Genomic DNA, 72,089 nt, shown 5'->3' with positions numbered 1-72,089 from the left:
CTGATTCCCACTGATCAGTTACTAGCCTTCCCCTTTAATGTAATCATCATTATTATGACGTGATTGTGAATGTGCCATTAATGTAATCTTTATGTAACAAACTACCTTTGCAGCTACCTTTTTTTCTTTAACATTCAGCATAAGAATGCTGTACAGCACATTGCAAAACATGACAATATAGTGAACATTCTTCTTTTCACAGCTGTTGGCCCGGCTACTGAAGAGCAAACATCCGGAGGACCTCCAGGCCGCCAACCGCCTCATCAAGAACATGGTGAAGGAGGATCAGAAGAGGATGGAGAAGGTGTCGAGGCGGACCAACGAGCTGGAGAGCTGCAACAACAACGTCAAGCTGCTGAATGAGATGCTGGCTCACTACAGGGAGGGTTCCACCAGCCCTGAGGAGAAGGAGCTGATGAAGGTGAGGGCGTGGTGGGAGCAGGGGACCAAGGGCAAAGACCACGCCCATTCTAGCCCCTCCTTCTCTCACAACTGCAAACTATTCATGTCTAATACATGTAGCAATATTTGATTTTTTGTTCTTTTGAATAAGAAGCTTTAATCAATGCAGTATTCCTGTTATTGTAAACACCTAATGATAAATATGTTTGAGGCATGGGTGAGAGTAACTATTTTTGCATTATTTTCTCCAACTTATTTCTATGTATTGAAGTTGAGGACAGGCTGGCATGTTTCCTCTCAGTGGGGGGGGGGGGGGGGGGGGGTGGGTGGTGGTGGTCATGGGATCAGGAGACAAATGTAAACAGCGATTGTTTTAGACAAGTGCCATGATAGACTTTGAACTGTATGGCAATTCAAAGAATCAAACATATGCTAACAGTACATTTTATCACTAGTGTGCATGAAGTTTCAAGAGCCACCTAATGCCACAAATTGTCTATCTGTCCTTCCATTTGTGTGTCTTTTTTTCTATCTTTCTATCTTTCTCTGTTCCTTTCTATCTTTCTCTTCTATCTATCAATCTATTGATTCAGCAATTTAGCCACTCAGCTGTGAAGATGATTGAATAAACCATGAATTGCATTGAATTGAATTGAATTGAATTGAATTGAATTGAATTGAATTGAATTGAATTGAATTGAATTGAATTGAATTGAATTGAATTGAATTGAATTGATCAATCTATCCATATCTTCTCCCTCCCTCCCTAAAGGAGTTATACCTTACTTGTGAGAGAATGAGACCTAGCCTCTTCAGATTGGCCAGTGATGCTGATGAGAAAGACGATTGCATTGGTGAGTAGTAGTGTCTCTTTGTTCTTACCAGTTTTCGATAGGTATTATTGTTCATTGGTGATGTAGATTTATTTGTCATTAAGTCTTCATAGCCATTATGTCAGAGGCAATGAGGAAGCATGAAAAAGAATAAGAAATAAAAGTTAATGGATCAAAAATAGTAATAATAAGTATGCATTGGCAAGTTATGTAACTTCTAGTAAGTACTAATTTTGTAAAGCACTATGAAACTATTCAATTGTATATTTGGCTGTTTAAATAACCATGTTGTTATAGATATTATCATCATCATTATTAGTATTATTATTGTTATTATAACAATGTATGTCATTATTCTTATCATTGTCATGCTTGCTTCATATTGATAAATATGTTTATGGGAGTAACCTTCAATTGCAAGCCTTCTTGGTAACCACTTAATGGAATGCTAAATTTGTCAACAAGCCACTTACAGTGTAAACACAAACCACCTCATGATACTCATGTGATGTCATTCAGTGTGCAGCAACTACAACAACAAAACACAATAGATCTGATCAGATAGTCTAACTAAACATTTGACAAGACTTTGAGCATGGAGATATGAAGTGAAAGTAAATTTCCAACAGTATCCTGCACTTTTGAGTGAATACTTGGCAGACATATTGTAGTTAAAAGTCTCTATTGTCACATGCTCACTTGCCTAGAACCCTCCCCTTCCCACCCCCACAAATAAATAAATAAATGAATACATGTAAATCTTTATCTGCCAAGAGAGGTGCAATGATGTACAATGACTGTTACCAGGGTGGGCAGCCCCCCCCCCCCCCCCACTATAAACTAGACTGGTTTGTTCTTGTCCAGGGAATGCTAAACAGAGATGGGCTGAACACCAAGACACATCAGATTTCAGTATCCACTGCGTCAGTTGTATGCTGTAGAACCATGTCGTTCTTTCTGTTTGGGGAAAACCTCTCCTTCAGGCAGTTCATGGCCTGCTTTGTGTATTATATTTTTTCTTCTATGCTCATATTTTCCAGCTGACATTCTGGAAACCAACGATTCTGTGGTGAAAGTGATGGAGCTGTACAAGGAGAAGTTTGGCGATGTGAGCAGCACAAATTCAGCCTCAGCTACGTCAGCAAATACACTGGATGGTGGGTCTGCCTTTAAATCTCTTCAGAAGTAGTTTTAGATTGTACTTGGCCAGTGGTCTCTGTCAAGAACATTTGTCACACTAAAATATGCTCATCTTTGGTATGTTAGTGTGGAACTGTGTGAGGAAATAACCAATCTTCTAGTGAATTGGAGTTGTTTGAAGTCAAATAACACTACTTCAAATGTGAAAATTCACTGATATATATGTATATACAAGCCTTATGAAATGAAAGAAACATACAACTGTGTAGACTGTATTGTTTGTTTTGAGTATGATTGAGAATTATCAAGGTGAGCATATCCCTGTTTCTTCATCTCTATATTCCATAATCCTCCCTTCTGTAGACAAATCCACAAATAAAGATCTGAATTCCAAAGGCTCTATTTTGTTCGGGGAGTACTCTAAAGAGAAAGAGAGAGGAAAAAGCCAGTGTATATATTTGTTATAAATGAATATGCATTAGGAAGGAAATAATGTGTGCAGCATATAAAACTATTGTATATTGACAGTCATGTAAAAAAAAAAGTAGCATAATTAGCTGTTCCATACAGTACAGTAGACAATCAGTGGCGGATCCAAAGGGGGGCGCACGCCCCCTCTTTATATTTTGTTAGAACAAATTTTAAAAAATGGGGGGAGGCGTGCGCTCTCCTTTAATTTTGTAAAGGCACCTCCCCTTTATGGAATTCCTGGATACGCCCCTGGACAAATTACCTGATGTCCAATGTAATCTCAAAGGGTTCGGTGTATGTATTTTGTCCGTGCAGGGAGCAAGCTGATTGACTTTGCTGGCACCAGCCCGGTCAAGCAGCAGTCAATCCCAACGCTGCCCAAACCACCGGATCCCTCTCAACCGTCTCAAGCCCAAGACTCCGCCGCTCTCCTTGAATCTCAGCTGTCATCGCTAGGTAAACGCGATCATTCACAGGTTTTGGTAGTGTGATTGTGGGTGGGTTTTCATTGTGGTTGTGGTTTGGGTGTTGTGTGGTTGAGGTTGTGTGGTTGTGGTTGAGGCTGTGGTGGGGGGGGGGGGGGGGTGGTTGGGGAAAGTAAACTTTCTGAGGATTTGAGTTCATAGCACTTTGTCACAATGGAGATTTATAATCCTTGCGGACTGCCAGCATAAGTACCTGCAAAATTGACACAAAGTGCTGTTGGAGATGGTGATGATGGCGATGATGAAAATGAAAATCATGATGAAGAAATGGAAATAGTGTGATGTAGATCACATGTCTGAAGAGTTGCTTTATGGCTCAGTGAATTATGACCCACAAACTCTCTAGTTTAACCCGTTGAGGACGAACTGATTTTATAGCTGTAACCCGTATATTCCATAGACACCTGCCCGAGTATACTCGGGATTGGTCTTCAGCGGGTTAAGGTAAGTCCTATGTCAGTAGTAGTGATGAACCCTGGAGCAACCCTCGGATGAATCACCCTATCCCATTACCTTGTCCACTCAAAGGATCTTGAAATTCTTGGTTCCATGGTAGCTTACTGTTATCTTGTTGAGGACCCCTTCCAGAGTATACTCAGGACTAGTATTCAACAGGTTTAAGCATTTCATCATTTCCTACCAGGTAGGACATGTAAAAATCAATCAAAGTCGTTGCATTGTGCCTACTCACTGATCACTTCTCTGGTTGCGATGCAGGCTTGGACAATGGTCAGTCTGCCAACAGAGTGGTCCAGCGGACGAGTTCATCAGACTTGGACAAGCTTCTCGGACCTGACCCCATCAACGTACCGCAACCGCAGCAGCAGCAACAGCCCCAGGTCCCTCCTACACAGACCCTCAACTCACTGGCAAACAGCCAACCCATACCACAAATGGTGAGTTTAACATAACAGCATCTTTTATGGGAGCTGTGAGGGGCATGCACTGTAAAATGCCTTTAATAACAAGCAACGAAGTTATACCTACTTCATCAGAAAATAGCATAATAAGACTGTAATTCAAAAAGAAAAATATATTTTGAGGTCATCCATAACTGCCTTCTATTATATGAGTATTATGAAGGCAATCATCTCGTTTGAATTAATTTTTTTATTCACAATAAATGATTTGCATTTTGCAAGCATATTTCACAGATCAGGACTTGTTAAAGACAAACTTTCAAATGGTTAAATTCACAATGAAGCACTGTGATGACAATATGAGAAATATGTATCATCAGTTTTCAAGAGAAAAATTTAGTGATTTTCTGCTGTAGGGCAGACATGCATTGCATTTTTGTCATGGGAAGCAATGTTCTTGTGAGTTGTTAACTTCCTGAATATCATTTGACTCGCAGAATATACAAAACTGAAATACCAAACAAAATACACGGTATATGATGTACAGTTTGTTGCATACCAGCCAACGTGTGTACCTTGTACCTTGTGTTCATCACTTCCAAATGGTCCTCTAAGAACTATGACTGTGATAGTGATGTAATGTGTTTCCCTTCTCTGTTTGTCTTTCCCAAAGCCTGTAGCTTTCAAGTTGTCATATATTTCGTCACTATGTATTTTTCTTTGCAGACGATGCCTACCATGTTCCCCAATGTACAGCAGCAGCAGCTGATCATGCAGCAGCAACAGATGGCCCAAATGGCTCCCTCTATGAGACCTCCAGCCATGGGCATGATGGGAATGACCTCTGGATTTCCCATGATGCAGCAGCAGCAGCAGCGGGTTCCCATGGTGACGGGACAAGTGACGTCAGTGTTCCCCACCCAGCCCACAACAGTTGCAAGGTGTGATGTCCATCAGGTTTTTTTTTTTTTTGTATTTGTCATATTCATTTGGGATTTCCCTTTTTTTCCCTCTTCACCATTTTATGAGATGCTCCACTCCTGTACTGTAAACTTCATTTCATTAATTCATTTTTGTTCATTTCTTTCATTTCTAGGTAGACAAAAAAGAAACATGGCATTCAAAGTATGATACAGAGAAGAAGAAGAAGAAGAAGAAGAAGAAGAAGAAGAAGAAGAAGAAGAAGAAGAAGAAGAAGAAGAAGAAGAAGAAGAAGAAGAAGAAGAAGAAGAAGAAGAAGAAGAAGAAGAAGAAGAAGAAGAAAAAAAAAAAAAGAGAGAGAGAGAGAAACTACAAGTGCAATTACAGCCTTGTAAAGTGATGAGAACTCAGTCTCTTTTATCATTTTGTACTTCTTACCTGAAACAGTCGCAAGTGACAGTTTGTCACCTTTTCTCATGTTGCTTTCAATCTGTCCATATTCTGTCCAACAGAATCATTGTGAAGAATTATTCAAGAAATTAGAATAATGAAGTAACATGTTAATGGATATTTTGAAGAGCTTGATTTTTCATTGTTTTTGCTTGTCATTTTAGAAAGTTGACATTTATGCATGAAGAGATATTTCCTCAGTAAAGTGCTGTGTGTACTTGAATTATGAAAACTCAAGTATTGCTCAAGAATGCATTCTTTTGACTATAAGAAGAAGACAAAAGTCTTTCCTCAGTTACATGTCATTTTCCAAACCTTTTTGTAGTAATCTAGACAGGGAAAAGGTATCGGAGGCTTTTAATCTCCAAGTGTATCATGTCATAAAATTTTGTGCTTTGGAAGGGTTTTATCAGGCTTGCGTTCATTGCATGTGGCATGAAAAAAATCTAAAGTGTGTCATTGGAATTGTTATCTATGATTCTGTCGGACAGGCACTCTTCAAAATAGGGGTTGCTATCATTTTAGCTGTCATGTGTAGATCAAATATTTCATTTATCTGTCATGCAGCTTGAAGTCTTCTCATGAATCCTGGTATGATGTGGCATGTTATATCCATCACATAAACTGCAGTCTTCTTCTTATTTTTGGCATTCTGTGCATGATTATCATTCCATCTCATATTTTCGTCCTGTTTCCTCTTTCATGCGCAGCTCTCAGAATGCAACATCATCCTCGTCCTCAAATAGCAAGCCGGCCGCCCCGGCCATCTCATCCGACGCCTTTGCCGACCTTGAGTCTTTAGGGAGGGGGATGATCAAACCAAAAGCAAAAGAAGAGTAAGATATAAAAAGTTAAACATTTGACATTCAGGGGTTAATAATTTCATTTCTACATCTTATTAAACTTTGCAAAAGCCAAATAGAAAATACAAAAACATCTTAAATATATGACATGGCAAAATGACTGTAAAACAGAACAAATTGAAAAGAAAGAGGGGGGGGGGGAATGGAGAGAGAAACACAGGGAAAAAATGAAGCACTGATCAATCTAAGCCATTAGAATTTTCAAGGCACGTCCCTTTATTTCCTACTAAAATTCACATTGCCAAAACCAAAGTATGGTATACATTAGGACTTTGGCAGTGTCATGCATGAATGACAGTTATTAAAGTGGGACATTATCTAGTAGTGTAGTGACAGTTTTTGATAGACTTGCAGTGGAAATGTTCCTCAGGAACACTTGAGAAACAGTATTCCAATGTGTGGAGTCTGTAAGAGAACTGTCATATGGTCTGAAAATTTGGTATGCTTGACTTTGCTAAACCAGCATTATCTCATTTTGTCCATAAATAGATATTTATGTGAATCATGTGTTGTGTTGTCGTTACTGTACTGCACTAGAATTTGTTTGTCTGTCTGTGTCTGTATCTGTATGTGTATGTGTGTGTGTCTCTCTCTCTCTCTCTCTCTCTTGCTTTCTCTAAAGTATGGAATTTTATTTCAAAGGGAAAAAAATTCCTGTCATACAATTAAAAATTTGGTACAAGCTTTTTGTGCATATCAGACAGGTGGAAACATTAGGGTGCCATTTGCTTTTCCTAGCCAACAGTACCCATTCACTGCAAGGTATTGGGAATACCTGTAAGTGCTAGCTGTGGTTTAAACTATGATGTCCATATATATGAAAGCTTAGCACTTGATGGACATTGATATGGAGAAGTCATACCAATTGCTTCCTTTCTCAGTTTTGTTTAGCCTTGTCGTGGTTTCACTTTCATTATCATCTATCGACATGCCTCTTTTGATTCTTTGTATGCAATGTCTGCATGCTCGACTCAGTCAACGACTTGCCAACCTTGCATATTTTGCTCAAATGCACAACGATTTTCCAAACCAAATTGTTTTGAACATTGGCCATTTGCAAGAAAGGTAGCCATAACTCTATCAAGAAATTTACATCAGAGCAAAACTTGTAATTTTCTCTGCAATTTTGCTGTACTGCATTTCTAAACACAAATATACATGCCCCTGAAAAAAAAAAGAATGTTTTCCAAAAGCACTCATTCATTGCTGTCTCAGAATAATGTGGCACACAGATAGTGTTCACCCTAGTCCACAAAGAGCTCAGAATACTCAGACCTGTGTCACATGCATGTGTTGCAGACACAGAAATGCAGCAGTTGAATTAAAGATATGGTATTCATGAAAGGAATATAATATTCAAAGTGACTGAGATAAAGAATGAAACTGAGGTGTAGAGATGTCATTGACTATAGCAAAAATAAAAACAAACAAAAAAACAACTTAGATTCTTAGAACAATAGTGTTTTGAAGATTGTACTGATTCATCAAGCGCTGAAAATATTTCTCAACTTTTGATATCAGTGCCAATGATAAGAAGTAGTGTGCTGTCCCAATTGAAAGAATAATCTTGCATCATACAATTTATGTTATAATCCTAACAAATTAAGTAATTAATCTTCTGTTTCGGGGTTTGCTCTTCTGCTTTCTCTTTTCTAGGAATGCCAGTGTCACACCAGCCACTAACTCAAACTCTACCCCAGCAGCGTCTGGTGATGACCAACTCCTCTTCCTAGGGGGTTCACCCCCAGCCAAGGCACCAGCCCTCGCCGCCATGTCCGCCCCACCAGTCCATGCAGCAGCCCCTGCACTACAGCCAGCATCTCAGCAACCAGCTGCTGCTGCTACCACCGCTGCAACGCCTGTGGTAGCAACTCAGTCACCGCAACAGCAGCAACCAATGCCTGCAGCTGCATCACCTGCAAGTCAGACAGTCCTGTCGTTAGCGGACGTCTTTGTCCCTCTTGAATCGATACAACCAGGTGAGTTGTGCACTTCAGGGAACCCTATCTTTGCTTTTGTGTAATCCCTTTCATGTGAAGATGTTTTTACCTTCTTTTTTTAAGTACACATAAACAAAAGAAACTAAATAACAGCACACGATAAGACTGGAGTAGTAAGTCTTCACACAAACATTTTTGTTTTCATATCATATAATCACAGGTTCTGTGGCACCAGTAACAGCCTATGAGAAGAACAACGTCAAGACAGTATTCCATTTTGGCAAAGATTCGCCGAGGCCGGACATTGTCGTTATCGTTGTCTCAACCATGAGCACCAACACATCGCCCCTCAAGAATCTCATGTTCCAGGCAGCTGTTCCAAAGGTGGCAATTCTCTTTAATGTGATCGATATGACATTGCTTTGTGATAGTGTATGAAGTCCAGCTTTATTATGTAAGCACGGAGTACTGTGAGACAGAGAATGTAGAATGGAATACAAAAATAACGATATCAGTTTCCACAAACAATCAGGACACCCATTATGCAAGTCTCCACCATTCCACCTCTCACAACAGAGTGCAGCAATATTAAACCTGTGTGGTCTCACTCTCTCTATTATCTCTTTATCTCTGACTGAAGATAGACTCATATACATTTCTTTTGTTATGTCATTGTGTTGTTCTTGCTGCTGCTGTTATATGATGATGATGATGATGATGATGGTGATGATGATGATTATGTGTGTTGTTATCATCATCAGCAGCAGCAGCATATGTATTGCTATTGACACGAGCTGGTAGTGTTAAAGTCACTGAGGAGTTGTCCAGATTTTATGTTGCTTTTTTATTTCTTTGCATCTTCAGACGATGAGGGTCAAGCTTCAGCCCCCCTCGGCCACCGATCTTCCAGCGTACAACCCCATCCTCCCTCCTTCAGCCATTACCCAGGTCATGCTCCTAGCCAACCCTAATAAGGTAAGAATTCAAACTCACTGGAAATTATGTCCGTACTACACACACACACACACACACATACAAATCTGCACAAGCAAAGAAAAAAAAAAAAGAGGTAAAAATGCTTATTTCTTAATTCCAGATTTGAATGAAGTTGCTCTAAACCCCAGTGAATGTGATCATGTTAAGTTATTACTGATTAGGAGAAGAGCAATTTTTCCTCATACTGTCTCCAGTTTAGGCTGTAAGATAATAAAGTATGATTTCATTTTTTAAGCAAATGGTACATTGCAACATATATAATTATATGGTTCATGTACAAAATATCAATTTATTGTTCTTTCTGTATAATGATGCAGATGATGTCTGATAAGGCTATAATGATTTTGTCTATAGGAGATATTAGGTTCCTTCTTTGCAAAAAGTGTACATGATAACCAATAGTGTGCCTCTTGCTAGGCACTTGATCCATTTGGCTATTTTGTAATACATCGTTTATTGGTCTGAAGTTGTTATAAGTAAGTAAAGGTCGCAGCTACAAATTGAAAATGGAAGAGTGAAAAAAAAAAAAAAAAAAGAGTTCAACTCCTAACTAAAATTTTCTCCTGCCTTCTCTATGTCATTTCTTATATTTCACAGGATAAGATCCGGTTACGATTCAAAATGCAATATTCCCTCAACGACCAGCCCTTCACGGACCTGGGTGAAGTCGACAAGATACCGACACACTGACAGTAACTAGCATGCACTGGATTTATGTATTTATGAACACTATTAAGAAAAATGCTTTAAGATGTAAATCATTTGACGAATTCACCTTATTGAGGGGAAACTGTGGCATTGTAAACGCAAAGTTTTTTTTTTTTTTTGTATGTATGTCAATTGCTTGGATTTAATCCTTGAATTATGCGTAAGCACTCGATATCATCGAAGTAGATAAGAGCAATGACAATTTTGTTTTTATATCCGTCGCTAGCAAAGAGAGAGCTGCTGTAGGCACGATATATATCTATACCAGAATTTTCTGGATGTGGTGATCATTGGTTGATACTTCACATTAACACAAAGTAACTCTTCACCAGGATTTACCAGCAAGAGAAAATATTGGTGATGTAACAAGGACAAAGTCTTTTGTTGGGTTTTAGCATAGCTGATAGAAGAGGTTAACTTATTTCTATTCATCAATGCAGATGCTGCACAAGATGTTAAAGATTATTTTAGAATCCCCGATGAAGCGGGCTCAAATGACGTGAACATCTTAGATGTGTGTAATTCCATAGTGTATTGATTACACAATTGAAGAAGTTTATCGCAAGATGGGTTAAATACCAGCTTCAAACATCATAAAGTGTACCTATCATCAGATGAAGCAAACTATAACCTTTCCAGAGATGCCCTGCTTGTTGGATGGCAAGGATTATTGTCTAGGGTGTTTTAGCGGTGCAGTAAAAAAGACACATTCTTGTCCGCTTGGTTTTCACTGTGCAATACGAGAGCGTATTGAACGAAACGCATCTATAGGCCAATACCGGTATATTGATTTCTAGTAGGTTACTGCTGTATTAAAGTAGGGTATGTTGTCGCGTCTGATGTGCGAGCACTTGCTGAATGCGCAAAATCTTGCTACTGTAATGAGTGCGATAACTCTTGTTGCAATTCGCATCTTCCTACATAACACAAGTGTGAGTTGCTTCTTTTTCAGTGCAGAGTCGATTTCAAAGTCTAGTAGAAGTACTTTTTTTTTCCTTTACAGTTGATGCTTTCTCTAGATAATAACAATAATAACGATTATATTGTATGGCTTTAAGTCATGGAATACCAGGGAATATTACACTCATTAGGGCCAATATTCTCTGGTATCCAATTCATTGCCATCCAATATATTGTAGATTTTCTGGAAGTTGTGACTGAAAATATCCCACATTTTCCTATCGTTGTCTTTGCTTTTTAGCAGGGTTAATTGCAATTATCTCAAATTGTCAAAAATGGAGTTAACCCGTTTTGCGATTAAACTCTTCCGCTGCTGATTTTCTGTTCTTGATGAGGCATTTGATAGGTGCATGTGGAAAATGTACCATGGTCTTGCTGTGAGCAGCGTCAAATAAAACTCTGTAATTAGGGAGCTTTAGATTTTTGTGACGGGGATGTTCAGAGGGAAAAAAAAAAACTGTTCTGAGCATGCACAAAATCGCTTACCAAAAGTGATTTATTCATAGCTCACGTCGTTTTCACTATGCGTTCTTGGCTGTTTTTACGTCTGCTCAATTAACAACACAGAGAGCTACTTGATGCACTGATCATGTGAGGGCGCCATTTTCTTTTTTATATGGTAGCGTTCTAGCATAATCTAAAGCCACTTCTCAGCACGATGCAGGGAAAGAGGAGAATGTCCTGTGCAATTGTCATCTCAAACATCCGCGTCGCAAAATTTAAAACTCTCTATTGTTTAGTGCAAGCCCACACTGTCACAGCCCAGCTGTATCATTGCATGGCGTTTGCTTTTGGATCCACCAAGTCCACATTTGGAACCAGCTGCAAATTGGAACCTATGAAGAATTAAATATACATGTAACCTGGCACTCAATGCAAGGTGTTGACACAGAGGGTAAAGATTCCAGTGAAGTGGAAATTATGGGTGCATAGTCAATAAAGATTCAAATCTAGTGTTGTAGGATTTTATAAAATGCTCTTTACACCACCAACATGTACTCCTAACCATACTGAATCTTAAGAAATAAATTGTAAATAATCAATTTTATTGTTTTTGTGAAAATATCAATGCATGTGACATATGAAATGTTCTTACTAGTTCAGGGAATTTAAGAGTGTTGAAACACATTCCTGGAATGTTGCAGGATTTATGTCTTCAAAATGTGTCTAACTGAAGCTATTCACGGCCTTCGGTTATTGAAAACAAGGGTGTGTTTGGAACAGGTTAGATTGTACCTGATACTAAATATGAGCAACAAGCAAATAAAACTTCTGTCAGAAAAGCAAAAATGAGAGATAAATATTTGCTACAGCACAGTTATTTTATGATTAGACAATACCTGTTAGACACAAGCAAAACAATGTGTGTTCTGCATTTGAATGGAAACTCATATTATTATGTAGCCATGAAAAGAACTTATTAAGCCACAGGATCACCATAAAATGCATTTTCTTCTAATGATTACACTTGGCACTTTATGCATTCAAGTTTTGTGTCTATTTGTGTGAAATGACTCCTGTCATTCACAGTTACTTGGTAATGGTTTGAGACATGCAGAAATCTGGTAAATGTTGCACCCTGCCAAGATTACCTGAATATACAGTATATACAGTTCGACCTCGATTATCTGGCCTCCTTTTATCCGGAAATCTCTATTATCCGGACGTGTTCACGCAGTGAAGGACTTTTTTTTTTTCATCCGAAAATTGAGAAAAGACAGTGACTTTCATGGATCTATTTCACTAATTTCATAAGATGCGCATGATAGGTTTCTCAATATCTAATGAGGTAAAACATGTATGATTTTCACATAAAGATAAACTTTATTTTTGTGAAGAAGGGACTACAATTTTGCGCAGGCTAGCATAGATTACACCACCGTTGCGGGGTACGCTACCTGCCTACATGTAGCTGCCAGTGCACTGGGACGGCAGCTTGGACGGCAGGTATATGCATTAACATTGTGTCTCCCATATCCGGCCAATTCACTTATCCGGATGAGCGCCAGTCCCGACATGGCCGGATAATCGAGGTCGAACTGTATACATTTTTTTTTTCTAATGATAAATATTACGTGCCATAGGCCATTGCCCATTAACAGTTCAATTCATTACATAGATGTGAATCTTTCCCCTTATAGCTTGACCCTTTAAAGACTGGGGGGGGGGGGGGGGGGGGAGAGCATCTCTATGACCTGAAGGACCCCATACACAAATTTTGTGATTACTTTGAAATGGCAAATGGATCTTTTTGCCGACCCTTTGAGTCTTTTATCTTTAAAGCCACAAGCATTGTACTTGAAAGTTGGACTTATTTAACATCTGAGGATGTGTTCGAGTGCTTGTGCGAATAGTAACAATTTTTTTCTTCAGATTTCTTCCTTTATTTTCCTCAGACTTGCCATTTGCTTCGATTGTGTTAGCACCTGTATTAACATAGCTATATGAAAAATCGCACAGTTGCATGTGACTAAAGCTCCATCATTGTATTACTTACATATGACTATGTGTGTTGAGTGGTACCACATGAAATCAGCACATTTTGTCAGTTTTGATGCGCATTTAGTTCAATCTTTCGTCATTCCACTTTGTAGGGATATGAAGAAATAATACAGTGATCCTCTTGAGCGTGTAGTTATACATGCGGTCAATCTCTGTCAATGGATGCTGATACAGTAACTCATTGTTGGGGTACTGTGGTAAATATCAATTTATGTTATTTTCTGCTCAAGTGCACAGTTTTTTTGTAGTCATTTCCACAGCTTTTATGCAGAATTCTCGCATGAAATCCTGCATCAGCCAACCACGCGACACATTCATGCTGCATATTGGTGTTTGTCTGGTTTCCGTCAAAGATTTTTTATTGTGACATCACAGTCAAGTTTCTTGTTCTTGCTATCATTATCATTATTAGTATTATTATCATCATCACAGTGACCGTGAAGTGTTCAAGCTAGAGCATCTATTTATTGATGACATTACAAAGGAATACAAGCTCTCTATTTGTTACACTTTAATTTTCATTAAGTGGTTCTGTCCTAGAGCAAAATTTTGGTAATTATTTGGATAATTGATCTGCCCATAAATAGGGCAATTCAAAACATTTGTCACAGTTATGGTCGTATGGCTTTCTACATGTCTTTTTCTTCGTCTTTTTTTCAGATGTTCTCGTATTCAACTAAGATCTAAAGCAAAGAAGTTAAACCCCAAAGAAAGCATGTTGTATTTCCTTTCATGACCTGAAATCAAAATTGCTTTGCATAAATTCCTTCTTAGCCAGTAAGCCTATGAAATCTGAAAGACACTCTATCAGTACTCTCTCTATAAAAAAAAAAAAGTAAACAAAAATGAGTATCACATTTCCATATGAGGATTTGTATTTTGTCATGCTATTCACTTGAACATGGTAAGAATGCATTGTGAAGAGATATTGAAAATTTCAGCAAAAATTTCATTTTACCATCAGTGACTATACATCAGTAGGCCCTAGATGTCCATAGTATTCTGAATTGATGGTTGTGAAAGGATTAGCTGCTGTATCATATTCCTTATAAAATGGTAATATGGATCCCAATCAAATGATTGGCTGAGAGATAGCACATGACCATTTTATTATTTTGCGTAACATGCCCACCGGTCATTAGTTTTTACCACTGTCCGCATGCTAACGACCGCTCAGAGATATGCGTTTTATACATTTATTTGTATAATATTGTGACTATGTATGCATAAACCCTTCAATGCCCAGTGACAAAAGTGTTCAACAAAAAGATGTTGATCAATGTCGATACTCCCTTCCCCTCCATTGTAAACGCCGTTTCACTTTACGTATTGGTCTCGGTGTATGATTTGTGAGCTTTGCTGTATCAGTGTGTATGTTTGGATATTGAATCCTCATGCCTACATTATCAGTAGCTATTTTTGCTTATCTCTTTGCTGTTCTATCCACATCGGTATTCATCATTTTGCACCACTCACCAAATTTTAACGTGGAGTTATTATAAATCTTCTCTTCTTTGGATGATAAATTTTGCTATCATTGTAGCCCCATTAGTTGATGCTTTATGTAATAATGGAGACATACACGTACAGTATTAGTTTTGCAATGAAAATGTTGTTGACTACCAAGCAATTAGCGGACATCTAGGTATCTATGATCTACAGTAAGGGCAAAAGGGTTCTATTTCTTTGATTTTGTTTTTGAAAATGTTGGCACATCGAACACCTCATGCAGAGTAGATATTACATTTGTCTTAGAAAGTGAAAGCATGGTAATATTTTTTTTAATGTTTCTGTGCGTAATCTCAAATCTGCATCGAAATAACTTACACAAGCACAGTCTAAGATGAAAGTGGCTGGCTCTGAACAAAGTATGAGAAATTATGTTCATATTCAACCACATTCACTGAATTTCTGATGCTTATAATATGTTTGTTTAGGGTGACAGGAGTATGGTGTGTTAACAGATACTTTGTGTAGGAACAGTAATAATTTATGACTAATTTTTCACTGTCAACATTTTCTACTTCCTGCATTTTTTCTTTTATTTCTAACTAACAATCATAGTTTACTCACACATAGTAATCACAGTCATAGTTGACATGGGTATCACTAATACCAGGTGTGCAACTCCAGCAATACTTACAAGGGAGGAATAATGCATTTGGTTCAACACAGCAACAAGAGTGTGTTTGTTTGTTTCTTGTGTGTTTGCTTGTCTGTATCACAATCATCTGCACAAATACACAAAGATGATTAGGCTTGAAATGACAGGAACTACAACTGTCTATGGTCGTGGATGGAAATAGACGTACTTGTTAATTTTACCACAACCAGTGGCCTGCAGAAGGGGTACCTACTAGTATACATGAGTTCAAAATGATGGCCCACTTTTGTTTCTGGTGAAACTTTGTAAATTTTTCATGATTATATGCACATCTACTCAAGAATGTGGCGAAGTGATGTTGACCATTATAGATGTATAAAAAAAAAAAAAAAACATGACTGGGTTCATATTTCCTTATGATTGTTGTCCCTCCCTTGTGTAGTTAACAAAAAAAAAAAAGTGGAAAGAAGATTTTAATAGTGTAAACAATGTTGTATTGCTGCTTTAAGCGGGACACTGTAATACTTTACAACTTCAAAAGTTGAATTCTGTTTGCGCTTGCGGAGCTCCATCGCTGAAAGTAATGCTGTAATAGTATTATCTTATTTGCTGTCACGATATATGTATATTGGGTGTACATTGTGATTTTTTTGCCTTTATGAGACCTTGATGGTTTCTAGTTTATGTGTGTAAGAGTAACATCTATACAGACACACAAATTGTCATAATGTGCAACTTTCTGAAGACTATTTTTTTTCCTGAAAACTCAAATATAAAAAAAAGTCTTGTCATTTGACAAATTAAATGTATTTCTCCCAAAATTAAAGGCACATGAATATCAAAATGATTCCATTACTAGTGTAAACACTGTTGTACACATTTATGTCTGTACCATACAGTTCTATCTTTGAACATTAAAAGATTATCGCGTACTATGCCAACAAACTACTTCGCCAAAGGCAGCGGTGTTTGTCTTGTATACCTTGTAGTAGTTTCTTTTCTGTAATGTGAATTCTTTAAAACTACCAGAAAACCATTCTCATGAAAAAAGTATGTTTTGAATTGATGAAAGATGTGTGGTTTTTTTTTTCTTTTTTTTTTTTGGGGGGGGGGGGAGGGGGGGGGGATGAATTGCTCATAAACCATTCATACACTTTTCTGAAATTGCCTGATATATTATTCCAATTGCTCTCTCCCCATTTGCCCCATATGCAATATTTTTTATAGAGAATAATATCTTGTTACAGTAATTAGCGCAAAGTATTTTTGCAAGAATCAATGTTTCTCTATGTTTGACTTAATTATCCCGCTGAACGGAGTAGATCACAGGTTAGAGGTCATGATGCCATAAGCAGGCTGTGGAATTCAGTCAGTAAAATGTACCAAAATGTCTTCAAATCTGCGACATAACCTTTCAGCCATATTAACCAAACTTTGATTGGGTTGTCTTCTACAATGCCGACACTGACAACTACGAGAACCATTACTTGCTTATCTGCGAACTAGTGCGAAATATGAATCTGAATTAATAACTTGTAGCATGAATTTTACCCCCATCATTTGTCTATATATATATATATATATATATATATATATATATATATACTGTATATATATTATATTATATATATATATATATATATGAGTGTGTATGTGTTTGTGTGTGTATGTGTGTGCGCGTGCGCGCGTGTTTATATATATATATATATATATATATATATATATATATATATATATATATACAGTCAACCTCACACAAGTAGAAAAATTGGCGAAGTCGGAAAAAAAAAATCTTACCAAAGAGGGGTGAAAACTTTTTTGTTAATTCTGTTGTATAAGTCAAAATTAAGGTAAGTTGAAGAATTTTCTTCGGTCAGTTTGTAGCGGACTTCAGGCGAAGCTGACGACGTAATAATAGTATATAGATATATTATGATATAAACACGCATATTTATAGTAATTTGTGTCTGTGTGAGTATATTGGTGTGTGTATATGTGTAAGCTGACTCTTCATGAGAGTAATCCATGCAATTCACAGTCGTCGCAGTTTAATGCGCAATTTTCTGTAGTTTGATTTTACACCGCGCTCTTTGTTAAGACGTAGGCTCTATTACAAGTCATGACAAAGTGATGCCCGATTTTTTTTTTTTTTTTTTTGAGACTCTTTCCAGGTATAAGCAGGTCTCCGCGACGTCTCTGCGAGGTCTCCTTCTAGTCGCAGCCAAATCGCAGAAACTAACTTTATTCACGAGGTCTCCGAGATGTCTCTGCGACTTTGAAGTGACCGATACAGGCGACCCATCACAGACGTCTCGGGAATGTCGCGGCAGCGTTTCCGCGTCTTCCAGGCGAATAAATGAATTACCATCTTATTTAGAGACGTCTCTGAAGTCGCCCCGGAGTCGCCTTCGTGGTGAGCGCGCAAGCTCGTTTTGGTCTATCGAAACACATGAGTCGCGGTGAAGTTTCCTCCGGTTAGATACATACGCTTAGTCTCGCGTCAAGATCAAGAGGAATGCAAGATTCGCGGGGGACATGAGACACGGGTAAAATCGGCATGTTCGATATTCTGGCGACTCCCCGGATACTCGGCTACATTCCAGCAGGAGGCGTTGCGGAGACGTCGCAGAGATGTCTCCGCCACAAGGGAGACTCGTCACCAGGTCGCCAAGTAGTCTCCATCAGCCCAGTGAGATACCCAATCGCTTTCAGTGTGTCGGAGTATTAAAGTGATTTTTTTTTCTTTCTATCTCTTCCGAAAGGACTGCAGAAGAGAAGCCGTAGCTTTCCATTCTAGCTTTGAGCTGACTTTCATCTAACGATGCCATGACCTGTATAGAGCCTCCACCCCAAACACAACACATACACAAAGAAAGCGTCATGTACTCAAACATAGGTGCACCCACACCTCCTAAAGAGAAACTAAGAACAGAAAAAAAAAATGAAATGACGATGCTCTCTTTTATACTCTCTTTTGACATCAGTCATTGTTTTATTGCGTGCTTTTCTCACGAAAAAAAAAAAAAACTCCTGAGGTGAAAAAAAAAAAATAGGCGTGTAATCGAAAACATAATACAACTGAAATTGTTGAGGATCCCATGTACAAATGGTAGTCCACGAACTGTCTGCTCCATATCTTGGTTTGTCGCACGGTTGTTGGATTGCACACAAGTCCAGTCCAGTGGTGGGAAAGGTTTGACTCGCGGAACCTTGTCGCAGTCACAAAGAGGATGTTGTATCGTGGTATAACGAGCAGTAATAAAAGACCACACTTGAAACAACAATTGATCGAAATACTATAAGGTTCTGCTCGGAATCCTTCTTCTCGCTCGACCAAAATATACTGAAATTAGACGAAGTGAGTTGTGCCCAGATATCTTGAAAGCTTGTTGCTGTATCAAATATCTAAAATACAGTACACTTGCCACCTGTTAATAACTGCATTGAGCTCATCAAACTTTGTTTGATCGTTTGTTTGTTTGTTTGTTTGTTTGTTTGTTTGTTTGTTTGTTTGTTTGTTTTTTGTTTGTTTGATAGTTTGGTTTTGTTTTTTGTTTTTGGTCACATGTGGTGCTAGCTGTTAATTGCCAGGTCTTTCACCAAAATGTTACACGGATTGCATGCACTCCAGTGCCTACAAAAAAAAAAAAGAGGAAAAATCACCACAAGTAATTGATATACATGTATTGAAACAATTGAATTGAAAGACCCAAGTGGTTATCTGCTCATAAAATGTTGTTATCGGTGAACAACACGGAGCTGCTGCGTCCTGTGCGCCCGCGACTCAAACACCACGGTCTTCACTGTGTGATCCTTGTAGGCGTTCCAGTTCATGTGCTTCTGAAGCTTTTCCTGGAGCTGTTCCTCAGTAGGATATGGGAACTCCTGCATTCGAGAAAAATCAAAACCTCGATAAGGTGGTGTACCAAGTTTCATCCTGTCACATACTGAGGAAATTAGCACATTGCTTACAGGAACCGTTTGGATCATCGCGGCTTCTTTGGAGCTTTACAGAAATTCAAATATATAGGAGGCAGTGGATTAGAATATCCACTTGAAAAGTATTCAGTTGTCAGTACGTACACACCAGTTCTGCGTTCTAATCAGTAAGTACCCTAAACGACTTAAAACGACCCCACTTATAGCACAGAGTTTCTGTGTCAATAGTTAAGCATTGGCCACTGAAAGTCTGGAATCTTTCATTGTCTTTAAAAAAAAAACACAAAACAAGTCTAAGTCTATTGCTGAAGTTAACTTCGATGAAAAAAAAAAAAGTTTAACGAACAGAACATTAAACATGTTATTGATATGGATAAAGAATAATTTGGGACTAGAAGTTTCACTTGTCATTGTCTTCTCAAGAAAAGAGATGATGTAATGATTGACGTTGTCATCGCCTCTCAAGTTTCCTTCGGTCTCGAAGAAAGTTCGTAATGGATCTTCAAAAAATCACATTCTTCTTATTAGACTATTCTGACGAAGTTATTATTTCACTTGTGATGTATGCATTGTCAATCGTCCACTCTTCTGCAAAAGTTCTTGAACAATTGAGTTATGCGATATTATAGAAGTCATTTAGATTGTTAGTTGCAGACTTCCTCGACAGCTATGTGTTCGAAAGAATCCCAAATCTTCTAAAAAGCTGTTGGTATTGTGGCAATTGACTCACATTTTTGCGGAGTAAACTCAGCGTGTCTTCAGTGGCGTGTTCGAGGTAGAACTGTTTCCTGATCATGATGCACTCGGCACCGTTGCTGACCAGGCTCAGGCTCGGCTGGTCTGGAAATACGATGTTGTTCACTCCCTGTATAAAGTCGTCAAAATCGAATGCATTTCCGGTCACCGGTTGGACAGATTACAGAGTCTCACTGTGTGGTGACAGCAAGATATTCTAAACTCACTTGAAAGGACTCTATAGTGGAAATGCATGTTGGCTTGTATTGATTCATGATACCCTGATCATCACTTTTGACTAAAAGAATATATAAATAGGCCCTATGTGTCATGATATTCTATAATATTTCTACCATTTTTCTTCAGATTATTTGGAAAAGCCAACAAAAAACCATCCAAACCAAGATTCTGCCGGTGACATTATCTATCAATCATTGCTGAAGTACTGATACGAGTTACAGCAAAGGACATAAATGCACCTTCCCCTAGCAATGCCTAGAATAAGCATAACGTGCGTGTTTCCCTATAATGTCTTTCTGCCAGTAACATTATCAGTGACACTGTATCATAGTAGGATCTCCACCGGCAAAGTACTATTTATGATAATGATGTTATTAATTCAAAAGTTTAGATAACGGCGTCTCCGTTTTAAAATACGGCTCAGATTCTCCTAAATCGCACGATACTTACAAAGACCCCTCCTTTGAGCAAGAGTTGGATGGTGACAAACATCGGGTGTTTGTCTGCTTCCGTCAGCTCACGAGGCTGTGTATTAGAAGATGATCGTAAAGAAATATGAATCAATAGATGATCAAATGAAAAAAGAAAATGATTTTAAAAAGTCACAAATTAATTATATCCAACTCCAAAATGTGCAGGGGTATTACATTGCTTATACTCTTCCTGTCCTGTCCCTTTCTTTACACCGGTATTCATTGTAAGCAATGTACAAATACTATAGTAGTTGAAATTACGCAACTTATACACCTCCTTCAACCGTTTGTGTGCTTTAAGTGCTGAATGTCACAGAAAACCCCATAGCGGTATACACACTGTCCAAACTTCCTGGCACAGAAATGGTTAAGACAGCTTTGTAGACCGACAAAATGCACTTTTATTCAAATCATGTTTGAGATACGTATAGATGAATGGAAAATGTATATCGTCACATGATTATTCAGAATTATGATACAATCATTGAAACAATGTTTTAGCTGTTTGCATGAACTTTACCCCTGTGGCCTTGGCCGCGTCGAGGTCAGTATGGAACGTCCGGCGCTGATCCACGAAGTTTTTCGGTAGGCCAGTAGTCTCGTCTAATTCCTCATTTTCCTCATCTGTTTTTTTTTTTTTTTTTTTTTTCCAATGAAGAAGACGAAGAAAAAGGAACCAATGATGATTGTTCACGCAAAAATACACTAATATTATGTTACAATCTTCACAGTCCTGTTGTAGTTGACACGACAATGTTGGGTAGAGTAGATAGTCGTGATTTTATACATTTTTTGCTACTACTGTATAGAGTGTATTCATTATCAAATTGTTTTACTTGGATTAGTTTGACCGTGTGGCATTGACGACGATTGCTGAGAAATCATACCTGGATAAATACGCAATAAGTCAGATTGAGTCAGCATGAGCAGCGAAATATTTGCACTTTCTTCTGCAGAGGTTTCAAAAGTATATACTAGCTCTTTTAAGGAAACCCTCTCAGCTTTCAAACTGCCTGGATTCATTCGAATTTCTACTGTATCGTATTTTCTATTTTGTTGAATACTCAAGACATCGTCCCATTGGATGAACTGAAAAGTTTAGTTTCTGCAGTTTATTTAACCGCTACTCAGGAGTGTTGGTCGTGCAGTGACATTTGCTAATCAAAGCATTATGCCCTCTTAAAGTTCTGTTTAACTAATCTTGCTTTTTTTAATTCTCACCTTATTTTGTCTTTTTTTTTTTCAAATTTGATTCCAAGTACTGTTTCTAGATGGATGTCAGCGAATTTGAGAGCAATCAAGGAGTGAAGAGTTTTCGGGGTATGTTGACACTAAATCCGGAGAGCCTGTCTCTAACCTTATTTTGTCGACAGTTGGTTTGCAATAGTTATACCGAATCGTATCTCCTAATGATAATTATTGTAGGTATAGTGTTTAAATGTTACCTTCATTGTCACTATCATTGCGCCCATCAGAAGATCCTTGAGAGCCTGTCTTCAAGTAGACACCATCTCCCTTTCAGTCGATATGTCAATCAGAATGATAGAAATAACACATTTTGTCAGCTTTGCAAACAATTAAAGTCCTCTTTACACATAATCAATAAAATGGTAGAGTATAGTGTTCCCATAAAACGTAATTTACATTGAATGGTCATTGCGTGCTGCTGTCACTTTGAAACCGAAACATTTATAAATCCAATAGAATATAACTTCAGCAATAAATTGCGTATGATCAATTTGAAATGTTGGATGCCTTCACCACATTGTTCATTACATCAATCTACAATGATCCATGTGTATTTTTGCCTCGCTTCATAGCGACCATACCCTCCTATCTGCTGATTTTAGCAAGTAAGAGAAAATCATATGAGATGATAAATAGAACTTTCATACAATGCGGAAACCATGCACGCATCTAGTAGTGAAAGGTGTTTACAGGATGTCATACCTTCCGAGTGACTGCCGCCAGTACAGAGCTAGTCTCGCTTCCATGGCCCTGTAGTGAGAAATCATTGGCGGAGGAATCGGCGCCCCGAGAGCTCGCGTTACTGGTAACGTCATATGATTTTCCAGCGGACGGACCAGAAGTGGATTTTCGTCTTGAGCCCCTAGACTTCTTTCTTACCGGTGACTTCGGAGTATCGGTCCCCGTGATCCCGAGGCGTGCACCTGTTAGAGCGATGTTTAAAGATGGTAAATCTTTTGTATTATTCTAATAATACTAGGTGTTTCAAAAAACATTTCCCACTTTTGATCATTAATAGTTCAAAAACTATTCATCCGATAAAACTGTCATTAATATGAGTAATAGCTGAATAGTGTACAATTTTGTTGAAGGTGATTTGAATGTGAAAGCATAAATCAGTTTCATTAAATCTAAGATTGATTTTGACGTAAGGTTTCAGATTTTGGTCAAATTTTACCCCTCTGTACAAAAATTGACCTTTGCACAGGAACCAATGATGTGTATGTGAGTGTGTGCTGACAATGGCCCTGAACAATGGACATACCTGAACCACCTGTTGACTAGGCGTCAGTCTCGCGCTCCCAGACACATGAATGCTTAATCAATAATTCATGTGGATTGCCCTGGGCACTGCTAGTCTGAATTCATGCACGGTAAAGGGTAAAATGCATGCACATGGAAAAAGTAAGCACATGTTTCCATGTGCTTGCAAACACCATGATATTTCACTCCAGCTGGCAATCACTTTCAAATTTTGCTTCACATAACACTAAATTTGGGATATGAATAAGCATAAATGATCTAAAGTTCTTCATTTTAATACAACGGTCTACTAATAGTCTGACAAATTTGTTGCTTTTTCGATAAAAAGAGATCATTTTTGGTGAATATTTCAGCAGCATTTTTCATTCGGGCGATTTGTTTCACAGTAGATCTATTTAAGGCTCCATATACACAAGTGTCAACGTGTTTACAAGAGAACAGAAGGTATTCAGTGTAATTTCGTTTTCAGAAGTAGGGAGAGCACTGTCGCGACTCAACGACAGTATTAGTCTAGCTTCTGGACTCTTTTTACTCGTAGCCGTGATTGTACGCGACAAGCCGTATGAGGGCGTGACAACCGAGGATTGTGATACGCCGAGAACTGCGATACCCGAGATTTTTTTCGTTGGGCGCGCAGTCTCTCGATTATCGCAATCAGAAAATTTGCGCCCTCTCTTGGTCGCACCAAGGAAAAGGGGACGGAGCCCAGACTACGACAGTATCGGCAGGCGTTTGACTTTACACAGATACTGCCAGAGGCTGAATAAAGACTAGTTGTGATAGTGGAATTTCTCATGAATGTAATAATGAAGCATTCAAACCCTGGCCATTGTTCAGGACCGTTGTCAGGGTGTTAACCACACACTCCCATACACACCCATTGACCCCTGTGCAAAGTGAAAGTTTTGTACAGAGGGTTGAAAATAGAGCAAAATCTGGAACCTAACTGTGAAACTAATCATGGATTTCATGAAACTGCTTTATGCTTTCATATTTAAACCATCTTCAACAAAATTGTACACTATTCAGCTATCACTCATATCAATGACAGTGTAATCTGATATACAGTTTTTGAATTATTAAGAATCAAAAGTGGGAAATGTTTTTTGAAACACCTAGTATAATCACCTTCTTTCCTCATGTAGGAGCGCATAAAGCAAATTTTAGTGGCACACGAAGTGAAAAGATATAAAAAGGTGAGTCAGAATAAGTGAAGAGTGTCAATCGTGCTTGGACTTGGTATGCACTTAATAAACCTGCCTCTGGATTTCAATGTCGTCCTTTTGATACTCAAAAACAGAAGTCTGCAACAACAATTTGCCACTGCTTAGTTTATCCCGTTGATGACGAGCTGATTTTGCCAAAACACATAATTATTTTCCCATGGACACTTGCCCAAGTATACTCGGGATTAGTTTTATGCGTCGTATTGTTTGTTATTTTTTCCCACAGTAAAAAGAGTGTTAATCTTCACTGATAACCGTGAAATCGAGATGATTTGTGTCAGGTGACAATCTTAGAGGCCTCCTTTTCTCCTTAGACAACATCTAAGATCAAGAACTAATGCAACCGGAGTGAAGACACTGTCACTGTATACTAGGATACGTCTCGTCATTTGCCAAGCCATAATAATATCAGATAAACTGCTAAAAACACTTAAGCAATCATTTTCCCCTCACTCTTTCTTCCTTTCACTTTCCAGCTCAATTCTGGGAGAAAGAAACACGTTCCCTTGAAAAAAAAAGAGATGATCGTCATCCTCTCGAAATATCAATGTCTCATTTCTTGTATGCAGAGCCATTCTCCGATTTCACAGTTATAATGTTAAAAAAGCAAAGATTTTTACCTAACATTGTGCCTTTCTCCCAAGCCATTGACACGTTTTTCCTCATGTACGCAGAGTCGACGTTCTCTGAGACAGACTTCAGTTTCTTGATGACCGAACAGCTCCCCTTCATTACAGACAAGTTATCATAATGTCGAAAGTTCAGAGTTAAAACATCAAAGAACTCACCTGTTTCATTAATGTTAATAATCCACTATAATAAAGCGCATTTGAACATGTACGTTTATGGAAAGCGCTATATACATTTGTATTATTATTATTGTTATTATTATTATTATTATTATTATTATTATTATTATTGTTATTATTTTTGTTATTATTATTATTATCATTATCATCATTATTACATGTATCATTGTTGATAAGTTGTATACTTATTCAAAATCTGCTAGATGATAAACATTTAAAACGGCAACACATTCACTTGTGAGTCATGTCACAGTTTATTTGTGATGACTCGATATGGCGACTGTGAATATTATAGCAAGTGATGAATAATGAATAAGAATATATGAATGATAGAAGTAACGATATTTCAGAAATATCGTGTTTAAATTCTGTCTGATTGATTTTCCAACTTGCAGAAAATAAATATCCTTTGAACGAAGTAGATAGAAAATGATAAACAGTGTTTATATCCAAACAAATGTTAAGGAAGATTTTTTTTTCATAGTTTGCAATTTGCATTCATTGTCCAGTTTTATAAAGTTGATATGATTTTTTATGTTTCATTTGTTTGTTTGTTTGTTTGTTTTCTTTATATTTGATTTGTGACAGTGAAATATTCGATATAACTGTGAAACATCAATTACAATACGTGGTCGTATAAGGACCGAAGTCAAGATATACTTTTCAGACATTAAGTTTTCTTTGTCGGAGAGATTCCATAAACACATATACACATAACAGAGAGAGAGAAAAAAAACCACAATCGTGCACCACCTCTCAGAATAAATTTCTGACGCACTCGACACTACAGAAGATGGAACAGTTTTTGTGTGCGGGATCCAATGTATTAGCTCCAACAACCACTCTAACTCGGAAATCTGCACATCCCCAACATCGTCATAAAAGTTTACTGATATAATATTGTAATTACTGGCAAAGTTTACCGATTTGACGATGTAGATCCAGTCGGACTGGTTACTGTCTTGAACGAGGACGTCCCCGGTTCTAAAAGGAGAAACCCGGAAGCATGACGGTGAGGTAAATCGAAAGTATGGGCCTACCATAATTCATATTATGCTTCGAGGAGTCGAGAAGAAGAAAAATCTATCGCATGTTCTTGGATTCGGGTGAAGGCCTACTTACAGATGAGAAAATTGATTGCATTCTAAAAGACAGGTTTCGCTTTGGCCCCATCAATAAAGCACTCGGCACTTTACTTTCATGAAATCAATTGATCCATTAATGTGCAGCTCTATACTCTGAAACGCGCCACAAGTGTATTGTCGTCATACCGTACGAGGAAGCCAACTCATTGTCCTACGTACTACCTACTACCTACAAAGGTTTGTAAATTCATTATATTTCACTGAAATTCATAAATCAGTCAACGCATAGGGTCCGATATTTTCCTCATCCGGTGCGAACTGAAAGTCTCACTGGTATGAAGATCAATAACAATAAATCGGCAGATCGGATCTGATCCATTATTACTGATTTACCCGGTCACTATCGCCGGCAGCTATACGCTGCGTGATATTTCACTAATAACTTGGAGCAGTGGTTCCCAATCCCGATATATTTGTACTACTGTTAAATGGAGGTGTTAACACAGGAAGCGTTGCTCACGAACTTACGCAAAGAAGTGAAAGAGGCAGTCCTTGGGTCGTTGAGGCAAGATGTGAATGGGCCACAGTGTGAGGAACCGTAGTGAGGTAAGGAAGGCACTCTGATCTGGGTCGTTCACACTCTTTATTCCTCCAGACACCATGAAGATATCTTGGAAATCCTGGGGAATTTTCAATTTGAATGTCACAAATGGGGAAAAGATTTTAAATCTGTAAGTCTGTATCAAGATCAGCTTGACCTATATTGGCGAAGAGTGGCGTCGAGAAATTACAAAGACCACATATTTATATACGATGATGTCTTGTCAGATTCATAAATATTTATCTAAGGGTATGATGATGAACAGATGTCGCTTAATCACTTTGTATAATTTCGCGGTGAGAAGAAGAAAAGACTTATATCAGTCCAACAGTCAGCTATGAAAGAGTCAACTTTTTATATGAATCTGATCTTTGTGGCTGCGTAATCTGCTTTTCGGTACATATCTATGTGTGTGTGGGTGTGTGTGTGTGTGTGTGTGTGTGTCCAGCGAGTCCTACAAATATAATGTTCATTTTCATCTCTCTATTCATATCATTTCCATGCTGCAATAAATTCTGCTCTGTGGATAAGGAACGATAAAATTGATTGAACGTTACCTGTACTGAGATGACGAGCATTTCACATCTGGATTTAGTGATGACCGTTGAGGCGCGGACAGTCTCGTTCAAAATTGCAAGTTCCTTAACGCAACAAGATAAAAGCATAACTACGGTAAATTTGAGAGTATTGGCATTGTGATATTGTACAGAGAATCAGTGATTTTAATTTCATAACATTACCACGTAGGGTTGAGCTTCAATGCTTCAAACGTAAAGAGTAAGACTGTTTAATGCCACAGAGTTAAAGTTACCGTTAAAGTGCGAGGACTCTTTAATCCATCACGGCTCGAAATGAAAGCGAGAAAGTGTCCATATTCCAGAATGTGTTGAATTGAAAATAAAGGAAAGTGTCAGGAGGAAGGAGATGCGAATATGGAGATAGAAAAGGAGAAGAAGATGGGATAGCAACCTCTTTTTTTTATCACCGAGTCTTTATATACTTCGTGGGAGAATTCTTACCCCAAAACTCTGGCCCCTCCTGAGGAATGCCACAGTTTGTGTGCACGGTTTTCCTTTTGGCCCATTGGTGGTGAAGATTGTCACAACAACTGACACAAAGAAGGATAAAACCACAGATATTAGATAAATTTTTGCTTTGTGAAAAATAAAATCGCAGCTTGAAGTAAATTGCAAAAGCGCTTTTAGCTAAAGGACTCCCATTGAAGATGATGTATATAAAACAATTATACATTGTACTAAATTCGAATATCCCTCTCTCTCTCTCTCTCTCTCTCTTTGTCGTCATTTTCAACGTTACATAGACTCAATCTAAGATATTGTCGAAGATGTATAGACTTTCCAAAGAAACCAAACATTTATATATATATATATATATATACATATATAATATTTATATGACATGTCATAGAATATCACTCACGTGTTCCTGAGAGAATGAAATAGAAGGCGTGTGGTGGATGACCCTGACGTAGAATCGCTCGACTCGGTCCATACCTAGAAGGGGAAGTTTATACATTGTTCATCATTACACCCTCACATACACATACACACAAATTAATGATATGTAGCATGTATATTCATACATTATGATTCTTCATCATTTATCACATATCCCCGTTCAGACATAACAATTAAATGGGAACTTCAAACAAACAAACAAACAAACTATACCTATCAACAAGTGATAAGTGTAAACAATAGTTGCGGAAAGTATATATATATATATATATATATATCGTTGGGTGTAAATATGGTTACATCTTTCATTCCAAACAGTGAGCAATTGGTTGGTTGTTCTTGCTGGGTAATAAGTATGAAATAGGCGTTGGTGAAAAATATTCTCCGGCCATGAAGTATGAGAAGTCATTTTGAATGAAGTCATTTGATTTTCGTAATATCCACTTACGTTTCCAGCCATCCTACTTTACACAGTCTTCCCTGCATTCGAATCGGATATTCGGCGAAGGCCTTTATGTTTCTCAGCGCGATTTGAACCTGAGGAAAGAAGAACATTTAAAGTATATATTTCGTAGCGTGAGCAAATTTTATTCGTCTGTTTCAATTAGATGATTTAAAGAGTGTCTTTTCCTTCTCTCATCTGAGCTTGGCTTATTTTCACATTTTCACTCCTACAGTTTTGAACCCGGTCTGATTAAGGAACACGAAACTAAGGCTTACGAACTGAATCTTGCCCTAACAACCAAACTGCAAACTATGTGCGGTTCCCGATTCTGAAGATACAAAACTATTGTCATATGACAAGAGGATTTGTGAGGTATAGATTATTTGTAATAACCCTTGAGCATGTTGAGAGAGTTTCAAACCTTCTGTAAAGCAACGAGATGCACACGTAGTACACGTGAACACAGTGTGAGGACGGTCCATGAAGGTTGAATTTGGGGATTCGGTGTTTCTGTGTAATCCTTTCTGTTTGGTGGCTTGACAGTGTGGAAATAACTTACGTATTTCAATTCTTTGTCCGTCCGTTTGTGAGGATGCTCTGTGAGAATGCGTTTGGTTTCCTCCGACAGTCGTTGCTACGGAAGAAAGAATGGGAAGTTTAATGTTTTTGTTAGATACTTTTCTTCTACAGAAAACTATACGTGCCAAGCATTAACTGCGATTCGGAGTAGATGCGAAAGAGAAAAACTTCTGTTCTAGCTTTCGAAATGCGTATGCTCCAGTAGTTATACATGAATGACCGTAAAAGATGATTGGCTGTAGGCTTATTGTATAATGCTGCAATCTGCCATGATCTGCCCGTGAAAATAAACATCTTGTTACGCAGGAAACATATATACATTTTTTATTTACTTGTTTATTATAATTCATCAGGATTTTTTTTTTTTTTTTTTTTTTTTTTTGGGGGGGGGGGGGGGAGAATTCCCCTACCGATAAACCTAAACTATCCATCGGCATCAGTGCCACATAATTACCGACTTGTCCGCCTTGAAGTAATCCGGATCGAAGAAGAGTCTGTCCCCGTTGTCGTCTGCTCGTGTTCCCACTTGGATGAAAGACATGTACTCTGACTTCTCCTCCTCAATACTGGAAGAACAGGAGTGCATGTGACGTAGTTTGTGACCCGGAAATGTGAACGGGCAGAAAGAAGGGGGTGAGGGGATTGGTAAATTTATTTTGATCATAAACCGTAACAAGTGTCACTATCATACGCATCGCGTCGACAATGAATATCTTGTTATCTTCACGGCTATTAACTCATCCCCGTACCATCCCTTTTATTTTGATATTCTGTCGGTTTTGTTTTGCATTGTTTTGTTTTCTTTTGTTTTGCTTTGTTTTTATTTTTCCTTGGTCCTTTTTTTTTTAACTTTACGACTCTATGACGTTTCGCCATTTTGGAATTTCTTTCACGCTACGCAACCCCCCCCCCCCAAAAAAAAACAAAAACAACAACAACAACAACAACAACAACAAAAACAAAAACAAAAACAACAACAAAAACAAAAACTGAGAATGTAAATGTACTAAATATACCAAGGATTTGTTTATACAACAGTTGTACAAGGGAACGTATAATTTAATTTCATCCAATGATTAGTTTCCTGCGCCTGCTGTTACAGATAGAAGTATGGATACCAAAATGTGAAAACAGGTGAATTAAGTTTCACACCTATATAAGCTGACTTTGTGAATAAATCGTTTAATGAAACTTGATTTACAATCTTAAAGCCACGTCAAAATGATGCAGAATATCGCCATATCAAAAACCCATTGAATTTGAGCCGCGTTCACAAATCAGAAAATCAAAAATACAACTTAACATCAAAGGTGCCGATTAGTGGAAAAGTATACAAAAAAAATTATCATCATGCTTCGTTGCTTAATTGCATATGAGAGTGAATAATGAATCACGATTAAATATAGTTCGTTCGTGTCAAAACATATAATTATTTCACTCGACAAACTTATATTCTTGAAGTTTACTCACTTTAGATAGCTTCTTCTACAGATCTTCACACAATTCAAAACGAGCCTTGCTATTCGTCGGAATCGTTCTCGTGCTAATTTCTGCAATAGAAATAAAGATAATACAGATGATATTGGCAATGTTATGCACACAGATGATGGTAGTTATAATGGTTATAGTAATAACAATAGTTATAATCATAATATGATTATTCATAACGATGATAGCAACAAAAACTACAAAACAATAGGATAAGCTTAATCATTGAATAATGAACGCATTTTCATTAACCTGAATGAAAGTAAAATGACCTAAGAATATTACACTTTCCTTATTCGTCATCATGTCATTTTTTGTTTTAATAACCACTTAGGTAGAGAAGAAATATCGCCATACATTACATAATAATGATGCATTTACCCGGCAGGACTTAAAGATAGAAGATGTGTGTGTATGTGTGTGTGTGTGTGTGTGTGTGTGTGTGTGTCCTATGACTATCGTCAAAGCAATGCCATGGAAAAATCTGATTGATAATATTTACAGCAGTACGTACCACAGATATTCGATCCGGCACAGAAAGCTCCATGTCGCCGGGAATGGGCGTTCGCCGACGACTCGCGCTGGTCGCCGATCCTCGTCGAATGTCCTCGAACGACCCTCGTATTCCCGATAGTAGGTCTTCCGGTGGCACGAGAGAATCACGCCGGATATCGTCCTCCCCGTCACCGAGTCTAGACGGCGATCTCGTGTCGGCGGCGAAGAGAGACCCCCTGCGCATATTTTTCCTCGCTTTGTAAGAGACGTCGCCGTTCGATTCTGAAAAAGCACTTGAGATGCTCACTCGTCTGCTCTCAAACATCTGAAATCCAGGCGAACTGTTCGCGTCTGTTCTCTTCAATTGCTGAGAGCGCTTTGCAATGATAGACGGACGCGTTATGCGCATTCTTCGACCACGCGGAGGCAGCAATTGCGAATTTTCGGCGACGCTGGCCGATCTCCCCCGTAAGCTTCCCTCAGGACTTCCGTTTACGTCTACTGTAACTCGTTCCCTCGCCCTGAGTACGTTTGACATCGATTTGCTTCTTCTCTCGATGGAAATCATGGCTGGTCGGCGCCGGATCACTGATTCTGCGACCATCTCCGATCTCTCCTTCTTCGCCACACCGACGCGAGGAATGTTGGTGACCGACCCTCGTCGAACTGCCCGGCTGGCATGCACCGGCCGCGTCCCCACAATTTCGTCCACTCTCTTCTTGAGTTCCACCAACGATTCAAGAGTTGAGAGAGAAGAATCTGAGTCCGCGTCGGACTCCGAGTCGGATTCATTCTCTTCTTCGTCGTCGCACGTCTCATTTCGCTGACTTTTAACGGACACGTGACTTTGTCTCCCTGGCAACGTGTTCTTTGCCAAAGCAGTCTTTGGTCTTGCGCTTGTTCTTGGAGGTTTTGGTGGGGGACGGAGCATGGAGGTTCGCCGTTTGTATGTCTGGCTTATGACCTCTTGTGTCGAATTCCTCCTAGCTCTGAGAACAGCCAAAGGATTTTCTATTTTCTCTGGCTCACGATAGGCGGGAATCTCATTGTCGTCTGCGTAGAATGAGGTGATCGACATGCGATGGGGTGCAGAGGCAGACCTCTTTGCCAATTGTGGTTCGACGGCCGGTTCATCCTCGTCTCTCTGGATTCCTCCGTTGTCAACCACGGACTGGACGAGTTGGGCGAGCTTGGACGAGCGTCGTCGAACAAGGGCTGTCACTGGACGATGTCGGCGCATAACGGGTATGGACTGCAAATCATCGTCGGTTTCGGGCTCGTGCACAACAACACCAGTTTCAGCAGGTGTAGCCGAGTGCCTCATCATGGTGTTCTTAGTTTTTCGTCAGACGTCTTCTACAGAAATTCGAAATTGGAAATATCTTGTCACCTTGACCGCATCGATTACAACAAAATGATGGCGGTATTCACAAAAGATTCATTTCATTATCCATTTCTGTTGCAGGCAGCACAATTGACACAGATCTATGTAGAACCAGTATCGCCTGTTGGTCCCCCTCACAGCAAGGTTGACCTGTGTAGGATAATAACATGAAAGTATGACTATGACAGATCTACAGATAAAAGTATGAACATTTTGGATTCAAGTTTTAATCATTTAAGGTCGTAAGATCATTTGTTCCGTTCCTCCCAGAAGTTGTAGTTTTCTTTCTCTAAAACTTGTCAACTGATCATTTTGCTATTCTGCAAATATTCTGACTCTGTATACATCAAATAATAACACCAAACCTCGACAGAAGACGACATTTGCAATCAAAACCGCACGTCTCACCTTTTTATCATCATCATTAATGTTTGTGTTTCTGCATAAGAACTGAAAATGTTCTTGAATGCTCTTTTTATTGTCTATTGTCAGAGGAGGATAGGCAGGAACGTGTTACTCTAATAATATACAATTGTACCAAGAACAGGTCTGATTAATATATCTCGAGAGAATACTACAATCAGTGAAGGTTTGCTTACAAACAGAGCTCCTTAATAACTAGATTAGACAGAGTAACCAAGTGTTTTATTATCTAAACTTTTACAATTCATACTGTTTGTTTTCTGTCTGTGTCCGATTTTACCTAAAAAAAAAAAAATGTCACTGATCTTCATCTCTGATTCTTCTGTTTTCTTACAAAGTAACATAATTTCTAGATAGAATTTACTTTTAGTACCTTCTTTCAAGGTAATATGGAAGACTGAAAGAGTCTCCTTTCTCGCAAAATAAGAGTGTATCAAACATGATTCCATCGTAGCGACATGTCTCTTATTTGAACTGCCCTTTGAAGCAACAGTAAACACCTATCTCTTTGAAATCCTCAAGATATTTGCAACTGAGGGTTTGGGAGTGCATGGTACAATACCAACGCTTCTTGCAGGTTGATCTCTTATGTCATTGATTTTCCAGGAAAATACAAATTGCTTGCTTTTCTCGTTAAATGAACAAAGTCAACGAATAGAGCAAGTATTACATTAGTCAAGATTTAGACGATGATGTTGTAATGCGGTAATGTATTTATTCTTTTTAAATCCATATCTAGAATTAAAACTGTGATACTGTGGGCGAAGCATACATCATTGTCTGATTGTTGTCACTGAAATGCAGTTATGATTTTATAGTATGTGTATTTTGTGTTGTAGTAAAACTTTCAACAGTTACTGTGTAACTCAGATACGTGTTTTAACCTGCCGTTCGATTTTGCATGAAACGGTGGACCTGGTTGTTGTGTATATATATATAATAAGTTCCATTCACATTGAACTGAACACGAATAAAGTAGTCATGATTAAAGAAAACCAGAAAGGTCGGGACATTAACTTATTATACAAAGGGGAAGAGACTTCGAGTAAATCATACAATGTTGTTATTTGATTTTGTTTTTTCATTTGAGCTTTATTTGCACTGCCTCCCTGAAACCAGCGGTCGCATGTTCTATACAGTCGGTTACATTTTCAGGTGTTCATTCTGATGAAAACATAAAAAAAAATATATTCCTAAATGAACACATCAATATCATGAGGTTGACAGTTAAGCCTGGATATTTCACGTCAAGGAAATATTAAAGACATAGCAAATTGGACCATATCTTGGGTGAATTATGTGCATTAAATTTTTGTTGTTGTTCTTGTTGCTGTTAATCGAGTGACTCAACAAACCAAACAAGGGGAAGGACGCTCATCAAAAGGTCTTCATAGAATTTACACACCCCCTTCTGATAATAATAAATAATATATATAACATTCATAAAGCGCTTAATTAAGCATGACATTTAACTTGCATTTAGCTTATAGAGATGGATATGAAAAGAGACAATTGAGATGCAAAGTAAGACGCAAGGACAAAATTATATTCCGAGTATATATAAGGAAGTTATTCTAAATGAAGCAGGTGTAAGGACCTATCGCCGTATTCATATTAGTAAATTTTCTCCGATCACCTCGTTAATTAAATAATTCGCCTGCTCCCAATAAATAAATGTCGGTGCTATGGAAGCAGCTTGCATAAACTGTTTTCTGCCACGTTGCATAGCACTCGAAAAAAAAATTCTTGTGTTGAGGATCAGCATTTGTTAGAGGTATACATTTTTAATGAATAAGTTTGTAAACCGACAGGTCCTGAACAGGCATATAATTTGCATATTACTGGAGAGAGAAGATAGTGCGAGGAAAATAATTAAAAGAAACAGGAGAAACAGAGAGAAACACACACACACACACATACACACACACACACAAACACACGCACACACACACACATATATATATATATATATATATATAGCGAAAACTTTGAGCAAAGAAAATGGGTTTTCATCGGGATTCGAACCCGAGACCTCCGGATTACTAGACCGGCGCTCTACCGACTGAGCTATTGAAAGCCCTAGATCGGTGTTCGTCCCAAACCCTTAATTCTCTTTGCTCGTGTGGTCAGAAGCTATAGTGTGTGCATGTGTGCCACACACACACACATTCAAACCTGACATAAACCCAAATGATGTAAATCAACTTTGGAATAAATGTGAGGGATCGCCGAAGCGATGCAGCTTTTTGTAATATATTTTGAAACAAGGAAGGAAAAACTGACCAGAAACAATTGTAATAATAAATAGCGAAAACTTTGAGCAAAGAAAATGGGTATATAGATATATATATATATATATATATATATATATATATATATTTACATGTACATACATAATCATATGTATATATGTATAAACATGTATAACAATATATATATTACAAAAACACTCATTGTATTCATCTTCCTCCTCCTCCTCTTCTTCTTATTTCATACCAGACCCAATATTCAACTCCAGTATCGCCTGATCCGATATGTAATGCTACGATATTTAAAGGTTTCGCAAGCTACTTGCCCCGTACAAAGCTTATGGACTTTCTAGACTCAAGAAATGAAAAGGCTGTTGTGTAGGGATAGACTTAGCCTAATGCGGATGAGACCCATACCTCGGCTACAATGGGCGAATATCAGACAGAAGAGAACTTAAGGCATTTCTCTATAATCACGCGGAATTGTGGACGAATACTGCATGTAGAGACGACGGAGACAAAGTAGATAAATAAGTGATATAAATACCAGAAAGAGTAGACAAAAATAGGAAAAGAGAAAAGACAGTTAGTGCGATAGAACGTGGAATACGAGATACTAAAGAAAATAAACGAAATGGTGTAAACTGTATTACTACTACACTGATGAATTCAAAGTCACGGGCGTAGCCTAAAATCAAATGAGGTCAATTCAAATCATACAGTAGATCCACATAATATCGTGTGTGCTAAGCCTATGTTTATCTACTAGAAACAGAAACTAACATTCAGGCTTATACCTTTCACAACATGCTCGATCGTCATGTCCGCAAGGTTGTGGAGTTGATTTTTAATATATCAGCAGCACCGACTTACCATCCCCCACCCCTCATTAATTGCAATTAACAGATGGTATATTCCAATATTCATAACCCACGTCTAGTCGAAGGTTAAAGGGTTATAAATCAGCGGCTCAGTCTACGCTAACGTTTGATATTGTATTATCTATACGGTAAGATATGTAATATCAAATAGACTGTCCATTAAAAAGTGAATTTGAACAATGCTCAGCCGATTCATTTCCAGTTTCAGAAACACGGTAACTGGACGGGTTCAAAGATTTTGAATGTTGTTTGATTGAAATCGTCTGGCTTACTCTGACCGTTTACTACGTACCTCTCATAGGGAACATCGTCATCACAGTGCACTTGCACGAAATCAATTTGTAATTTGCAACTTTATCTTCTGTTGCATTATAAAAAAATAAATAAATCATGATATAAATAAGATATTTATTATTCTTTTATGTTTTCATACTTTATTCGTTGTTGCACTTTAAGAAAAAAAAAAGACGATATTATAAAACTCAAACTGCACCAAAATCAAATATGATAGGGATTAAGGGCTATTGAATACTAGTAGTAACGTATTTATATGGAAGCAGTGGATTGCACATACACACAAATCAACATAATTATACAGTCATTTTGGTGACCCACCTTTCAGACGGCTCTTGATCAGTTACTGGAATCTTGGTATGAATATTTCCTCGTAATACATCCAAATAATGACCAAGCGATGCTATACATCCTCGTACAGTGACGTCGAGATCAAATCTTGTCAGCAAAAACAAAGCTTGTCAAAAACTGACAAAAAAAGGAAGGATGACACCAATCATTAGATACCCATCTCGATTTAATAATTATGCCTTGAGCTTTATGAGGAGCTGGAAGTTCCCATCTGCCCTTCTTAGTAACGGGTATCACAATATATTCTGACCTCTCCTAGTTACTTGGGGTAAAATGCGTGTGACGTTTTCCACACAAAGAAAGAATCAAAGCGGAAATCTACAAAGTAAATTTGCCTATCCCCCTTCCCCCTCTCTCAAAGTAGTCCAAATAAAACCGGTTTCTCTTTTCTTCTCATCTGAAAAGGATGGACGTGGTTAGATTTTTCTTAAAACCTACTGGTACAGGTATTTGCTTTCAACGTACAACAGTCTTAAATCGAGCCCCGCGGGTAGCTGGGTGAGGGATTTAGGTGAACTGTTAGCATCGCAAACAAAGGGAGACTTTCCTTTCTCCAGCATGTTGAAAAGAAAGTTTCTCGGTGACAGGTATATAGGCCTAAGGAAGAACGTGATAATGATATGCTAGTTGTCTCGTGCGATATACTGCCACTCAATCGTATCCCTGGAACAAGGAGTATAGAAACTATATTTAAAAGCGATGGGGGTGGGAGGGGGAGTAGCCTTTTGCTTTCATGTGCTGTAGGCAACATGATTAGAAGTGATTACCTGTATAAGGTATTTATTCAGCTATCTATGGTATACATATATAAATATATATAAAATTGGATGTTGAAATGAACGAAAAAGATTGATAACCAAACGCATGGCGAATATGATAGTGATGAGATGATTTGCAACATTAACAAATGAGTATAGATCTATGTATTATAAGACATAATCATGCGCAATTCTTAAAAAACAAAATTTTAGATAAAGATTAATTAATCTTCCTATTGAATTGAAGGAGAATTAATAATTAAACACTAAAGCTGTGCAAATTAATCTTTCAGATGGCAGGTGTGACCATCAATCCTGTAATATAAGGAGTATTTTCCGAAAGTAATCAATTTCATCAACCCACATCCACAGGGGAAGAGCCGACAGAGGGCGTAATCCACAAAGTTTGCCGCATTGAGACCACCGCATGCGCTTCCTATACTCTTAGAGTAAAGCTGGCTACAAAATGACTGAATATGTGATGAGTTACATATCTTTATTAGTGTCTCAGAATCCAGTTGATATTAGCGAGGGGAAAAAAGGTATAGTGAAAAAAAATCCACCAAGCGGGAATGATGACTGTGAATACATTTAATTCATTTCATTTGATAGCACGTATAGCAACCATCATGATGAGATCACGGCAGAAATATTTCAGAGGTGAACAGAGAAATAAGAAGACAGAGGGGGCGAGAAGCTAGACTTGGGAAAGAAAACAAAAGACTAGTAACAGATCATTGTGAAACCTCCAATTATAATGATAATGTTCAAATAACTCAGCTTGATTGAAATAACAGCTTCTTAGGCCAAATCAGAACGACAGGCACTTATTTTGTGCAATTGAATAATCATTGTAATAATGTTTCAAATTTGGTCTCCTACGTGCAGTGATAATTCTGACCGTTTGTTTTGTTTTGTTTTGTTTTGTTTTGTTTTGTTTTGTTTTTGAAAAAAAAACACATCAACAACAAACTATAAAGATGAAATTGGTGAAAATGATATTTGTGATAATGATCATGATTAATTATTGTGGTTTTATGGTTATCATTATCACAAGTATGTTTTTCCAGTCACCGTTGTAATATTTGTGAATTATATAGTAAGACATCAATAATGAGTTTGTGTGTGTGTGTGCGCGTGCGTGAGTGTGTGTGTGTATGTTCACATTACAGTCATGCAGCATCAGAGTGGCAAGAAAAATGTGAGATCGAATCGTTCCCTGAGTGAATGAGTTATAAGCCAGTTTGGGTTTGCAGTTTGCGCATGAGCAGAAAAAGGTCATTAGTTTGTACTGAGAGACAGGTTGGTTTTTAAGTTCACTGAGATAAGCATCTGTGATGCAATACTTATTCCTATAATCCTTTTTAATGGTACCTACCAGTAAATTCACCCTGACAGCAAGCCTGGCATTTAGCAATGTTAAAGGGATCGTATAGTTTTGGTTGAGACCTAATTTCAGGTTTCTAACATTTTTGGTGAGATAATGAGAAACCTCTTATGAAATATGAAAGAGCATGTAATTCTATGAGGAATTCAACGTTTACTAGTATTTGATGAAAATTGGTTTTGAAATGACTGAGATATCCAAAAAAAAAAAGCAATTCTAATAAAGTGTGGGACCCACACTTTATTACGATCTCTTTGTTTTACATGTACTTTGTTTTTGGATGTTTCAGTCATTCCAAACCCGATTTTCATCAAATAAACTTTGAATTCCTTCTAAAATGGTATGGTCTATACTATATCATAAGTGCATTTCTTGGTATCTCGCAAAAAGTTAAAAGCCCAATTCTCATCTCCACCAATACTGTACCATCCCTTTAACATGATCTAGGCAGGTTCAACCTTTGTTTGAATACGGGTTCCATAAATAACTTTTTGCTATGTTGGGCAAACTGATGCGTTATGTCGCTTTGAACCAACTGAGGTAAATGAAAGGTCATTAACAATTGATGTACCCATGTGCACGTGAGTTATCTCCGAACTGGCTTATTCTGATGAATCGTTCAGCTAGTTGAGTTTGCAAGCCATCTACTTCAGATCAATATGATTGTGTACTTGAGACACTGAAAATTAATGTCCTCCCAGGCCAGGGGTCTACATTGTTCGGTTTCATATTCTCTCCTCCCTCTCCATCGAGGGCTTTGTAAACATGAACGGCTGCTGCCGCTGTTGGGAACCTTTGTTACTTTGGCAGATGGCCAGCAGTTTTAGTGTATGATGTCATTTTGACGGGTCGCATGCTCATCACTGAGGAAGAACTTTCATGCTGTTTTATTCTGTCCGTGCCTTGAGCGAGGATATTGAGTAAGTTGAACAGAAAACATGGTTCTATTTGCTCAGCACTTATAAGAGCATGGTGACTCAGACAAAGTAAACCAGAAGCTTGGGCAAACAACAATCATAATTGTTCCGAAAGACAAGATGATAGTGATGGCGTGTAAGGATTTATTCTATCAAAGAACACCAGGTATAAGATTGACAAGAATCAGATTCGACAAGGAGACCAGCCCCTGATCAGAAGTGTTTATCAGTTTTCTAGCCACAGTTGGCAGATGATGTCAAGAAAAGGGGAAGAAACTGTTTCAATTCTTGGGGGTAAATTTTGAAATCGACGCACCAGTATTATAATGACTGATTATGTCAAGACATTGATTGTGTATAGATTGTGAATGAATTTATACATACAATATATGCAATATATATATATATATATATATAATATACAGCGCAATATATCACAGCAATAATTATCAAAGTATATATGTATTATATATATATACTTTGATAATTATTGCTGTGATGAGAGTATTATGAATGCAATTAATGTGTATCATAGTTTATAATGATTAAAAATTTGACACAACAATCCCGTCGATACAGTCCCTCAAAATGTGTATGCCGATGATTTATCTTGTAATATGCTAATCGATACAATGTTTGAAATGTCACGCACATAACACGCAATAAAGAAATGTTTTGTTTACCATTTGTAACCAATAGGTAAACATTGTAACCAATTATGGATGATGGTATCAACAACAAAATATATATACTTCTTTTTTTACAGAAAATAATGCATTTAGATGTCTGCATGCTTCATCCTGACATTCTCAGTACCAGTTGCCTCACCTCTTACATTCCAAGGAAATTAAATTATCCTAAATTCATCGGAATGCACTCTATAACTATAAGTTGATGCTAGGAGAGGCAGGTCTGTCAAGGTTACATTTTTACGGGGAATATGAATATGACTTGAATGCGTTATCATAACATTGTAATATTCAGAAATCCAAGACACATCCCCCTTCTATCAACCTTATAATTGATGCGTTTTGCATACCTTGAAATCATATCCTTTGTAAAAAAAAAAAAAAAAAAACCACACACACACACAATAAAGCTTATCCTTCAGTACTCAAGAAAAGACTACTTTGTCAATTCAAAAATGTTGGGGCTCGGTGTGAAAGAAACGAATTTACTTGGCTATTAAAATCGTCAGAAGACATTGAATCAATACTAAGCAGATTCCTTTGTTAATTTTTGCATGGACGTCCCTGTGAGACTTTTTCTTTTCTTTTCAATTGACATTGATCGACCTTTGCACGTCCACCGCCAGCTTCCGACCTTCCATGCTTTGTTCGCGCGGCGTCACACACTATTTTTTCCTTTCACGTCGTGCAGAGCACCTTCTGCTGCGTATAGATCGGTACCTTTGAAAGAAAGATAATAGTGTAAATGTGTATTAAAAAAATGAGATAATATAAGGAGAGCGGATGGGAGAAAAATGCTGCGTCATGTATCGCGTTGCACCGAACAGTAAGTTCAAGTTCGCATTGCACTCACATGGAAGATCCGTGTGCGCAGGGTGTGAGCTTGAAAACTGAACTGACGGACGAGTGGTTTTCACAGTCCTTGCGCTGCCTGCGGTGTTCGTCCATTCTGGTAAGTGGTGGTGCTGCTTTTGTTTTTGTGAAAAAACTTGCTGTGTTCCAGGTTACTAAGGATTGATCTTTGCTCATTCTTTTCTATACTGTGTCTGTTACACGGAGGGTGTTAATCATCGTTTGTAGGGAAATTATAAGGGTAAAGTAATGCTAGTAACAAAAAGATTACACGTCAGTCATGACACATATTCACATCTAACTCCATCCAACCACACTCGATCATTTAGGGTGGACCTAGTGCTACGTGCAAAAGAGATGGGCGTGTCGTAGCTCCACTGAACTATACATGTTGTATTATGCACGAGCAGATGGTGCATAATTTGTAGCAAAATAGAACTGGTGATTTATGTCTGTAGCTCCTCGCATAGTAACACTGAATGTTATAGGTTTTCCGGCCCAATTTTATCAGATTTGCATCCGAATTATTGAAACGTTTAAATTCAAGCGATTTTGGTCACTGCTCTACTCTCACGGTTCATTTAGTTCTTTGAGTATTCAATTTCATTTCATATCATTCCTTTTAGATTTTATTTCATTTTGATTAAGAGATAAATCTATTTTAGTCAACGACTCAAAAGTTTGCATTCAATTTCGCGCCAGGTGGATAGACGTTGAAATTCGTACCAAATACCAGTTTCAATTTCATTTATAGCCAGGAACACAACTTGGCACTTTGAACGTACAAATTCAATCAACATACACAACTTCTACGGGCCTTTTTTATTCACGGTTATACGATTCAATGATACAATTTCATTTTCATTTCCAAGTCTCATTTAATTATCTTGATTTTATTGGATGTATGGATTTCTTTCCTGTCGACCTTCCAGTCACTTTCAATTCATCCCTAATTGTATGGATGTAACATTTAGGAAAAAGACATATTCCAGAATATCTTAGGGGTCCTATACGTCCAAATCCATATTGATCCATTTAGATTCTATTCCTTAGTTGGCCCCGTGTGATAAGTTGCCGCAATCGGATCAGCTGTATAAATACCTCTTTCACCAAAGGGTTATATCGCCAGTTTTGATGGTTGTCAATGTCATGCTTCGTTCTTTTATCTGTCCGTATTCGAGATGTTCACGCATATACTCTGTAATGTGTATAGCAGCGGCTACAATCGTGTATGAATAAAATGTAAATGTATGTGTTTGAAAGTGGGGTAATACGAGTTATTAGTTAGTATGAGTGAAAAATCACATTTCAATGTACATTAAGTTTGCATATTCAAACAGCTGAGTAACTACAAAGAATAAAAGCGACAACGAAAGAGACTGCCGATACTTTGTAGTTGTTTGCCTTATCGTGAATTTGAATTCCTTACCGTTCTCCACGGCGGTGCTGATGCGAATTTGAATGCGTTGCACTTGCTTTTTTTAATTTGAATGCCCTTTTAACATCTTTTTGTGAAAAACTCATGAAATCGCATGCTGATGAAATTAAATTCAATGAGTTATAGTTACCTTTTTGAACGTCGATCTCTATGATCATTCAAATTCACTTGTACTTGAATGACAGCATCGTTAAATCGAATGCAAATCTGATGAAATTGGGCGGGAAAACATATTATTATCATCAATCTCTCATTCCCTCCATTTCCTCTTTCTCTTCGTTTATACAGCATTGCATCGCCTCTGCAACACTTCCGCCTCCCTTTTCTCGAAAAACAGACGAGACACGCGAGAAAGATGCCGTCCTACAAGTTGACTTATTTTGACGCGCGAGGTCGAGTGGAGATCGCCCGGCTCCTGTTCGCCCTAAAAGGCGTCGAGTTCGAAGACGTGCGCCTCCCCTATGACGCCGCGTTTGCCACCTCGGAAGAGAAAAAGAGTATGTTATGTAAACTATGAACAGACGACAGACAATTGATAGCTTGAGGACTGGAATGGGCTTACAGAACAACATAAGATGATACGTAACTGCACGCAACTGTTTACAACTCGTTTGGGTTATACTTGTCAATTTAACGAAATCTCCGTCAAGAATATTATGTTCTTGACCGCAGTGTTATTCAGTATCCTTCATAATCGATCTAATTCAACTCTGTGATCGCATTACATTGTATTTGATAATGAACCCGACGTGAATGTTTGTGGTTATGTAATATCTTGTGAAAGCGTAAAAAAAAACACACATTCAATGAGATACATATTTCTATTGTGGCGCAGTGGATAAGACAACGGACTTTCAATCCGAGGTCCTCAGTTCGAATCGCTGGACTGGCGGCGGTTTGGAGTATGTCCCTAGCGAAGGCATTTTGTCCTCATCACTTTGCCCTCCAGAAGGGACTCAAAGCCATCGGTACTGTTACCATGGTTACTGCTTGCTTAAAACATTCATGTCTTCCTCAGCAGCTATTTCAAACAAATTGTAATGCTAACAATATTAATATTTTTCCTGGATACACGCTGCTCCAAGGTATTCACTTCGTCGGTGGTATTGGTTGACAATCGTTATATCCCACGAGTATTGGGGGGGGGGGGGGTTGTGGCAATCACATTAAGAGAATCTCTGTAAAACTATCAAAGGATCCAGCTAAGCTTTGCACCTTCAGCTAAGTACATTCATGTTATTATGGCCTGTACCAGCAAGTCCAAAAAATATACTCTCCCAACCCACTAAAAAAGGGTGTGGGGGGGGGGGGGGCAAGACAGAGACCATAGGAATGGTATATTCTCTTTTGCAGTAGGATTTGTAATGCTTCTCGTAACACTGAGTTATCAAATGAATGTTCTCACTCTTTTTGTGTTACTGTGTTGTTTTGATTTTACCTGCGTCTTGATATTTCATTCTCATTATATTTCATCTTTATTCGCATTTTTGACATCGTACAATAATGATTTTGTTTGCGAGATCAACACACAAACACGATAATTTCCATAACATGTATGCTGGTGTGACATACCCATAATATGCCAGTTCAAGGTTAGCTCATGTGTACATGGCAGGGGCGTAAATCCCGGGGGGGGGGGATGGGGGGGATATATCCCCTCCCCCCCTGAAATGGAGGAGGGGGGATGGCCTGTACAATCATCCCCCCCCCTGAATTTTGAAAAAAAAAATGGACCAAGCAGAAATGTGATTGTATCAATTTTGGCATATTGCGTGACGTTTGTACGTTTGTACGTTTGTTTGAACAGTATTCTATCTTGTAGGAAAATGTATACATAATTTTCTCAAGCGCTCGCTCGCTTCACTCGCTCGCGAAGAAAGTAACATCGACATAACCGTCGGCCTTATGCCAAAAGGGCCTTAACACCATAGACTTTGTACACTATTAGTGCCCTTTTGGCATGAGGCCGACGATACTGTACAATGTAAGGTATGGCTCAGACGTTGACAACGTCACATAGTATAGGCCTACATGTAAACATGCTATGACGCGAGTAACTTGGAACCATCTGCAAAATATGTACGAAAACAAACAAACAATAAAAAAAACTATATCGCCATAATTGAACCCCCTCCATTTCCTGAATCATTCCTGAGAAACGACAGTGACTGGTGACTCAGTCAGGATACATCTATGGGCATACCCAGGGAAGATCAGGGGCGTCGAATCTATCTCGGGGGGGGGGGGGGGGGGGGGGCAAAGGGGCATCTGCCCGCCCCTACGGAAGTGTTTAGGCAGACAAATCATTTTTATCCCCCAAGCAATTCCCGAGATGAGGACAAATCTCGAACCTTCTTAATGGAAAATTGTCCAAATATCGCCAGAACTATGCACCAGATAGTTGTATTGCAATCTTAAACATGCAAAAGCTCCGCTATACAGGATCCCTTTCGATAGACTTTGTACACTTTTGAGATTGACGTATATTTCCCTAATTTATCAAAGAGTGTGCAGCAGATCTTTCACTTAACAAAAGCACTGTAAAATGTCACAATTTTCAAACTCGCTCGCTTCGCTTGCTCGCATTCAATCGTTATGCCATTCTCCTGATGTTGCATACTGCCAGTAATTGCCAGCACTTGTGCCCGGTGCGCCCCCCCCCCCCTTAATTTCCAAAGCGAAGAATATAGCTACAAACGACAGTTTTGGGACTGTAAAAAGTCAAAATTTTCAAGCTCACTCGCTTCACTCGCCCGCATTTAATCGTTATGCCATTCCCCTGATGTTGCTGCCAGTAACTGCCAGCAGTTGCGCCCGGTGCGCCCCCCTTAATTTCCAAAGCGAAAAATACAGCCAAAAACGGCAGTTTTTGGACTGTAAAATGTCAAGATTTTCAAGCTCGCTTGCTTCACTCGCTCACATTCAATTGTTATTCCATTCTCCTGATGTTGCTGCCAGTAATTGCCAGCAGTTGCACCCGGTGCGCCCCCCTTAATTTCCAAAGCAAAAAAATATAGCCACAAACGGCAGTTTTTGGACTGTAAAATGCCAAAATTTTCAAGCTCGCTCGCATTTAATCGCTACGCCATTCTCCTGATGTTGCTGCCAGTGATTGACAGCAGTTGCGCCCGGTGCGGCGCCCGGTGCGGCACCCCTTAATTCCCAAAGCGAAGAAGTATATCTACAAACGGCAGTTTTTAGACTGTAAAAGTATTACAACACGTATGTCAAAATTTTCATGCTCGCTCGCTCCGCTCGCTCGCATTTAATCGCTATGCCATTCTCCTGATGTTGCTGCCAGTGATTGACAGCAGTTGCGCCGGTGTGCCCCCCCCCCCCCCCTTAGTTTCCAAAGCGAAGAATATAGCTACAAACGGCAGTTTTTGGACAGTAAAATGTCAAAATTTTCAATGTAAAAAAGATTTCACCGTGGGAGGGGGAAACCCCCCTACCATACCCTCCCCCCTTGCTTGCTTCGCTCCCTCACGATCTCATAACCGCTCCCCCTAAGATCAAATCCTGTCTACGCCGGTGATAGACCCCACTATTTAGTAGGCCTTCGCAGTGATGTCGCAAAGGCGGAGCAAGAGCTGAAATACCACGATTTAGTCATTCAATAATATATTGTGAATATTTCATTTTCTATTGGGTTTTTTAAAGAAAAATAACACAAAAATTTCACCAAACGTGTGCACCAGATCGCTGAATTTCAGGTCTTAAAATGCAAAATCTTCCTCGTGTGGGAGAGGGAGCACCCCCCCCCCCTCTTACACACCCTCCCCCCGTTCGGTCGCTCCGCTCCCTCTCACAGATATTTAAAAAACAAACTGATTTTCCGCCGCAAGTCATCTGACAAGCAAAAAAAAAGCAACAACAAGAACAAAAAGTCTTCATATTTTTGCTGCCATTTTCCTCCCACTTTATATTTCTGCAAAAGAGTGGAACATCCGATCCCTGTAAAGTGTGTGTGTGTGGGGGGGGGGGGGGGAGGGGGCACAAAGCTTCCCCCCCCCCCCCAAGGCCGTGCCGGTCCGGTTATGGGCTTGTGATCGTGGTGATGGTGACCATCCCCCCCCCCCCCCACTCCTCAGTACGGATTTACGCCGCTAGTACATGGGTACAAATGATCTTTCTTCTTTCTCAGTTGATTAGGCACTCCACTATACTTTTCAAGCGACAGAAGGCATAAGCTTGCCCGACGAAACAGTTATGAAATACCTCAGTCATGTTCAAACAAAGAATGAATTTGCGTAGACCAGGTGACGGTAATGATCCATCAATTAGCACTTTGGAATGCAGCCATTTTGTTATTTTGCGTTAACATTTTTTTAAAGAATATAATATTTGCACGTGATGTTCATTTTGAATTTTCAATGAACAAGTATAATTCTATATATTTTCACAAAATTTTCGAATTTCATAAATATTTTTCTCTCTGGACCTGACATTGATTTGTTCAATTCACCTGCTTCTACATAACATTCTTTTTTGTGTGTGTTTTACATGTGGATTTGTCAAGCAAAATGCATTACTCGATATTTCACAGGAACTATTGTTATGGATACAATTTGAATATGTTATATCTATTTATATATTTATTGATATATTATATTTTGTTGGTTGGTTAATCGTGTATTCCTCCTGTAAGCTTTGAGATGTCTTTTTTTTTTTTCTTGAGATGGGACAAAAAATCATTAAGGTTGATTTATACGATGGTCAATTCTTGTCTCTCAATCTACACGCCGACAGAAGCCCCGCTAGGCCAGCTGCCCATTCTGGAGATAGAGGGCCGACCAATCCTGCCACAGAGCCGAGCTATTCAGCGCTACCTCGCCCGAGAATTTGGTGAGATAAATCTCTGAGGTGTTTTAATTTGTGTCTGTCTCCGTTTCCTTGTCAGTCTGTATGACTTGTTTGCCTGTATTACTTGTGCAAATCTGCCCTTTGGTTTCATTGTGGGGAACCTCGGTCGCTTCATTCCTTCAAAGGTCCACTATTTACAAATTTGAGCCCCTTATGTTTCAGAATGTTGGCGGCTATTTCAGTCTACTGTATTGAAGCGATTTATCAAAATATGAGGGGATTTCAACGCAACACATGTGGATTTAAAGAATGTAAAGTCACTTCAGTTGTATTGAAATTGACTGAACTTTTCAGTGGCTAGAATTCATACATGTTTAAATAATGCACCTGACTGTGCACAGGGGGTCATGAATGTCTGTTGATGAAAGCAAGAAGAACTGGCTAGTGTCACTTTGAAGCCCGACGTGAACAGCGTTGTTTTATGGGTTACAGTCCGTTATTCTGAAGGTTCGTTATTCCGAAGGTTGTTTAGTCCGAAGGTTCGTTATTCCGAAGGTTCGTTAATCCGAAAATGAAATAAGGTTCGTTATTCCGAAGGTTCGTTAATCCGAAAATAAAATAAAGCTCGTTATTCCGAAGATTCGTTACGGACCCTATTTCATTGTCGGATCAACGAACCTTCGGAATAACGAACCGTATTTCATTTTCGGATTAACGAATTTTCGGAACAATGAACCCTATTTCATTTTCGGATAAACGAGCCTTCGGAATAGCGAACTTTATTTCATTTTCGGATAAACGAACCTTTGGAATAACGAAACTTTGGAATAAAGAACCTACGGAATAGCACCACAAATGTTCGGATTAATGAACCTTCGGAATAACGAACAGCACCCGTTTTATGATTGATCACGTTGTAGGTTTCTATGGCAGCAACAACAAGGAGGCAACTATCATGGACCTCGTGGTCGAGACCTTCGACGACTTCATAGAGGGAATGTCAAAGTTCATCGCCACCGAGAGTGATGAAGCGAAAAAGGTATCACTGATCTCTCAAGGTTACACCAAAATGTCAAGAAATTCACACACTTAATTTTCATATATGAAATAGTTTCCTTCGAGAACGAACTGGAGAGGGTACATACTGAGTAGATTATTTTTTGTTTGTTTGCTCAAACTGAATTTTTTATGTAATTCTTTCTTCATTCTCTTCTCTTCACAAATATTCACCAGAAATATATTCCGTTGCTTATTGACTGCTTATGGCCTTAATGTGACTGAGTGCATCATTTTTTTTTTTTTTGATGGATTATCACTATCAGCCATTTCACAGTTAGCTCAAGCGCCCACTATTGAAATATTAACCTCTTTTAGCAGTGGGTTAGGCACGTCATTCGTTGTCAAAGCGGCGTAATGCGTAGGAATAAGCTTGGCCGTCGCAACAGTATGAAATTCGCAACAGTATGAAATTCATGTTCAAACAAAGGATAAACTTGCGTATAGACCAGGTGACTAGAAAAGACCTGTTCTGCTCGTGTGCACAATAGTGTAACTGTAAACTGGTTTTCAGACTGTGTTGTTAAAAGACCTATGGCTCTTTTTGTCAAGAATCTTAACGAAAAGAATCGTTGTTAATGTTATCACTCTCGTATTAAAGAATCATTATATTGCCAAACACACCTTGCATTCCGAGATTGCAACTGCAACACGAACAAAGACCCGGTGCCACTGAATTCTGACGTGTGATGCGACATGCTTAGTAACGCTTATTTTCAATGTAATATTCGACAATGCAATATTATACCTAAAAGATAGAAAAACTAGCAACATTTGACCTTTATGAAAATCAGTATGCGCTATTGGTACATATTCCGACCTCGAACTTGCTGCGTCACGTTATCCCGAAAAAAAAAAACCAACAACACCTAATTCTCACGATTCGGGCGTTGTTTTCGTTTTGCTTTGTTTTGTTTTTGTTTGTTTTTTGACAACTGCGTTTCTTCGAGTTGTTACGTATTTATAGTTATGCGAAGGCAAATTGTATTTTCCATAGAGATTGTATAGTATTGGTGGAGATGAGAATTTGGGCTTTTAACTTTTTGTGAGATATCAAGAAACGACTTATAAAATAGTACAGAGCATACCATTTTAAGAGGAATTCAAGGTATACTAGATGAAAATCGGTTTGGAATTGCTGAGACATCCATAAACAAAGTAAAAACAAAGCGATCCTACTAAAGTTGGTCCCATTTTTTTTTTTTATTAGGAATGCTCTTTTTTAATAGCGCAGGCATTTTAAAACCAATTTTCATCAAATAAGCATTGAATCCCTCTTGGAAATACATGCTCTTTCATATTTCATGAGAGGTCTCTCATTATCTCACCAAAGATATTAGAACCTGAAGTTAGGTCTCAGCCAAAACTATACGCTCCCTGTAACTCTTCAATTCTTCTTGATTTTCTTGATACTATTGTAACACTGCAAATTATCATAACGTTCATTAGGAAATTGCAGCACGCTAAATTAATACAAATATTCAAACTTTTTTAAAGAATTTGCAGCAAACTTTCATCAAGCGTAGGCAGAAAAGAATCGGGTAAGACTAGGAGATATTAAGTAAAATGGTTTACATGACCCTAGACAATGCTGAATACCTTGAAATGATGTAGGACTTCTCGTTGTCTCCACTCCATCACCCCTAGGCCGAGATGAAGAAGAAATTCATGGAAGAGACCGCTCCACGGCTCCTCGCGTTCATAGAGAAGCTACGAGGCCAGAGTTCTTCCGCCTACTTCGATGGAGACAAGGTAAATAACTTCACCCATCGCTAGCTCCAAGCGAAATTTCAAAATGCCACCAATGTTGAACATCATCCCTTGCGTTGAAATTTCGACACCACGGGAAATGAAGCAGTAACGATCCTCTGTTTCCCTCGTTTTTCACTGACGAGGAGGTCTTCAATTCGATTCAATTCAAATTTTATTCCATTTTTCGAAAAGAACATAGAAATTTCAATTTCTTTTGTAACAGAGAATAAGGTTGCATAATCAAAACAAAGTAATCTGAGAAAATAATAATTGTGTAACCATGGAGTAACAGTACATTGACATGAGAACTGAAGTGATAAAGACGAAATAAGAATACGCAAACATCGAAAACTGGAGGGACCCACTAAAAAGACAAAGCTTGCAGAATGTGGCCCTTCAGGTACAGAATGTCAAATAGAAAAGTAAAGTGATGCACAAAGGATAAAAGGCTGAAAAAAAAAGTCTGGAAAAAGTCTGGAAGTCTAACTAGAAGACAAAGTAACAAACAGACACACACACACGCGAATAAACATTAAACGAGACTGGGACGACAAACTAATATAGGGAGACTAAGAGACAAGACAGAATGAGACAAGACTTACATAAGAGGAATACAATACAACGGACAGAAAGCATAACAGATCCAGCGATCTTTGACAGACGTATATCGAAGAAATAATGGGATGCGTGAAAAGGGAACGGAAATATAGATAAATAGATGCAGAAATAATATAAATCAAATAAATCTACTCTGCAAGTGCCTTAGGACAACAGGGGCGAGAAAATACGTTTGAAGTTAAAATACGCCGTGAAGTTATTTCTCAGTGCGATCGAAGCTCCAAAATGCGCCTGACAAACGCATTTAGGAAAATCATACTGGTGGGATATTTTAATATTAACCAAATATGCTTGAGGGTAATGGCTAATTATTCATCCATACAAGACCTCAAGTTAGGCGTCAAAATATTTCACCCCCCCCCCCCACCCACCCACCACTTCTATCGTCTGCACAAGTTACACCTTACACTCAAAAAAGCGAGCACCCGCACGCAGTTATCCAAGAAACAGCGACATTTTTACTTTTCACATTAGTCAAAGTAACAACCAATGCCACGATTACTCACAAAGAAATTGATCTGCTTTGGTAGAACGTATTTATTTTCATAAAAATGATAATAAAAGATAAAACACGGTCTTGAGAGAGAGAGAGAGAGAAAAGGAATCTTAATTTTTGCTTAACAACGTGTTACACATTGATAGCTCCTCTTTGCCGTGTTTGTAAATCAACAACCCAAAATAAGGTTTAGGACCTTTGAACAGTCTAATGTTGGAAGGAGCGAACTCAATCGTCTGACATTTGGTTTTGAGTCAGTCGGTGATTTCTGTAATCGATTTCTGAAATCGTCGGTTTAGCAACTTTGTTATTTGTCTTCATGCCTGGAGAAGAAGTAGAAATTCAGATTTCAGATTTATAGAGTTAGGATTACATCAGCCAAGAAGTTTTATTTTTGAGGGCTGCGAATGTTAGTCTGTTTGCATGTTTGTTAGAATTCCTCCAACAGTTTTAACGGATTTTGATGGAATTTCAAGATGGATCATCTGTGGCAAATGGACACACACACACATACACACACACACACACACACACACACACACACACACACACACACATATATATATATATATATATATATATATATATATATATATATACATACTATATATATATATATATATAGGTATATTATATTTGGTGGTGATCTGGATCACCGTCAAGGCCGAGGTCACCCTGTAGAAGTATGCGCTCTCTGAGGGATTCTAATTTAAAGACCAAACTCCTCTTTTATACATAGACGTTGACTACTGGTATTCAGTTAACCTCCTTTTATAAATAGAATCGTATCGTTCAGTAGGTATCGAACTCTGTCCGAGGGGCGGAGAAAACAGTTGGTAGTGAAATTCCAATGCCATTACGAATTCATGGTCTTGAAAAATGATATAAGAAATGCAGGTCCTTGCAATTGTGAACAGGAATTATTTCTTCTTCTTCTTGACGAAGAGGAAACGTCTTTGTTTTGTCTTTGTGTCATGGTGATGTCCTTATAATGGAAATGGAAAGCCATGCAGTCCGACAATTTTGTTTTTACAGTTATGGGGCAGCTTTGTGGTTTGTCTTTTGAACTAAGTGCACCTGGGTGGATGATCACATGCATGGGGTCATCCCACTAGGCCGACATCCACGAGTCATACAGCCCACGAGTTCGACATTGAAAACAGGTCCATGAGTCATACAGCCCATGAGTTCGACACTTGGTGAAACAGCTCACGAGTACGACAGATACAACACGGCGCTCTACGTGTCGGTCTCGTGGGCCTTGTTAGCTTTGTGTCGAACTCATGGGCTGTATGACTCGTGAGCTGTATAACTCATGGGCTGTATGACTTGTGAGCTGCATGACTCGTGGGCTGTATGACTCGTGGGTGTCGGTCTCGTGACGGGGCACCCCGATTACATCGTGTGTCGAGTGATCTTGGATCATCGTCTGAGTAAAACTTGGTTGTAATGAGAGAGGTTTAACATGATGTAAAATGAGCACTTTGCAATGCTGTTACAAACTGACAACTATACATGGTAAGAAATCTTTGGTATTAATACAACCAAGCTGCAATACATGTTTTTAAACTGGTGTGTAGTTGCGGCAAAGAAGGAATATCCTTGATTCAATTAAAAAAAAAGGTTTGAATTACTTTTACAAGCAACGTTCGAGGAAGGGTTTTGTGTATCTAATACTTGTCCAATGACTAAAATTGAAAACATTAGTAAGTTACGTTACTGTAACTCAGAGGCAAGAATGTTCACTTTTGGTATTATTATTTCCATTTTGATTATCACTACCGCTTAAAACCGAACTGTAAAACTATAATGATAACAAATCAATACTGACCTTGTAAAGCTGTGTTCTGCGCTCGATAAGATATTTGTCTGTCAACTGATTCACCTGATTTTTCTTTCTCATTTTCGATTTATTTTGTCCTCTTATCTGCAGCCATCCTACGCTGATGTGACCGTCTTCAACCTCGTCGACGTTGGTGTGGACCATCTTGGCAAAGACCTCTTCTCTAAATATCCCAAACTCGTGGAGCTGAAACAGCGCGTCTCAGAAATTCCAAGCGTTAAGGCCTATCTGGCCAAACGACCCAAAACTCTGTACTAAGACTCCCCTCCACGCACCTGTGAGGGATGTGATGGTTTGCCCTGCATCGCAGCAGAGTCCAGAGATAAATCCAAATGAGTTTTCACATTCATGGTCACATAGATAGCTGGACAATGACGAAAAGGATACTTAGATTCTAAATTCGCGTAATAAACTGACCTGTGTCTACATGTGCATTTAGAGTCAAAGCGAGAAAAGATAACAATCAAAAGTGGCTGATTTGGATTATTGTAACGCAATCTAAGCCGATGTGCAGAACGATCTAGAGTTGGAACATTTACGATTGATAGGCATGGAATATTCCAGATAATAGGGCAGCAAAGGCACAGGCAAGATAAACGTTGCATGTGTTAGTTTGCGTTGCAGCAGGACTTTGTTGAGTACAGCTGTATCAAGAAAGTTAATTTTTTTTTCAAACTATAAGAATTTACAACCAGTGGCGGATCCGGGGGGAGAGCACCGGGGCCCCCTTTATTTTTTGAAACAAATGAAATAAAAAGAAAAATTGGGTTAGGGTGCATGCGCCCCCCCCCCCCCTTAATTTGTAAAGGCGCCCCCTCTTTACGGAATTCCTGGATCCGCCCGTGACAACCTATCTATAAACTGGACTGTCTGACAACGTTGTGAAAATGAATCTCATTGACAAGAAGAATAAAGAGCAATCTTTTAATGAATCATATCTGGTTACACTGACTTGACGTGTTCACTCAAGAAACGAGTAATTCGGTTAAGCCCCTCCACCATATCCGCTGCCCAAGTTATTTAGGCTTTGTGAGGTCATGGTAAACCTCTCTTGATAAAATGTGCCACCAAGCTTATTTTGAAAGTCTTCATTCACGTTACTAGGAAATCAATTGCTCTTCTGTATTGGCGTGGAGTTTACTCGCTTATGACTAATTACAAACGATTCTACACTGAGGGACTATCTATAGTGAAATTTCAATCCGACTTTAAGTTGACTTTCTTGATTAGACTACAAGCAAGCATGTACACATCATGAGTATTTTCGTTGAAATTAGGTCCTGACAAGAACCATTTACACATTTTCAAAGTTTTAGAAAGGGAAAAGAAACAACAGGCTAGTGTCATATTATAACCTTAATTCAAAATAAAAATCACATAACTCAGCTTAATTGCAATGATGTCATACTTTATTTTCGTAGTGAGGTGAAGACGGGGCTCGGGAGGAGGGACGGGGCTCGGGAGGAGGGGCCTGCCTCACATTCATGTAGGGCTTTATAGTTATAGTTATAGTTATAATAAATAAATAAATAAATATATATATATGTATATATATATATATATATAAATATATCATATATATGCATTATTTTTATTATGTGTGTGCATGTTTGTGTGTGTGAATATATATATATATATATATATATATGTGTGTGTGTATGAACGTTCTGATATAATTATGTTGATATATATATATATACATGGGATTAAAAAGACGATGAAAATAAACGTGTTAGATTTAAGGGGTTCCTCAGGGAAGTACATGTATCAGTGAATGAGTTGCAAGCACGGAGTTAACATTGTGTATACTTTCGTACGGATTGAAATGCTATCCCAGACCATGGGTCTACCTGCACAGTTCGGTTTCACATTCCCTCCTCCCTCTGCAACGAGGGCTTTACAAACATTGGAAACCTTTAGTATTTTGGCGGAGGGATATTATGAAGCAGTCTGGATCTGTGATGTCATTACTTGATGGGTTGCATGTCCTTTACTGCTGAAGAGCTGCATTGCTGATCATATTATACGTGTCAAGAGAGGGAACGAGAAATGAAAAGTAAACATTGAATGTACGCTGTATGGTTCTATTTACAGTTCACTAATCAAATTATGGTTACAGACAAAGTAAACCAGAAATGCAAAGGCAAACACACAAAATGTTGATAAAGGTCTCGTGAACTCGTCTGATTGAATTCATACATAATGAAGGGCTCGACATTTCTGATGGCCCGGGGTCACTAAAAGGTGTCGGGCCCCCAACTTTATCTTTTGGTAGCCCGATTGGGCAACTAAGATTCAAATGGATTGCTATATATGTTTCGGATTAGTTCATGTCACGTCAAACATTTGTTTTTTCGGGACCCCCCCCCCAAAAAAAAAAAGAAAAAAAAAGAAAAAAAAAGAAATTAGATTTACAGATTTCAGTGACCCGAACTGGCAGCAGAGAAAAAAAAAGAGTTAATTCCTGCATTCATTTTATTTTATACGGTTTCCAAAAGTGCAAAGCATTTACATACATACAATAACACAATATCAATACAATGTACTGACGAAGAACAAAATATAATGTCGAACCTTGCCTAATATTGTATATACGGTATCCCCCAATTTATTGTTTTATATTCTTATTCTGAGTATTGTTTAAGAGCGAAATTTAGAATTAATTCATAGCCATTTTCCACGTAAAAAAAAATAAATAATTACGTTCGATTTTCTTCCGACATCTTTGATTGCCTGAATTCGTTTCTGAATCTGTATTAATTTGTATAATTTCATGTGTATTTATTTCTACAAAGAGGATCACATTTGCATCAAGCCTCTCTAAGAACACCCCAACACATTTCACACTGTATTTTGGAAACACATTCTCTTGTTACGATTATCAATGAATTGAATTGAATTGAACTGAATTGAATTGAATTGAATTGAACTGAATTGAATTGAATTGAATTGAATTGAATTGAATTGAATTGAATTGAATTGAATATCCGTTGTAATATGGGGTTTTCAAGAAAATGAAAAACAGCGCGGCTCAGAAATTCCCAGCGTCAGGGCCTATCTGGACAAATGACCCAAACATCTGAACTAAGACTCCCCTCCACGCACCTGAGGAATGTGATGGCTTGCCCTGCATTGCAGCAGAATCCAGAAATAAATCGGAATCGAATTTTCACATTCATGGTCACATAGATAGCCGGACAATGATGAAAAGAATACTTAGATTTTAAATTCGCGTAATACACAAACTGACTGCATGTGTCTGCATGTGCATTTAGAGTCAGTGCCAGAAAAGATAACAATCAAAGTGGCTGATTTGGATTGTTGTAGCATTATTAATACAATCTGCTTACCTTGAAGTCATATCCTTTGTCAAACAAAAATGATAAAATAGAATAAAAGACTCAAGCAAAGCTCCAGTGACTACTTTTTCGATTCAAAAATGTTAAGACTCAGTGCGAAAGAAACGTATTTACCTGGCTATTAAAATTGTCAGAATACATTGAATCAAGACTGAGCAGATTCCTTTGTTAATTTTCGCCTGGATTTCCTTTTGAGATTTTTTTTTTCAACTGACAATGATTGAGAGACCTTTGCACGTCCACCGCCAGCTTCCGACCTTCCATGCATTGTTCGCGCGGCGTCACACACTATTTTTTCTTTCAGGTCGTGCAGCGCATGCATCACCTTTACTAAGTAGATCGGAATAAATGTGTATGAAAAAAATGAGATTATGGAAAGCGGAGTGGGGGAAAAAGCTGTGTCATGCTTCGCGGTGCACCGATCAGTTTGTCCAAGGTCGTATTGCACTCACATGAAAGATCTGTGCCTCCCTGATCCGTGTGAGCAGGATGTCCTAAGTACTGGTAGGGCGTTGACTAGCTGACGGACGACTGGTATCACAGTCTGCGCGCTGCCTGCGGTGTTCGTCCATTCTGGTAAGTGGCGCTGCTGCTTTTGTCTTTGTGGAAAACCAAACAAAACTTGTTGTGTTCTGGGTTTACTAAGAACTGATCTTTGCTCATTCTTTTCTATACTAAGTGTGTCACATGGAGGGTGTGAATCATCGTATGTAGGGAAATTATAAGGGTTAAGTAATACTAGTAACAACAAGACTACACGTCAGTCATGAAACATACTCGCATCCAATTACTCCATCCAACCACACTCGCAATGATTTAATCATTTAGGGTGGACCTTTTGCTACGTGCATTAGAGATGGGCCTGTCACAGCTCCACTGAACTACATGTTATATTATGCACATGTAGATGGTGCATATATTGCTAGCAAAATAGAACTGATGGTGATTTGATGTCTGCAGCTCCTTGCAGCTTCTCTCAGTGTAACACTGAATGTTACTACAAGTATCATCAATATCTCATTCCCTCTATTTCCTCCCTGTTCTCTTTCTCTTCGTTAACAGCGTTTCATCGTCTGTGCAACATTACCGCCTCCCTTTTCTCGAAAAACAGACGAGACACGGGAGAATGCCGTCCTACAGGTTGACTTATTTCGACGCGCGAGGTCGAGTGGAAATCGCCCGGCTCCTGTTCGCCCTAAAAGGCGTCGAGTTCGATGACGTGCGCGTTGACTATACCACGTTTGCCACCTCGGAAGAGAAAAAGAGTACGTGTCCTATGACCAGGCGATGAGCAGTTGATATATTGAGGACTGGGGTGGGGTTATAGGACAACATAAAATGCATAACTGCATGCAACTTTTTACAACTTGTTTGGATTACACATTAATTTAACGAAATCTCCATCAAGAATATGTACATGACCACAGTGTTATTCAAAATCCTTCATAAATCCATCTAGTTTTAGCTTTATTAGATTATGAAACCGACGTGAATGTTTGTGGTTATGTAATATCCTGTGAAAGTGCAAAGAAAACATTCAGTGAGATACAAATTCTGCTATTTCTATTGTGGCGCAGTGGATAAGACAACGGACTATCAATCGGAGGTCCGCGGCGCGGTTGAAAAAAAAAAAAAGCATTCATGTCTTCCTCGGCAGCTAATTCAAACAAATCGTAATGCTAGCAATTAATATTGTTGCTGGATACACTCTGCTCTAAGGTACACGTATTCACTTCGTCGGTGGCATTGGTTGTCATGAATTGTTGTATCCCACTAGCAACGGCGTAAATCCGTACTGAGGAGTGGGGGGATGGTCACCATCACCACGATTACAAGCCCATAACCGGACCGGCGCAGCCTTTGGGGGGGGGGGGGAAGCTTGGTGTCCCCCCCCCCCACACACACACAAACACACGCACACACTTTACAGGGATCGGATGTCCCACTCTTTTGCATGAAATATAAAGTGGGAGGAAAGCGGCAGCAAAAATATGAAGACTTTTTATTCTTGATGCTTTTTTTTTTCCTTGTCAGATGACTTTTGGCGGAAAATCAGACCTTAAAAGTATGAAAACATTTTTTTTTTTTTTTTTGGAAATACCTGTGAGAGGGAGCGGAACGACCGAACGGGGGGAGGGTATGGGGGGGGGGGTATCCCTCTCCCACACGTGGAAGATTTTGCATTTTTAGACCTGAAATTCAGCGATCTGGTGCACACTTTTGGTGAAAATTTTGTTTTCTTTTCTTAAAAAAAAACAATAAGAAAATGAAATATTCACAATATATTACTGAATGACTAAATCGAGGTATTTCAGGGCCCCGTTTCATAAAAGGTGTAGGATGTCAACTCTTGCTGGAATGGCAACTTCCCATAGCAACAGCCAATCAGAAAGCTGCATTCTAGTCATTACCATGACAATTGTCATTCCAGCAAGAGTTGTTATCATATCAGCTTTTTATGAAATGGGGCCCAGCTCTTGCTTCACCTGTGCGACAACACTGTGAAGGCCTACTAAATAATGGGGCCTATCACCGGCGTAGACAGGATTTGATCTTAGGAGGAGCGGTTATAGTTGTGAGGGAGCGAAGCAAGCGAGGGGGGGGGGGGAGGGTATGGTAGGGGAATTTCCCCCTCCCACGGTGAAATCTTTTTGCATTGAAAATTTTGACATTTTACAGTCCCAAAACTGTCGTTTGTAACTATATTCTTCGCTTTGGAAATTAAGGGGGCGGGGGCGCACCGGGCGAAAACTGCTGGCAATTACTGGCAGCACCGCATCAGGAGAATGGCATAGCGATTAAATGCGAGCGAGCGAAGCGAGCGAGCTTGAAAATTTTGATATTTTACAGTAACCAAACTGCCGTTTGTAGCTATAGTTTTCGCTTTGGAAATTAAGGGGGGGGGGGGCGCACCGGGCGAAAACTGATGGCAATTACTGGCAGCAACATCAGGAGAATGGAATAATGATTAAATGCGAGCGAGCGAAGCGAGCGAGCTTGAAAATTTTGACATTTTACAGTCCCAAAACTGCCGATTGAAGCTATATTTTTCGCTTTGGAAATTAAGGGGGGGGGGGGGCGCACCGGGCGAAAACTGCTGGCAATTACTGGCAGCAACATCAGGAGAATGGAATAATGATTAAATGCGAGCGAGCGAAAGAGAGCGAGCTAGAAAATTTTGACATTTTACAGTCCCAAAACTGCCGTTTGTATAGCTATATTTTTCGCTTTGGAAATTAAGGGGGGGGGGGGGGAGGGCGCACCGGGCTAAAACTGCTGGCAAATACTGGCAGCAACATCAGGAGAATGGAATAATGATTAAATGCGAGCGAGCGAAAGAGAGCGAGCTAGAAAATTTTGACATTTTACAGTCCCAAAACTGCCGTTTGTAGCTATATTTTTCGCTTTGGAAATTAAGGGGGGCGCACCGGGCTAAAACTGCTGGCAATTACTGGCAGCAACATCAGGAGAATGTAATAATGATTAATGTGAGCGAGCGAAGAGAGCGAGCTTGAAAATTTTGACATTTTACAGTCCCAAAACTGTCGTTTGTAACTATATTCTTCGCTTTGGAAATTAAGGGGGCGGGGGCGCACCGGGCGAAAACTGCTGGCAATTACTGGCAGCACCGCATCAGGAGAATGGCATAGCGATTAAATGCGAGCGAGCGAAGCGAGCGAGCTTGAAAATTTTGATATTTTACAGTCCCCAAACTGCCGTTTGTAGCTATAGTTTTCGCTTTGGAAATTAAGGGGGGGGGGGGGGGCGCACCGGGCGAAAACTGATGGCAATTACTGGCAGCAACATCAGGAGAATGGAATAATGATTAAATGCGAGCGAGCGAAGCGAGCGAGCTTGAAAATTTTGATATTTTACAGTCCCAAAACTGCCGATTGAAGCTATATTTTTCGCTTTGGAAATTAAGGGGGGGGGGGGCGCACCGGGCGAAAACTGCTGGCAATTACTGGCAGCAACATCAGGAGAATGGAATAATGATTATATGCGAGCGAGCGAAAGAGAGCGAGCTAGAAAATTTTGACATTTTACAGTCCCAAAACTGCCGTTTGTATAGCTATATTTTTCGCTTTGGAAATTAAGGGGGGGGGGGGCGCACCGGGCTAAAACTGCTGGCAAATACTGGCAGCAACATCAGGAGAATGGAATAATGATTAAATGCGAGCGAGCGAAAGAGAGCGAGCTAGAAAATTTTGACATTTTACAGTCCCAAAACTGCCGTTTGTAGCTATATTTTTCGCTTTGGAAATTAAGGGGGGCGCACCGGGCTAAAACTGCTGGCAATTACTGGCAGCAACATCAGGAGAATGTAATAATGATTAATGTGAGCGAGCGAAGAGAGCGAGCTTGAAAATTTTGACATTTTACAGTCCCAAAACTGTCGTTTGTAACTATATTCTTCGCTTTGGAAATTAAGGGGGCGGGGGCGCACCGGGCGAAAACTGCTGGCAATTACTGGCAGCACCGCATCAGGAGAATGGCATAGCGATTAAATGCGAGCGAGCGAAGCGAGCGAGCTTGAAAACTGTGATATTTTACAGTCCCCAAACTGCCGTTTGTAGCTATAGTTTTCGCTTTGGAAATTAAAGGGGGGGGGGGGCGCACCGGGCGAAAACTGCTGGCAATTACTGGCAGCAACATCAGGAGAATGGAATAATGATTAAATGCGAGCGAGCGAAGCGAGCGAGTTAGAAAATTTTGACATTTTACAGTCCACAAACTGCCGTTTGTAGCTATATTTTTCGCTTTGGAAATTAAGGGGGGCGCACCGGGCGAAAACTGCTGGCAATTACTGGCAGCAACATCAGGAGAATGGAATGATTAAATGCGAGCGAGCGAAGAGAGCGAGCTTGAAAATTTTGACATTTTATATTACAATCCCCAAACTGCCGTTTGTAGCTATATTTTTCGCTATGGAAATTAAGGGGGCGCGTCGGGCGAAAACTGCTGGCAATTACTGGCAGCAACCTCAGGAAAATGGAATAATGATTAAATGCGAGCGAGCGAAGCGAGCGAGCTTGAAAATTTTGACATTTTACAGTCCCAAAACTGCCGTTTGAAGATAAATTTTTCGCTTTGGAATTTAAAGGGGGCGCACTGGGCGCAACTGCTGTCAGTCACTATCAGCAACATCAGGAGAATGGCATAGCTGTTAAATGCGAGCGAGCGGAGCGAGCGAGCTTGAAAATTTTGACATTTTACACTCCAAAAACTGCCGTTTGTAGCTATATTTTTCGCTTTTGTTCGTCCCACTTTATCGGGGAACCACCCCCCCCCCCCTTATCGACGCCTCTGCATATGAGGGTGCTTTTGTTAAGTGAAAGATCTGCTGCACACTCTTTGATAAATTAGGGAAATATACGTCAATGTCAAAATTGTACAAAGTTTATCGAAAGGGATCCTGTATAGCGGAGATTTTGCATGTTTATGATTGCAATACAACGATTTGGTGCAGAGTTCTGGCGATTTTTCGACAATTTTCCATTAAGAAAGTTCGAGAGTTGTCCTCATCTCGGGAATTGCTTGGGGGATAAATTATTTGTCTGCCTAAACACTTCCGCAGGGGCGGGGCAAATGCCCCTTTGCCCCCCCCCCCCCCACCCATAGATTCGACGCCCCTGATCTTCCCTGGGTATGCCCATAGATGTATCCTGACTGAGTCATTAGTCACTGTCGTTTCTCAGGAATGATTCAGAAAATGGAGGGGGTTCAATTATGGCGATATATTTTTTGTTATTGTTTGTTTGTTTGTTTTCGTACATATTTTGCAGATGGTCCCCAGTTACTCGCTTCATAGCATGTTTAGGCCTACATGTAGGCCTATATATTGACGTTGTCAACGTCAGAGCCATACCTTACAGTGTATGTCAATGTTACTTTCTTCGCGAGCGAGCGAAGCGAGCGAGCGCTTAAGAAAATTATGTATACATTTTCCTACAAGATAGAATACTGTTCAGCTCTGTTACCTGTTTGAAGGCCGGCGTACAAACGTCATGCAATATGCCAAAATTGATAAAATCACATTTCTGCTTCCTCCATTTTTCCCCTCAAAATTCAGGGGGGGATGATTGTACAGGCCATCCCCCCCTCCTCCATTTCAGGGGGGGATATATCCCCCCCATCCCCCCCGGGATTTACGCCCATGCCCACTAGTATTTTTCTTTTCTTCTTCTTCTTCTTTTTTTTTTTGGGGGGGGGCAATCACATTAAGAGAATCTCTGTAAAATTATCAAAGGATCCAGCTTTGTACCTTCAGATAATACGTGGTATTTACGTTATAGGGCCAATACCAGAAAGCCCGCAAATTAAAATCTCCCAACCCACTAAAAAGGGGCCGGGCCCAAACAGAAACCATAGAAATGGTATGCTCCTTTTGTAACAGGATTTGAAATGCTTCTCTTAACACCGAGTTATCAAGTGAACGTTCTCACTTTTTTTGTGTGTGTTACTGTGTTTTCTTGAGTCTACCTGCATCTCGATATTTTCCCCCTCATTATATTTCACCTTTCTTCGCATTTTTGACGTCGTATATCAATGATTTTGTTTGCGAGATCGACAAACAAACACGATAATTTCCCAAACATGCTGGTATGACATACGCATAATAAGCTAGTTCAAGGTTAGCTGCTAATGTGTACATGGGTAGACCTTTCTTCTTTCTCAGTTGATTAGGCACTCCACTAGTTTTCAAGCTACTGAAGATATTGTGAGCTTGCCCGATGTAACAATTTATGGAATTCATCAGTCATGTTCAAACAAAGAATGAATTTGCGTAGACCAGGTCAGGTGACCAGAATGATCCATCAATTAGCACTTTGGAAAGCAGCCATTTAATTATTTCTTATTAATCTTTTTTTATTGATATTGTCTAATATACTGCTTTTTAAGGATCACTTGAAATGCATATTATATCACTTTAAAGTTAAAGTTAAAAACCAACATGCTCTGCTGGTACAGATGATTTTCTACACACGTCAAAAGTGGAACCCCGAGCTGGTGGGTAATGTTCAAGCATAGACATTTTCACCAATTTTTTTTGAATTCCATAAATATTTTTCTCTCTAGACGTGACATTGATTTATTCAATTCACCTGCTTCTACATAACATTCTTTTTCTGCATTTTGCGTGTGGATTTGTCAAGCAGAAATGCATTACTTCTCAGGAATTATTGTTAACAATACAGTCCTTCTGTAAGCTTTGAGGTGTCTTTTTTTTTTCTTGAGATCGGGCAAAAATCATCAAGGTAGATTTATACGATGATCAGCTTTTGTCTCTCAATCTACACGTCGACAGAAGCCCCACTAGGCCAGTTGCCCATTCTGGAGATTGAGGGTCAACCAACCTTGCCGCAGAGCCGGGCTATTCAGCGCTACCTCGCCCGAGAATTTGGTGAGATAAACCTCCAAGGTGTTTAATTCGGGTGTACGTCACGAGGCCGACACCCACGAGTCATATAGCCTACGAGTTATATACAGCCCACGAGTCATACAGCCCATGAGTTCGACACTAAGCAAATAAGGTCCACGAGACCGACACATTAAACCTTGTGTTGTATCTGTCTAACTCGTGGGCTGTTTTTACCTAGTGTCGGTCTCATAGGCTTTATTTGCCTAGTGTCGAACTCGTGGGCTGTAGGACTCGTGGGTGTCGGTCTTGTGGGATGAACCCGTTTAATTCTTGTCTGTCTCTGTTTCCTTGCCAGTCTGCATTACCTGTTTGTCTGTATTATGCAAGTCTGCCCTTTGGTTTCATTGTGTGGAACCTCGGTCCCTTCACTCCTTCAAAGGTTCACTATTTACAGATTTACGCCCCCCCCCCATGTTTCAATTTTTTTTTTCAATTCAATAGCTTATTTATTTCCATCATCACAAAGAAAGAAAAGAAAAGTTGACATAATCCAAAGTGATACAATTTTTTTTTTTCATTTCTCTTTTTCATTTCATGGAATTTTCATGTTCCAGAAGGCTGGCGGCTATTTCAGTCTGCTGTATTCGATACAGATGAAGCGATTTATCAAAATATGAAGGCATCTAACGCAATACATGTAGAATACAAAGTCACTTGAGTTGTATCGAAATTGACTGGACTCTTGGATGGTTGGAATCCATCCATGTTTAAATAATGCACCTGACTGTGCACAGAGTCACTTTGAACTGCGAGTGTCACTTTGAAGCCCGACGTGAACGACGTTGTTTTATGATTGATCATGCTGTAGGTCTCTATGGCAGCAACAACAAGGATGCAACTTTCATTGACCTCGTGGTCGAGACCTTCGACGACTTCGTAGAGGGAATGTCAAAGTTCATCTATTACGAGAGTGATGCAGCGAAAAAGGTATCACTAATCTCTCAAGGTTATACACTTAATGTCAAGAAATTCACACACTTAATTTTCATATATGAAATATACATACTCGAGTAGGATTCGAACCTACTACCTCCTGATCTCCGGAGGTCGCGGGTTCGAATCCTGCTCGAGTATGTACGCCCATGATTTTTTTTTTTTGTTTTTTTGTCATGGCTACTACTAAAAACACTGATCAATTCAGTGCTTATTTACGTAGATGTAGGGCAAATATGTCAATCATTTGCAATGAAAACATCTCGACAGTACCCGCTGCATGCTATAAGGATTAGGACCAAAAACTTGCTGTCGGGCGAAAGCTCGGTGGTCTAGTGGAGATGAGACCTGTCCGGAGATGAGGAGGTCGTAGGTTCGAATCCTGCTCGAGTATATACGCCCATGATATATTTTATCATGGCTACTACTAAACACACTGATCAATTCAGTGCTTATTTATGTCGATGTAGGGCAATTTGTCATTTAGTTGCGATTCGGGTGTGTTTTTGCTTTTGTTTTTTAAACTGCGTTTCTTCGAGTTGTCACGTATTTATAGTTATGCGAAGGCAAATTTATTCCCCATCAACTCTTCAATTCTCCTTGCTGTCTTGATACTGTTGTAACACGGCAAATTATCATAACGTTCCATTAGGAAATTGCAGCACGCTAAATTAATACAAACATTTAAAGCTTTTTTACAAGAATTGTGCGAATTGCCTCAACTTTCATCAAGCGTAAGGCAGAAAAGAATTGGGTAAGACTAGGAGATATTAAGTAAAATGGTTTACATAACCCTAGATAATGCTGAATACCTTGAAATGATGTAGAACTTCTCGTTTTCTCCACTCCATCATCCCCAGGCTGAAGCGAAGAAGAAATTCATGGAAGAGACCGCTCCGCGGCTCCTCACGTTCCTAGAGAAGTTGTTGGGCCAGAGTTCTTCCGCCTACTTCGTTGGAGACAAGGTAAATAGCTTCACCAATCGCTAGCTCCAAGCGAAATTTCGACACCACGGAAATGAGGCAGTAACAATCCTCTGTTTCCCATGTTTTTCACTGACGATGAGGTCTTGAAGTTATTTCTCAGTGCAATCGAAGCTCCAAAATGCGCCTGACAAACTCATTTAGGTGAATCATACTGGTGGGACATTTTATTGTAAACCAAACATATTAGAAACAGAAACATTTTCACTTTTCACATTAATCAAAGTAACAACCAATGCCACGATTACTCACAAAGAAATCGATCTGCTTTGGCAGAACGTATTTATTTTCATAGAAATAATAATAGAAGATGATAACACGGTCTTGAGAGAAAGAAAAAAAGGAATCTTAATTTTTGCTCAACAACGTGTTACACATTGATAGCTCTTCCGTTGCCGTGTTTGTACATCAACAACCAACGACCCAAATGATGTTTAGGACCTTTGAAGGAGCGAACTCCAACGTCTGACAGTTAGCTTTGAGTCAAGTCGGTTATTTTTTCAGACGGAAACTGTCGGTTTTAGCAACTTTGTTATTTTTCTTCGTGCCTGGAGAACAAGTAGAAATTCAGATTTCAGATTTGTAACAGAGTTATGATTACCTCAGCCAAGAAGTTTTATTTTTTGAGGGCAGCGAATGTTTACATGTTTGTTAAGAATTCCTCCGACATTTTTGACAGATTTTGATGGAATTTTCAAGATAGATCATTTGTGGCAAATGGACAACGTGAATATATATATATATATATATATATATATATATACATATAGTGCGAGAAGATAAGGCCATTCTCGCACTCTCTCTCTCTCTCTCTCTCTCTTTCTCTCTCTCTCCCTCTCTCTTTCTCTCTCTCTCTCTCTCTCTATATATATATATAGATCAATTCAGTGCTTATTTACGTCGATGTAGGGCAATTTGTCAATCAGTTGCAATACTGACCTTGTAAAGCTGTGTTCCGCGCTCGATAAGATATTTGTCTGTCAGCTGATTCACCTGATTTTTCTTTCTCATTTTCGATTTTATTTTGTCTTCTTATCTGCAGCCATCCTTCGCTGATGTGACCGTCTTCAACCTCGTCGACGTTGGTGTGGACCATTTTGGCGAAGACCTCTTCTCTAAATACCCCAAACTCGTGGAGCTAAAACAGCGCGTCTCAGAAATTCCCAGCGTTAAGGCCTATCTGGACAAACGACCCAAAACTCCGTACTAAGACTCTCCTTCACGCACCTGAGGAATGTGAAGACTTGCCCTGCATCGCATCAGAATTCAGAGATAAATCGGAATCGAGTTTTCACATTCATGGTCACATAGATAGCCGGACAATGATGAAAAGAATACTTAGATTTAAAATTCGCGTTATAAACTGACCTGTGTCGACATTTGCGTTTAGATTCAAAGCCAGAAAAGATAACAATCAAAGTGGCTGATTTGGATTATTGCAACGCAATTCAAGCCGATGTGCAGAACGTTCTAGAGTTGGAGCATTTATGATTGATAGGCATGGAACATTCCAGATAATGGGCAGCAAAGGCACAGGCAAGATAAACGTTGCATGTGATAGTTCGCGTTCTAGCAGGAATTTGTTGAGTACAGCTGTATAAGAAAGTTAACTTTTTTCTTCAAACTGTAAGAATTTACACCTATTTAAAAAATGGACTCCATTGCATAGCAGTGCCATCAACATTGCGAAAATCAATCCCATCGAGAAGAAGAAAAAAAGAGCATTTTTTTTTAATGAATTAAATCCGGTTACACTGACTTGACGTGTTCAGTGAAGAAAAGTGTAATTCGGTTTATCCCCTCCACCATCTCTGCTGCCCACGTTATTTAGGCTTTGTGAGTTCATGGTAAACCTCTCTTGATAAAATGTGCCAGCAAGCTTACTTCGAAAGTCTTCATTCACGTTACTAGGAAATCAAATTGCTATTTTGTATTGGCGTGGAGTTTACTCGCTTATGATTAATTACAAACGATTCTACACTGAGGGACAAACTATAGTGAAAATCTCAATCCAACTTTAAGTTGACTTTCTTTATTAGACTATATAAGCAAGCATGTACACATTATGGGTATTTTCGTTGAAATCAGGTCCTGACAAGAATCACTTACACATTTTCAAAGTTTTAGAAAGGAAAAAGAAACAACAGGCTATTGTGTCATAATATAACCTTAATTTAAAATAAAGATCACATAACTCAGCTTGATTGCAATGATGTCATACTTTATTTTCGTTTTGAGGTGAAGATGGGGCTCGGGAGGAGGGGCCTGCCTCATATTCATGTAGGGCTTTATAGTTATAGTTATAAATAAATAAATAAATATATATATATATATATATATATATATATATATATATATATATACATGTATATATATATACATAATTATATATATATATGTGTATATATAAAATATATATCATATATATGCATTACTTTTATTATGTGTGTGCGTGTCTGTGTGTGTGAATATATATATATGTATGTGTATGAACGTTCTGATATAATTATGTTGATGATATATATATATATTTATATATATGGGATTAAAAAGACGATGAAAATAAACGTGTTAGATTTAAGGGGTTCCTCAGGGAAGTACATGTATCAGTGAATGAGTTGCAAGCATGGAGTTAACATTATGTATACTTTCGTACGGATTGAAATGTTATCCCAGACCATGGGTCTACTACCTACATTTTTCGGTTTCACTTTCCCTTGTCCCTCAACGAGGGCTTTCCAAACATTGGAAACCTTTGGTATTTTGGCAGGCTTGTGAAGCAGTCTGGATCTGTGACGTCATAACTTGATGGGTTGCATGTCCGTTACTGCGGAAGAGCTGCATTGCTGATCATGTACGTGTCAAGAGTGGGAACGAGAAATGAAAAGTAAACATTGAATGTACGCTGTATGGTTCCATTTACAGATCACTAATCAAATTATGGTAACAGACAAAGTAAACCATAAGCCTTAGGTAAACAGTTAATGCAAAGGCAAACACACAAAATGTTAATAAAGGTCTCGTGAACTCGTCTGATTGAATACATACATAATAAATGGCTCGACATTATTGATGGCCCGGGGTCACTAAAAGGTGTTGGGCCCCCAACTTTATCTTTTGGTGTCGGGCCATCAAAATTTCAGATTTAAAGACTTTAGTGGCCCGAACGGCCAGCAGTGAAAAAAAAAAAGTTCATTCATTCATTCATTTCATTTTATTCTGTTTCTTACAGTGCAAAGCATACATATACATATATACACATACATGATATAATAACACAATATCAATATTATGTAGTATCGAAGAAAAATGTCGAACCCTGCCTAATATTGTGTATACGGTATCCCCCAAAAATTCATATGTTTCATATTCTTATTCTGAATATTGTTTAAAGGGATGGAATAGTTTTGGTGCAGATGAGGATTGGGCTTTTAACTTTTTGCTAGATGTCAAGAAATCACTCATAAAACAGTACAGAGCATATCATTCTAGGAGGAATTCAAAGTTTATTTGAGGAAAATCGTTTTTGGAATTGCTGAGACATCCAAAAACAAAATAAAACAAAGAGATCGTAATAAAAAGTGGGTCCCACCTTTTATTAGGATCACTCTGTTTTGGATATCTCAGCCATTTCCACACCAATTTTCATCAAATAAACCGTGAATTCCTTTTGGAATCATGCACATTAATGCTCTTTCATATTTCATAAGAGGTTTCTCGCTAGCTCACCAAAGAATGTTAGAAACATGAAGTTAGGTCTCAAGCAAAGCTATACGATCCCTTTAAAAGTGAAATCTAGAATGAATTCATAGCCATTTTCAAACGTATATATATAAACGTTCGATTTTCTTTCCGATATCTTTGATTGCCTGACTTCAACTCTGAATCTGCATTTGTATAATTCCATGTATTATTCTGCAAAGGGCATCAAATTTGCATCAGGCCTTTGGCTTTCTCAGTGAGCTCCCCGTTACATTTTACACTGTACATATTTCTGTTTTTATTCAAATAATTATCAATCACTTGGATTGAATTGATTTGAATTGAACTGAATATCCATTATGGGGTTTTCAAGAAAATGAAACCGGTAAAGGTTCAAGTCCAGTTTGATAATATACAGATCGAGTTATCTATCAGCGGTACGTAATACCTTTGAAGTGAATGATTTGTACAATTCCCAGCAGTCTTTGTACATTTCCCTTAAAAAGATGAACGTTTGTATAGTGCATTTTACGTTGATGCCATTTTTAAAAAGATTTCCCGGCGTTTGTACGAATCCCGGCTGCAAAGACATACACCACTTGTCTGAGCAGGTTGTACTGTTTACCTTCTACATTGTTATAAAGTGCCAACGCTCATGAACGCTGCTGTACAGATAATACAATTCGACAAACAATCTTAGTGCATGTAGTAATACAGACATGAATATTGAGATCCTGAGCGGAAAAAAAAAAATAGTCGAGTCATGACGCCCTATGGACCGACATTGACTGACCTATTTGCCCAGGGTCGCCTTGCCTGCATGTGGATGGTCCGCTTGAGCATGTAACTCAAAACCTTGCAAGTCGTATAGTCAGTGGGTTAAAATAGGCAGCACTCACGACTGAAAACTGATTATCATAATCTATATCAGTCATTGCGCTGTACTGGCCTGCTGGTGTTAGCTCAATCTGGTAAGTGACAGTGCTCCGTTAATATCCTTGTCATGAAAACTCGCTGTGTAGCATTATACTTCATGATTGCTTCTCGCTTATCCTTCGCTTTTCTTCGTTTGATACATGGAAGATATGATAAGGACAAGTTCAAGGATTGAGAGAATGTAGCAATATTAGTAGAACACATCATTGAAAGTTTGAGGAAAATCGGACAATCCGTTCAAAAGTTATGAATTTTTGAAGTTTTTGTGCAGTCACCGCTGGATGAGAAGACTACTGCAGTGTATGATGTCACATGCGTACAACAATATCAGGAAAATATAAAGAGAATTTCACAAAATTCCATCTTTTGAAAAAAGTACACATTCCCATGACTCGTTACTGACATATGTTATGGGTAATATTATTCCCATTGCCTTTAGAAAGAGGCAAGTCAAGTGCTCTTTTATTATGCGAAAAAAAGTGAAAATATGTTGAATTTTCTTTACATTTTCTTTATATTGTTGTACTCATATGACATCACGAGCCTTAGTAGTCTCCTCCTCCAGCGGTTCCAGCACAAAAATTTTAAAAATTCATAACTTTTGCATCGATTGTCCAATTTTCCTCAAACTTTCACTGATGTGTTCTACTAATATTGCTACAATCTCTCAATCCTTAATGTTAATGAAGGTGAACTTGTCCTTTAATAATCTTGGGTAGATAAATCATAAGGGTAAAGTAAAAACAAACCTTTCACACCCTCACAAAGTGCTGTGGTACCACAAGATCAGTACTACAGGATATACCACAGGAATATTCCTGTG

At 38.8% G+C, this 72,089-nt stretch overlaps 4 protein-coding genes and 1 non-coding gene across 5 annotated transcripts in view; 3 read left to right on the top strand and 2 right to left on the bottom strand.

The window, feature by feature from the left end:
• The window catches only part of LOC140231710 (ADP-ribosylation factor-binding protein GGA1-like), a 16,462-nt gene extending 5,561 nt beyond the window's left edge, over positions 1-10,901 (top strand). The window contains exons 6-16 of the mRNA XM_072311864.1: positions 203-421; positions 1,175-1,256; positions 2,276-2,392; positions 3,162-3,302; positions 4,049-4,170; positions 4,918-5,132; positions 6,273-6,398; positions 8,082-8,404; positions 8,586-8,749; positions 9,230-9,340; positions 9,959-10,901. Of these exons, the coding sequence (XP_072167965.1) occupies positions 203-421; positions 1,175-1,256; positions 2,276-2,392; positions 3,162-3,302; positions 4,049-4,170; positions 4,918-5,132; positions 6,273-6,398; positions 8,082-8,404; positions 8,586-8,749; positions 9,230-9,340; positions 9,959-10,051 (1,713 nt within the window). The 3' untranslated portion in view covers positions 10,052-10,901. The remainder of the gene's footprint in view (positions 1-202; positions 422-1,174; positions 1,257-2,275; positions 2,393-3,161; positions 3,303-4,048; positions 4,171-4,917; positions 5,133-6,272; positions 6,399-8,081; positions 8,405-8,585; positions 8,750-9,229; positions 9,341-9,958) is intronic.
• An 8,446-nt stretch (positions 10,902-19,347) lies between these two features.
• Positions 19,348-33,066, bottom strand: LOC140232372 (uncharacterized). The gene is made up of 17 exons (XM_072312498.1): positions 31,759-33,066; positions 31,227-31,306; positions 30,211-30,322; positions 29,737-29,811; positions 29,181-29,269; positions 28,695-28,768; positions 28,274-28,362; positions 27,812-27,895; positions 27,182-27,333; positions 26,492-26,552; positions 25,380-25,485; positions 22,973-23,193; positions 22,468-22,537; positions 21,543-21,646; positions 21,000-21,074; positions 20,305-20,439; positions 19,348-19,520 (listed from the first exon to the last, which is right to left on the bottom strand). The coding sequence occupies exons 1-17, from the start codon at positions 33,064-33,066 to the stop codon at positions 19,374-19,376; spliced, it is 2,982 nt and encodes a 993-aa protein (XP_072168599.1). The 3' UTR covers positions 19,348-19,373.
• Positions 33,067-35,550: 2,484 nt separating this feature from the next.
• On the bottom strand, positions 35,551-35,624 carry Trnat-agu (transfer RNA threonine (anticodon AGU)). The gene has a single exon. It is a non-coding gene; the product is annotated as a tRNA-Thr (tRNA).
• Positions 35,625-41,902: 6,278 nt separating this feature from the next.
• On the top strand, positions 41,903-54,730 carry LOC140231633 (S-crystallin SL11-like). The gene is made up of 6 exons (XM_072311782.1): positions 41,903-42,024; positions 43,651-43,859; positions 48,112-48,207; positions 49,086-49,204; positions 50,869-50,973; positions 54,021-54,730. Exons 2-6 carry the CDS (start codon positions 43,718-43,720, stop codon positions 54,186-54,188), a joined length of 630 nt encoding a protein of 209 aa, XP_072167883.1. The 5' UTR covers positions 41,903-42,024; positions 43,651-43,717; the 3' UTR covers positions 54,189-54,730.
• Positions 54,731-57,780: 3,050 nt separating this feature from the next.
• Positions 57,781-68,764, top strand: LOC140231759 (S-crystallin SL11-like). The gene is made up of 6 exons (XM_072311909.1): positions 57,781-57,865; positions 58,352-58,554; positions 64,599-64,694; positions 65,521-65,639; positions 66,506-66,610; positions 67,671-68,764. Exons 2-6 carry the CDS (start codon positions 58,416-58,418, stop codon positions 67,836-67,838), a joined length of 627 nt encoding a protein of 208 aa, XP_072168010.1. The 5' UTR covers positions 57,781-57,865; positions 58,352-58,415; the 3' UTR covers positions 67,839-68,764.
• The last annotated feature ends 3,325 nt before the right edge of the window (positions 68,765-72,089 follow it).

This window comes from Diadema setosum, chromosome 8 (assembly GCF_964275005.1).
Source record: "Diadema setosum chromosome 8, eeDiaSeto1, whole genome shotgun sequence".
Taxonomy (NCBI): domain Eukaryota; kingdom Metazoa; phylum Echinodermata; class Echinoidea; order Diadematoida; family Diadematidae; genus Diadema; species Diadema setosum.
This window is presented reverse-complemented; position numbering and strand designations above follow the sequence as displayed.

Bases quoted from the DNA above. Each gene is read 5' to 3' on its own strand.
- LOC140232372 (XM_072312498.1), bottom strand. From the start codon at position 33,066: ATGATGAGGCACTCGGCTACACCTGCTGAAACTGGTGTTGTTGTGCAC. The intron at 27,334-27,811 runs GTAACGTTCAAT...AAAATTCCCCAG, and splicing joins TGCTCGTCATCTCAGTACAG to GATTTCCAAGATATCTTCAT. The intron at 19,521-20,304 runs GTGAGTCAATTG...TCTCGAATGCAG, and splicing joins TGAGTTTACTCCGCAAAAAT to GAGTTCCCATATCCTACTGA.
- LOC140231759 (XM_072311909.1), top strand. From the start codon at position 58,416: ATGCCGTCCTACAGGTTGACTTATTTCGACGCGCGAGGTCGAGTGGAA. The intron at 65,640-66,505 runs GTATCACTAATC...CATCATCCCCAG, and splicing joins AGAGTGATGCAGCGAAAAAG to GCTGAAGCGAAGAAGAAATT. The intron at 66,611-67,670 runs GTAAATAGCTTC...TCTTATCTGCAG, and splicing joins CCTACTTCGTTGGAGACAAG to CCATCCTTCGCTGATGTGAC.
- LOC140231633 (XM_072311782.1), top strand. From the start codon at position 43,718: ATGCCGTCCTACAAGTTGACTTATTTTGACGCGCGAGGTCGAGTGGAG. The intron at 43,860-48,111 runs GTATGTTATGTA...ACACGCCGACAG, and splicing joins CACCTCGGAAGAGAAAAAGA to AAGCCCCGCTAGGCCAGCTG. The intron at 49,205-50,868 runs GTATCACTGATC...CATCACCCCTAG, and splicing joins AGAGTGATGAAGCGAAAAAG to GCCGAGATGAAGAAGAAATT.